This window comes from Zalophus californianus, chromosome 4, assembly GCF_009762305.2.
Source record: "Zalophus californianus isolate mZalCal1 chromosome 4, mZalCal1.pri.v2, whole genome shotgun sequence".
NCBI classification, from domain to species: Eukaryota; Metazoa; Chordata; class Mammalia; order Carnivora; family Otariidae; genus Zalophus; species Zalophus californianus.
Genome location: NC_045598.1, coordinates 166916894 through 166988982, shown reverse-complemented (window position 1 = coordinate 166988982; position 72089 = coordinate 166916894). Strand labels below are relative to the sequence as shown.

Below are 72089 nucleotides of genomic sequence, written 5' to 3'. Positions count from 1 at the left end.
TTATTTTAAGTTAATGATAAATATGTTAGAAATAAAATCATAAGCTTTATACTAAAATTGGATTTTTAAAAAGAATATATTTCTGTAGTTTCTGAGTCTGGAGGATAATGAAGGTAGCCGAAATCTCTACCCTTATATCTTCTGAGAGAAAGAGATAGAGGTAGAGGTAGAGAGAGGAGACTGAGAGAGAGTGAGCACAATCCAGGAGACAAACACACATGGCCTACCTTTTAAAAATAACTAGAGGCAGGGGTGCCTGGGTGGCTCTGTTGGCTAAGCATCTGACTCTTGATTTTGGCTCAGGTCATATCTCAGGGTCATGGGATCGAGCCCCATGTTGGACCCCACACTGGGAGTGGAGCCTGCTTGAGATTCTCTCTCTCCCTCTCCTTCTGCCGCTCCCCAACTGTGCTTGCTCTCTCTCTCTCTCTCTCAAATAAGTAAATAAATCTTAAAAAAAAAAATAGCTAGAAGCAGAGATTTTTACAAACACCTAACTCCAACAGAACTCTTCTCAAATGCCCACCTGTCAGGGGAGAGGGGACTTAGGAGAATATGAGAAAAGAGAAGAAGAAGGTGGAGAACATAGATGAAACATAGGAAAAATCATGACTAGAAAGCCCAACCCAACATTCAGTGTTCAACAGACTGTAAGTCTGGGAATTGGTATTTCACAACACCCACTATAAGGTAGGAGCCTGAAGGTACATGGGACAAAGGTGGGAACTTCTGAGAAGCACTGCCACAGGGAAGGTCAGACACATAGGACAGTGGTAGTACCCCAAGTGTAAGTGACAGTGAAGGTAACAAAGTAAGAAGGGAAAATTAAAATTCTTACAGGAATGAAAGAAACAACATATGCCTCACCACACAACCAATTAACAAAATTATTATACTTTACTGTACTGACAGAAGAATGTGTACTTGAACTAGAACCAGTGTTAACAAACCTCTAGAAAGAGAAAAAACAATCAACTCAAATCATACAAATCTAATTTTAAAAATTCAAATAAAAACATGTTAGCTGATGAAACCACCCCAAGAAGAAAACAACCAAGAAAACAACCAAAAGAAAGCTAAGTATCACACAACACTCAAAAGTTAATTGAACATCCTCAAACAAGCATTCGGAGATATTATGAAAGGATGATCAGCAATTTAGGATCCTAATGGAAATGGACAAAATATAATCAGAAAGAATTACAATTACGTTCAGTCAAAAAGTAAAAAGGCTGCTTCACATTGGGCCTCCGGGGGCTGTTTGTTCATATGCCAGAGCACCTGCTATTAATTACGTCTTTAAAAGAAATTAACATGAGGGCGCCTGGGTGGCTCAGTCGTTAAGCGGCTGCCTTCGCTCAGGTCATGATCCCAGGGTCCTGGGATCGAGTCCCACATCGGGCTCCCTGCTTGGCGGGAAGCCTGCTTCTCCCTCTCCCACTCCCCCTGCTTGTGTTCCTGCTCTCACTGTCTCTCTCTGTCAAATAAATAAATAAAAATCTTAAAAAAAAAAAAAATTAACATGAAATGGATCACAGACCTAAATATAAAATGTAAAGCCATAAAACTCCTAGAAGACATCATAGGAGGAAATCTAGATGACCTAGGGTGTGGTGATTACGTTTTAGGTATTATACCAAAGGCAGGATACATAAAGAAAGGAATTGATAAGGTGAACGGCATTAAAATTGAGAACCTCTGTTCTGTGAAAGACCATGTCAAGAGAAGGAGACGACAAGCCACTGACTGGGAGGTAATATTTGCAAAAAAGCAGCTCTGATAAAGGACTGTAATCCATATTGTACAGAGAACCCTTAAAACTCAACAGAAAGAAAACATTCAACCCAATTTAAAAATGGGCCAAAGACCTTAACAGAAACTTTACCAAAGAAGAAATATAAATGACCAATACTCACATGAAGAGATGCTTTATGTGATATGTCATCAGGGAAAAGCAAATTAAAATAACAATGAGATACCAGTACCCACCTACGGGAATGGCCAAGATCTGGAACCCTAATAATATCAGATGTTGATGAGCATGCAGAGTAAGAGGAACTTGCATTCATTGCTGATGGAGATGCAAATTGTTACAGCCACTTTGGAAGACAGTTTGGTGGGGTTTTTTTTTACAAAATTAAACATATTCTTAACATATCAGTCAAGCTCCTTGGCATTTTCTCAAAGGAGCTGAAAACATGACCGCCCAGAAAGCCGCACACAAATGTTTAGAGCAACTTCGTTTATGCTTGGATGCAACCAAGAATTCGTCCAGTAGGTGAATAGATAAATGAACTGTGCTACATCCAAATAATGGAGTACTATTCTATACTAAAAAGAGATGGAGCTATCAAGCCATGAGAAAACCTAAATACATATTACTGATTGAAAGAAGCCACTCTGAAAAGACTAAAATACTACATATTGTACAATTCCAATTATATGACATTTTGGAAAAGGCAAAACTATGGAGAAAGTAAAAAAAAATTAGTGGTGGGACAAAGTAGGCAATGGAGAGTGGGAGATACAGGCCTCCAGTTTGGAGCAAGTAAGTCAGGGGAAGAAAAGGCACAACATAAGAAATACAGTCGAAGATACTGTAATAACAATGGGTCAGGATAGAAGGTACGCACCTACACTGTGGTGAGCACAGCATAACGTATAAACTTGTTCAATCACTAAGCTGTACACTTGAAACTAAAGTAACATTGTGTGTTAACTGTGCTCAAAATGAAAAAATAAAAAAGCAGTGATTCCCAGAGATTGGGGCAGGGAGAAAGGATTTTTAGGGCAGTAAAATACTCTGTATGCTCCACTAATGATAGATACATGGCATCATACATTTGTCCAAGCCCACTTTAATGTGCAATACCAAAAGTGAACTGTAATGCAAAGTATGGTCTTTGGATGATTATAACGTGTCAGTGTAGGTTCCTCAATTTTAACAAATGTACCATTCTAGTGAGAAATGTTGCTAATGGAGGAGGCTAAGCATGTGTGGGGGCAGGGAATATCTGAGAACTCTTGGTACCTTCCCCTCAATTTTGTTGTGAACCTAAAACTGGTAAAAAAAAAAAAAAAAGTCCTAAAAATTGTATATATTTAAATTGTACAATTTGGTGATGTGATGTAGATATACCTTGTGAAATAGTCGCGACAATCAAGCTAATTAACACATTTCTCACCTCAGATAGTTACTATCTTCCCTTCTCTCTCCTCCCCTCTCCTCTCCTTCCCTTCCCTTTGCTTTTTGTGTATGGGATAAGAATACTTTCCTAGCAAATTTCAGACACAGAATGAAGTAGTATTAACTGAGGTCACATTGTTGCATATTAGATGTCTAAAACTTAGGCATCTTGCATAACAGAAATGTTGTTTCCTTTGATCCCTGTACCCTCATTTCCTCTCCTCCTCCTAGCCAGTGGAAAACATTATTATACACTCTGCTTCTATACAGGTGAGATCATGCAGTATTTGTCTTTCTGCATCTGACTTATTTCATTTAGCACCATGTTCTCTAGGTTCATCCACATTGTCACACATGGCATGATTTCCTTATGTTTAAGGCTGAATATATTCCATTGTATGTATATGTCACATTTTCTTTATCCATTCATGTGTTGATGGATATTTAGGTTGTTCCCATTATCTTGACTATTATGAATACTGAAATAAACATGGGAGTGCAGGTATCTTTTCAAGATTCTGCTTTCGTTTCCTTTGGATATATCCCCGTGAGGGGATTGCTGGATCATAATGCTGTTCTGTTTTTAAATTTTGAGGAACAGACAAACTATTTTCCACAGTGGATCAGCTATATATTTTTTTTCTAGAAATGTTTTTGTCTTCTCCCTCCTTGCCTACTGCTTTCTGGACTCCAGATGCATGTATGTTAGACCACTAGATACTATTTATAAGTCACTGTAACTCAATTTTTGGTTCAGTGCTTTTTGTGTTTCAGTTAGTTTCTACCAAAGTGCTCATTGATTATTATCCTATAGTGATTGGACTCCTATAATTCCATGTAGTTCGTTTTCCCTTTTAGATACTGTATTTTTCATCTCTAGAAGTTCTTTTAGGGTCATTTATATTTCCATTTCTCTGCATATTATGTTCATATTTTTATCTTTAAATAGTGGCACATTGTTCTAAGAGCTATTTTAATCTCTAGCAGTTATTTCTGTTCTCTGTGTGTGTTTGTGTCTGTGTATGTTCAGATTTTTATCTTTAAATAGTGGCACATTGTTTTAAGAGCTATTTTAATCTTTAGCTGTTATTTCTGTTCTCTGTGTGTGTGTGTGTGTCTGTGTGTGTGTGTGTGTTGACTAATTTTTCTCCTGGGTATTCATTACATTTTCTTGCTTCTTTGATCTTGGATATTTTGAATTTTATGTTTTTGTGTGTCTGGATTTTGTTATCTTTCTTGAAAGAGAATTGGAACTTGCATTAGCAGGCAGTTAAGTTATTTAAATTTTCTCCTTTGGAGACAGGTTTTTAAGCTATATGATGTTATGCGAGGAATAGCCTTGACTGTAGGAGGAGTTAGCCTAGACACTAAGGTTAGGCCATTGATCTCTATGGTCTCTAAGTGCCCCAAGTGATGTTTGAAAACTATACTTCCTGGTTGATTGAAATTCAAACAGTTTCCAGAACTGTGGTTGCTCTGGAAATCATTTAGTTCCCAGTTCTCTGATCACTCCTGCTCAGACTGGTGGTTTTGCCCTATGCATATACTTCTGTATATTCAGCAAATATTAAAAGGACTCCTGAGACTTCTCTTATTGCATACTCCCTCTTCTGCATACCCTGCCACACAATTCCCATCTGTCTCAGTTACTTGATTCATTAAAACTATTAATGCCTTATTTGGTTTTTCCCTTCTTGCTTACACAGACCAGAAAATTGAATCGAGAGAGAAAGCTTGAGAAATTGATGGTTCATCTTATTTGCTTCCGTTTTTGTTTTTGTTTTTTGTTTGTTTGTTTGTTTGTTTGTTTTTGCTATGGGGGACCTCTACTCTCTGATACCCTATCATGTCCAGGAGCAAAATTCCATTTATCCATTTAGCTATCTATGCATCTATGCATCCATTATCTGTCTATCTACCTGATATTTATCAATTTTATACACAACTATTTCACTTACATGCTCATCAGAGTTCATTAAATACTCTCTTTCTCTGCCTCTCTTTTTTTCCCTTCTATTAGGTAAACTGAAGAAATATAGGTCCCCAGTATAATCATCTGAACTTTTCCTCATCTGAGCTCTTTTTCTTTATTTGCTACTTAATTTAAGATATTTCTTTGTAAAAATGTTTTTAGTTTTGTTTTTGTGCTTTTTTAAAAACTAGTTTCTCTCTGTTATAGTTTTCCCTCCAATTTCTAGATTTAGCAGTCTGCATGCTGACTTTTTGTTAGTAAAGTGTTTATGATATAACATGCTTATAAGATTTCTACTAGTAAAGCTTTTTCGTAAGAGAGATTTGAGGATATAATTGAGTCTGTGGTTCACATTAACAATCACTATGTTAGTGTAGTCAAGCTTGAAAGACTTTGACATTTAACATTATTTTGATAAGAAAGTCATTTTTATAATGATTATGCAGAAGAAATAAAAATTACCATATTCTTATAGTTTGCCTACCAATGCATGATAGTTAAATTATATTAAGGAAAGATAAAAATAAATTAAGAATTTTTTTTCCTTCAGTAAAACATTTGATTGCATGATTTGATTGATAAAGTAAGAATAAATTGCTTTCTTTTGTACTCTTCAGAAATTGGTGATCATTGGATGATTAGCTGACAACTTTACATATGAAATGTGCTGATTAGCTTGTTTTACCTTAATAACCCTATGATAGTGACCACCTTATCTTGCCCTTTAATTTTAAAATTAATGAAGTAATCTTTTATCATAGTCTTTTCCACTGTTTTGCCCAATTACTTTAGGGCTAAATGGTACTTTGCATTTTTGCTGGTCCATTAGCCCCATATCATGCTCTTTCTCAACTTCCATATTCAAATGTAGGATAATTAAATGCCGTCTTTTAGCATCTCATAACCTTGACACATAAATTCTATTTTCTCAGTGGTTCAAATTAATGGATAAATGACAACCTACTCAAAATTGTAATGAGACATTACTATTTATAAAACGTTAATGTACATTAAATGCTAAATAAGAATCAATAGTATATGGCTATCATCCATATAACAGAAGGTTATGGAATATGAAGTGAATATTAAACTTTTTAAATTAGCATGTATACATGTATACACATATATACTTAAGATAAATGCTTTAGAAACTAAAACTTTGTTAATTTTCCTTTGCTCCCCAAACCCTGTGGTTATATATAATCTATCTCACATAGGGCACATGGCAAGGGGAACCTTACTAATGTTGGAAGAGTGGGTCAGTATAAGTGTTTCTAAAGAAATGGAATATGAATTATATTTTGAATTATGAATAGAATTTAATCAAGACAAAATATTTAAAGAAAGAAAAAAAGAAGAATATTTGTAGAGGTCTTAAAAGGAGAGATACATTTAAGAACACGAAAGAAAGCCAGTGTAGCTTGAATAGAGATTATGCAAGATGATGTTGGAGAAGACTGCTGGGGGGGGGATGGTTATAAATACAGAATGACAAAAATAAAGAGAATATGAAATTTTGTGTATTTATTTAATCATTCATTTAACATCTGCAGGGCAGTTACTATGCTCTGTATTGTGGCAGTAAAAAATAAATAAGGCATGGCCCATTACTTCAAAGAAATCATGAACCTAGTTGAAGAAAAGGCACAAACAGCATGGATATGAACAAAGAAAGTCAATCCAATGGACAAGTATTACATCAGCCACATTGGTAGAGATCTTTATTTACCATTTCCAATGAAAGCACAAATTAAATTGAAGTAAGGATTTCTCAAAATCTGCCCCCTATAAAAATAATAAGACTTGCACATATGGTCAAACTCAACTTTTTCTGGAATCTTAAAATTAATGGAAAGCTTGAAGAAATCCAATGATTATTTATTTAAAAAAGAAAGAAAAAACAGAATCTCTGTAAGAACAAGTCTTGTCTTTTTACCTTGCCCTGATCATATCCTCCCCCACCCCAGCTCCATGGTAATCTTGAAAGCCAACACTCTCACAACCACAGAAATTAGGAAAACTAGGAACCTGGTATCCACTGGAGGAGGCAGGACACATATATTTGGGGTTCACCAAAAGCATCATCCCAGAAAATTGTCACTACTTGACTTGTCTGAAAATTCCCTGGAAAAGCTCAGTTTTCCAGGTTTGTTTCTATTTAACCTGACTGAGTACTTCCTCTGTAGGAACAGCCCTACCTATAGAGCATTTGTAAAAAAATAATCAGCAACAGTTGTTTAATATCACAGCTGCCTGAGATGGGATTATCAACTGGAGTTAACAAAGGCTAAAAAAGAAATCCGAAGAGAAAAACAAAACAAAACAAAACAAAAAAACTAAGGAATCAAATGGTCATAGAGAGCTTTGAAAACTCTTATATATATCTGGAAACCTCAAAGGTCATGCACGTATCCAGGAAAGATCTAAAAATACCCCAGACTCTTATCTCTGGCTGAGGTTCTGTCTGAGCAGAAGATGATGCCTGTTCACACACTCCATACCCTTCAGCAAAGATTGGAGACTTATGAGTTCAAAGTGAAATTATTAGGTGACCATGATAATCAAGCATGGAATTCAGGGCCACATACGACAGGGAATTTAGACTTAAAAGAATTAGTTCAGGAAAGTCACTAACAAGTAGACAAACAACAGCAACAACAAATCCTGGCAGGCAGGAAGGACTCTGATTTCCAGAGCTGCCAATATATATTATTTAAAACTTGAACATAGGTCAGTTGAGATGGTCTTATCTAAAGGATCCAAAAGAAGAAAAAAGGATATATAAATGGAGCCTTATAGGCTTTCAGGACACTATCATCATAAAAACGTATGCATAAATGGACTTCTAGAAGAAGAAGAAAAAGAAAAAGAAGAAGAAGAAAGAGGAGGAGAAGGGGAAGAAGAAGAAGGGGGGCCGGGGGAGGGAAACAGGAGCAATATTTGAAGAAATAATGGCCGAAACTTGCTAGATTTGATTAAGAATATTAGTCTGCATATCCATGAAGCTTAAAAAAACTCCAAGAAGGAAAACTCAAAGAAATTCACACCTAGATACATAGTCAAATTATGTAAAGCCAAAGACAGAAAGAGAATTTTGCAATAAAAAGAAAGAAGCAATTCACAGTCTTTGCAACTTTTTCCATTTGCAATGAGAAATTTTAGATGTTCCTCTAAAAATATGTCATGTGGTATAAAGTTCCTTGAAATTCTTATTAAAGTATTAGACACAAAGGATTTGAAGACTAATAATTTAGGATACAAGCAGGTCATGATTAATTTTGCTTGAGTGGGAAAAGAAAACAACTGTGTGAAGGATATTTTTAAATCAATGTTAATTGAAAAGTAATATATGAATATAGTAAAACATTCAAGTAAAAAAGTATATGAAAATAAATGTGTCCATCTTACCTCAGATCCAAGTACTATTAATGCTTTCTTTAGTATTCTACATATAAAAATGTAGACACGTACATTTATTTTTTTTCATAAAATTTAGCATAACTTACTTTTTTTGTTCGGTTTTTATTTCATCATCATAACTTAACTCTGCAATCCAGCTAGACTTGGAGGGGAATAAGGAAAATATAGAACCCATAGAACTGCAGCCAGAGCACAAAGATTATAGGATATTTCCAGCAGATGGGGATGAAGGGGTGCTCTCCTGGGCTACAGAAGGAATGGTCTGGTAGTTAAGATAAAACACAAGTCAGATTTATTAGATTTGTCCACAGTCAGCAACTGTGATCTTCTTGCTGGTCTTGCCATTCTTGGACCCAAAGCCCTCCAGGCTTCCACAAAATTCATACCTTCTTTCACCTTGCCAAAGACCACATGCTTGCCATCCAACCACTCAGTCTTGGCAGTGCAGATGAAAAATGGAATCATTTGTGTTGGGTCCAGCACTTGCCGTGGACAAGATGCCAGGACCCATATGCTTCGGGATGAAATTCTCATCATCAAATTTCTCCCCATTGATGAACTTGCTGCCAGTGCCGTTATGGCTTGTGAAGTCACCACTTTGGTACATAAATCCCGGAATAATCCTGTGAAAGCAGGAAACTTTATAAACAATCTTTTCTCCCCAGTGTGCAGAGCACAAACATTTTCTGCTGCCTTTGGAAATTTGTCTGCAAATAGCGTGAAGGAGATGCAGCTCAAGGGCTTGTGATCCATCATGACGTGGAAGAACATAGTGGGGTTGACCATAGCTGGGCAGCGGTATCTGCAAGCCGTAATTTGTTTTCACAGTATAATCTGCTTATCTCCCATAACATCACCTACAGATGTTCCTGCCTCTAATTCTTTACAATTTCATAATACTTTATTGTAATATTCCAAACTACTTAGATGATTTTCAGAATTTGACTAAGAAAATTAGATTTAAGATTAACCTGCAAGGTAGTAGTTTTCTAGTTGGCCTTGATATAAAAGGCACTGAAGATAGAAGAAACAATCATGGGTGAGGTAGGAAAATGTGAAACAGTGTAGTGCATTGCAAAGAATGAATGTAGTCTAAGACTGCAGAAGCTGACTGCTCACATGATAGATGTGGTAGCAAAGCATGACATCCCACTGGGAGGCAGCAGCTTCTCGTTAAACTGTATATGTTACTTTCCTATTAAAAATATACACAATAGCCAACAAATGGAGCAACAAGCAAGCCAAAATCACCAAAGTCTGCACATCTTTCTAAAATATAGCTTCTGTAACCAAAACATTTTAATAAACTTATGTGGGGATACTTATAAAGTCTGAAATACTTTGTGCAAATAAAAAAATACTATCCTCTAGAAATTATGCAGATTGAACGCATCTTTGTACCAGTGTTGATGTATTTTTTAAAATATTTTTTATTGTTATGTTAATCACCATACATTACATCATTAGTTTTTGATGTAGTATTCCATGATTCATTGTTTGTGCATAGCACCCAGTGCTCCACGCAGAACGTGCCCTCTTGAATACCCATCACCAGGCTAACCCATCCCCCCACCCCCTCCCCTCTAGAACTCTCCGTTTGTTTTTCAGAGTCCATCGTCTCTCATGGTTCATCTCCCCCTCCGATTTACTCCCCTTCATTCTTCCCCTCCTGCTATTTTCTTCTTTTGTCTTTTTTTTTCCTAACATATATTGCATTATTTGTTTCAGAGGTACAGATCTGTGATTCAACAGTCTTGCACAATTCACAGCGCTTACTATAGCACATACCTTCCCCAATGTCTATCACCCAGCCACCCCATCCCTCTCACACCCCCACCACTCCAGCAACCCTTAGTTTATTTCCTGAGATTAAGAATTCCTCATATCAGTGAGGTCATATGATACATGTCTTTCTCTGATTGACTTATTTCACTCAGCATAACACCCTCCAGTTCCATCCACGTCGTTGCAAATGGCAAGATCTCATTCCTTTTGATGGCTGCATAATATTCCATTGTGTATATATACCACTTCTTCTTTATCCATTCATCTGTCGATGGACATCTTGGCTCTTTCCACAGTTTGGCTATTGTGGACATTGCTGCTATAAACATTGGGGTGCACGTACCTCTTCGGATCACTACATTTGTATCTTTGGGGTAAATACCCAGTAGTGCAAATGCTGGATCGTAGGGTAGCTCTATTTTCAACTGTTTGAGGAACCTCCATACTGTTTTCCAGAGTGGTTGCACCAGCCTGCATTCCCACCAACAGTGTAGGAGCTTTCCCCTTTCTCCGCATCCCTGCCAACCTCTGTCATTTCCTGACTTGTTAATTTTAGCCATTCTGACTGGTGTGAGGTGGTATCTCATTGAGGTTTTGATTTGGATTTCCCTGATGCTGAGTGATGTTGAGCACTTTTTCATGTGTCTGTTGGTCATTTGGATGTCTTCTTTGGAAAAATGTCTGTTCATGTTGTCTGCCCATTTCTTTTTTTTTTTTTAAGATTTTATTTATTTATTTGACAAAGACACAGCGAGAGAGGGAATACAAGTAGAGGGAGTGGGAGAGGGAGAATCAGGCTTCCTGTGGAGCAGGGAGCCCGATGCGGGGCTTGATTCCAGGACCCTGGGACCATGACCTGAGCTGAAGGCAGATGCCTAACGACTGAGCCACCCAGGCACCCCTGCCCATTTCTTGATTGGATTATTTGTTCTTTGGGTGTTGAGTTTGATAAGTTCTTTATAGATTTTGGATACTAGCCCTTTATCTGATATGTCATTTGCAAATATTTTCTCCCATTCTGTCTGTTGTCTTTTGGTTTTGTTCACTGTTTCTTTTGCTGTGCAAAAGCTTTTTATCTTGATGAAATCCCAATAGTTCACTTTTGCCCTTGCTTCCCTTACCTTTGGCGATGTTTCTAGGAAGAAGTTGCTGCAGCTGAGTTTGAAGAGTTTGCTGCCTGTGTTCTCCTTTAGGATTTTGATGGACGTCTGTCTCACGTTTAGGTCTTTCAACCATTTGGACTCTATTTTTGTGTGTGGTGTAAGGAAATGGTCCAGTTTCATTCTTCTGCATGTGGCTGTCCAATTTTCCCAACACCATTTGTGGAAGACACTGTCTTTTTTCCATTGGAAATGCTTTCCAGTTTGTCGAAGATTAGTTGAGCATAGAGTTGAGGGTCCATTTCTGGGCTCTCTATTCTGTTCCATTGATCTATGTGTCTGTTTTTGTGCCAGTACCACACTGTCTTGATGATGACAGCTTTGTAATAGAGCTGGAAGTCCGGAATTGTGATGCTCCCAGCTTTGCCTTTCTTTTTCAACATTCCTCTGGCTATTTGGGGTCTCTTCTGGTTCCATACAAATTTTAGGATTATTTGTTCCATTTCTTTGAAAAAAGTGGTTGGTATTTTGATGGGGATTGTATTGAATGTGTAGATTGCTCTAGGTAGCATTGACGTCTTCACAATGTTTGTTCTTCCAAACCATGAGCATGGAACGTTTTTCCATTTCTTTGTGTCTTCCTCAATTTCTTTTATGAGTATTTTATAGTTTTCTGAGTACAGATCCTTTGCCTCTTTGATTAAATTTATTCCTAGGTATCTTATGGTTTTGGGTGCAATTGTAAATGGGATCAACTCCTTAATTTCTCTCTCTTCTGTCTTGTTGTTGGTGTATAGGAATGCCACTGATTTATGTGCATTGATTTTATATCCTGCCACTTGACTGAATCCCTGTATGAGTTCTAGCAGTTTTGGGGTGGAGTCTTTTGGGTTTTCCACATAAAGTATCATATTATCTGCAAAGAGTGAGAGTTTGACTTCCTCTTTGCCGATTTGGATGCCTTTGATTTCTTTTTGTTGTGTGATTGCTGTGGCTAGGACTTCTAATACTACGTTGAATAGCAATGGTGATAGTGGACATCCCTGCCTTGTTCCTGACCTTAGGGGGAAAGCTCTCAGCTTTTCCCCATTGAGAATGATATTTGCTGTAGGTTTTTCATAGATGGCTTTTATGATATTGAGGTATGTACCCTCTATCCCTACACTCTGAAGAGTTTTGATGAAGAAAGGATGCTGTACTTTGTCAAATGCTTTTTCTGCATCTATTGAGAGGATCATATGATTCTTGTTCTTTCTTTTGTTAATGTATTGTATCACGTTGATTGATTTGTGGTTGTTGAACCAACCTTGAAGCCCAGGGATAAATCCCACTTGGTCATGGTGAATAATCCTTTTAATGTACTGTTGGATCCTATTGGCTAGTATTTTGGTGAGAATTTTTGCATCCATGTTCATCAGGGATATTGATCTGTAATTCTCCTTTTTGATAGGGTCTTTGATTGGTTTTGGGATCAAGGTAATGCTGGCCTCATAAAATGAGTTTGGAAGTTTTCTATCCATTTCTATTTTTTGGAACAGTTTCAGGAGAATAGGTATTAATTCTTTTTTAAATGTTTGGTAGAATTCCCCCTGGGAAGCCATCTGGCCCTGGGCTTTTGTTTGTTGGGAGATTTTTGATGACTGCTTCAATTTCCTTAGTGGTCATAGGTCTGTTCAGGTTTTCTATTTCTTCCTCGTTCAATTTTGGTAGGTGATACATCTCTAGGAATGCATCCATTTCTTCCAAGTTATCTAATTTGCTGGCATAGAGTTGCTCATAATATGTTCTTACAACTGTTTGTATTTCTTTGGTGTTGGTTGTGATCTCTCCTCTTTCATTCATGATTTTGTTGATTTGGGTCCTTTCTCCTTTCTTTTTGATAAGTCTGGCCAGGGGTTTATCAATCTTGTTAATTCTTTCAAAGAACCAGCTCCTAATTTCGTTGATCTGTTCTACTGTTCTTTTGGTTTCTATTTCATTGATTTCTGCTCTGATCTTCATTATTTCTCTTCTCCTGCTGGGTTTAGGCTTTATTTGCTGTTTTTTCTCTAGCTCCTTTAGGTGTAGGGTTAGGTTGTATATTTGAGAACTTTCTTGTTTCTTGAGAAAAGCTTGTATTGCTATATACTTTCCTCTTAGGGCTGCCTTTGCTGCATCCCAAAGATTTTGAACAGTTGTGTTTTCATTCTCATTGGTTTCCATGCATTTTTTAAATTCTCCTTTAATTTCCTGGTTGACCCATTCATTCTTTAGTAGGATGCTCTTTAGCCTCCATGTATTTGAGTTCTTTCCGACTTTCCTCTTGTGATTGAGTTCTAGTTCCAAAGCATTTGTGGTCTGAAAATATGCAGGGAATAATCCCAATCTTTTGGTACTGGTTGAGACCTGATTTGTGACCTAGGATGTGATCTATTCTGGAGAATGTTCCATGAGCACTAGAGAAGAATGTATATTCCATTGCTTTGGGCTGGAATGTTCTGAATATGTCTGTGAAGTCCATTTGTTCCAGTGTGTCGTTTAAAGTCTTTATTTCCTTGTTGATCTTTTTCTTAGATGATCTGTCCATTTTAGTCAGGGGGTGTTATTGTATTGTTGTCAATTAGTTTCTTTGCTTTTGTTATTAATTGCCTTATATAATTGGCTGCTCCCTTGTTAGGGGCATAGATATTTACAATTGTTAGATCTTCTTGTTGTATAGACCCTTTAAGTAGGATATAGTGTCCTTCCTCATCTCTTATTTACAGTCTTTGGTTTAAAATCTAATTTGTCTGATATAAGGATTGCCACCCCAGCTTTCTTTTGGTGTCCATTAGCATGGTAAATGGTTTTCCCCCCTCACTTTCAATGTGCAGGTGTCTTTGGGTCTAAAATGAGTCTCTTCCAGACAGCATATTGATGGGTCTTGTTGTTTAATCTAATCTTATAGCCTGTGTCTTTTGATTGGGGCATTTAGCCCATTTACATTCAGGGTAACTATTGAAAGATATGAATTTAGTGCCATTGTATTGCCTGCAAGGTGACTTTTACAGTATATTGTCTGTGTTCCTTTCTGGTCTATGCTGCTTTTAGGCTCTCTCTTTGCTTAGAGGACCCCTTTCAATATTTCTTGGAGGGCTGGTTTCGTGTTTGCAAATTCCTTTAGTTTTTGTTTGTCCTGGAAGCTTTTAATCTCTCCTTCAATTTTCAATGAGAGCCTAGCTGGATATAGTGTTCTTGGCTGCATATTTTTCTCGTTTAGTGCTCTGAAGATATCATGCCAGTCCTTTCTGGCCTGCCAGGTCTCTGTGGATAGGTCTTTTGCCAATCTAATGTTTCTACCTTTATAGGTTACATTTCTCTTCTCCCGAGCTTCTTTCAAAATTTTCTCTTTGTCTCTGAGACTCGTAAGTTTTACTATTAGATGTTGGAGTGTTGACCTATTTTTATTGATTTTGAGAGGGGTTCTCTGTGCCTCCTGGATTTTGATGCCTATTTCCTTCCCCACATTAAGAAAGTTCTCTGCTATAATTTGCTCCAATATACCTTTTACCCCTCTCTTCCTTTCTTCTTCTTCTGGGACCCCAATTATTCTAATGTTGTTTCGTCTTATCGTATTGCTTATCTCTCGAATTCTGCCCTCGTGATCCTGTAGTTGTTTCTCTCTCTTTTTCTCAGCTTCTTTATTTTCCATCATTTGGTCTTCTATATCACTGATTCTGTCTTCTGCCTCTTTATCCTAGCAGGTAGCACCCCCATTTTTTATTGCACCTCATGAATAGCCTTTTTGATTTCGATTTGGTTAGATTTTAGTTCATTTATTTCTCCAGGAAGGATGTCTCTAATAACTTCCATGCTTTTTTCAAGCCCAGCTAGTATATTTAAAATCATGATTCTGAACTCTAGGTCCGACATCATACTAATGTCCATATCGAGTAGGTCCCTGGCAGACGGTACTACTTCTTGTTCTTTTTGCGGAGGTGATTTCTTTCATCTTGTCATTTTGTCCAGAGGATGAATGAGAGAACAAAATGCTAACAGGTTAACAACGTCCCCAGAAAATATGCTCTAAAGAAATCAGAAAAGACCTGGAACCAGGGGAAAAGAAAGGGAAAGAAAGAAAAAAGAAAGAGAAAAAAAAAGAAAAAGAAAAAATAAAAACAAACAAAAACAGAACAAAACCAAAAAAAAAACAAAATATGATCAAATATGATCAGACTAGTGCATAGATCAGTGCCACACACTAGATTTTGCGTGTATTTTGGTCTGTTAGAAGATAGTGCCTCCTAAAATTGTAAAGAAAGAAAGACTTATATATGTACAAAATAAGGGTTGATACAATGAAGGGATGGAAGATGAGTGTAAAGATGAAAGTTATAAAAGATTTTTTAAAAGGAATTGATAAGAAGTTGTTTGAAAAAAGAAAGAAGAAGATTTAAAAAAAAGGGAGAGAATGTGATCAGGCAGGAGACTAGAACAAAGCCATACACTAGAGATTTAGGGTATATTTTGATCTGTTAGAAGAAACTGTATCTCAAAATTTTAAAGAGAGAACAACTTACATATATATGCCAAAAATAAGGGTAACTACTATGAAGGGATAGAATATGACTCTAAAAATGAAAAATAATTTTTTTTAAAAAAAAGGGATTGATAAGGTGTTGGTTGAAAAGGGAAAAAGAAAAATTCAAAAAAAAAAATAGTTAAAAAAATTAACTTTGAAAAACTAATGAATCATGGTAAAAAAGCCATGAATTCTATGTGCGGTATTCCCCTAGCACTGGAATTCTCCTGTTGTCCTTGATCAGTAAACTTGGTCTTGGCTGGCTGTTCGTGCTGATCTTCTGGGGGAGAGGCCTGTTGCTGTGGTTCCCAAATGTCTTTGCTGGAGGCGGAATTGCCCCACCCTTGTGAGTCCGGGCTGAGCAATCTGCTCGGGTTTGCTCTCGGGAGTTTTGTTCCCTACAAGCTCTCGGTACAGCTTTGGAGGATGAGAGTGAAAATGGTGGCCTCCCAATCTCCGCCTGGAGGAGCTGAGAATTCGGGCCCCGCTCCTCAGTGCACCCCCAGAGAAAAGCAATCAATCACTCCTGTCTCCCCAGTCTCCGGCCGCACTCCGTGCTCACCCGGCCTATGACCGAGCGCTTCTATCTCTGGCATCCGACCCTGTGTGGAGTCTCCAAACCCAGCAGATCCCTGCAGTGCGCTCCCACGCCACTCCTTCCAGGCGAGGAAGGGGAGTCTCCCCAGCTCTCCTCCTTGTTGGGTCCCTGCTGGAGAAGCAGTGGCCAGACTGGGCCACGGATCACAGTTTATGGCCACCCCGAGCTGAGAGTCCGCACCTTGGCTCTGTCTCAGCAGCCGGCTTCCCCGCTCCGATACCTGGGAGCTCTGCTGCACTCAGGCACCTTCGGTCTTTCTGTGACCCTTAGGGTCCTGAGACCACACTGTCCTGTGAGGGTTCCACCCCCCACTTAGCCACTGGAGTGACGTCCCTAAGCGGAGCCGGTTTCTAAAAGTTCTGATATTGTGCTCTGTGACTCTATCACTTGCCCGAAGTGGCGGAGGCCCCCTTCCCCCGTTGTCTAATCTCCCGAATATCGCCTCGGATTCACTTCTCCGCACACCCTACCTTCCAGTACGTGGTCGCTTCTCTATTCAGAGAGTTGTTGCTACTTTCTTCTTCGATCTCCTGTTGAGTTCGTAGGTGTTCAGAATGGTTTGATCCCCATTCAGCTGAATTCCTGAGACCAGACGAAATCCAGGTCTCCTACTCCTCCACCATCTTGCTCCGCCTCAGTGTTGATGTATTTTAAGTAATCACAAATTAATGAACGTGGTCCTCATTATGATATTACAACAAATTATTGTATAAGGTATTTCATAAAGTATTAAAATGAAGTATTGTATGTTGTATATTGAAATAAATTATGAAATAATGTATTGCATAATTGTATAGGTAATGTTAAAACTCTTTATCTTAGAGATAAACTGAGTATCAATTAGAGGAAACCAAAATTTTATTGGAATTCTAGGGGCATGGAATTACTGACAAAAATAGCAACCAAAATTTTATTAGAACAACAAATATATGTAAACCTCTAAGAACCATTAGAACTGTGTAATATACACCATTGAATGCTACAATTTGTGATTTTATATAACATATAATCAAGCTATATTGAGCATAGTGAGAAGTCACTTAAATTGCTCCCTTCCTCAGATGTTAAATAAAAACACAACAGTAGCAACATCTTCAGGCAACATCATGGCAGGAACCTTATTTTAAATCTTCATATTATAACAAACATCATGTTAAAATATGTATTAAAGCAGCTTCTACAACCCCATCTGTATACTAATATGGGATGGGAGAATTTCTTCTTTGCCTACAGGAACTGAGATGATTGGCAGGATACCTCTTCTTGCCTGTGCCCAACACTTTAGTCCTTGTACTTCCCAGGGGACCACAGCGTCATGAAATTTTAAACGACAGGAATATGAAACCTAAAATGCTTATATGATAAAGAAATAATTCTTAAGAAGATTAAGCTACTCACCTAAGCGTCATACAACAAGTTGACAAGTTCACGTCAAAATTGAGATTCCAACCCAAGACTCTCACTAAAATTGAGACCTTTGAAAAACTGTATTTCTGTACTTTTTAAAAATTGTTACATAGATCAACATGGATTTACCAATAAATCTAAAATGTGGATAAATAATATACTTTTATATTTTAACAAAATGATGTTTAACAGATGATTTACTTGTTTTGTCCCGTTAATCTCTCCGTGGCCCTCCTATTACTCATTCACTCAAATGGACTCCAAGACTGAGTCAGTACCTAAAGAGTAAAGTATAACATTGGTATTTAATCTTAGACAATGTATACTTTGAGCTGCATAGATAGTATTTCCTGCAAGCCGTAAACCAAAAAATAAATAAAAGCCTAGAAGGAACCTTCCACCTGCTTTTCAGAAAATGAGTATTTGTGTATTGGAAAGGGAGGGCAGAAGTTAAATCAACTGTATGTGTTATTAGGATTGTTCAAATAACAAAAAATTGGTTTGTAAGTCACAGCTCTCGTTCTTGACTACTCTGCCCCCAGAGTGAAGGGGGCGTGCAGGGGAATGAGGAACATCACAAAATAAACAAGCAGTTCCTTTAGATTAATAAACTCAAAGGAAATGAGTGTAAACAGGGTCCGACTCTCTAAAGCAATTGGGGACGAGGACTTCTGCATGTGTGGTTGGAGGAAAGTAGATAAAGGACACGGTAATAGATAAGAAGCAGTGCACATACTGGTTCTCAAAATACTAACTTATTGAAGGGATGCTGCAGATACAGAAGCTACATCTAAGTAGCATGGAGCAAGAGCTCCGGACCTGGAAGGGACAGAGAAGACCCGTTGTCTACCAGTACCTCTAGTGTAGCTTTTCTCACACAATTAAGAACATCATGGATGGATAACTGCATGTGTCTGGGAAAGAGGAGAGAGTGGGAGGGATTTGGCAGATTTTTCTGGTAATCATTGTGTCACTGTGGAGACTATTGAGACAATCAACTGATTTTGTCTGAGTACAACTCCCAGTACACAAATTTGTAATCTCTCATATTTCATAATATCTTAGATAATAACTTAGCATAACCCATTCTATAATGAAGAGAAAACCATGTACAGAATTTAATAAGAAAATTTGACTTGAAAAAATATCCATTTTCTCAAGGCATGAGACAGACTTGTATTTCTTATTGACATAGAAAATTGTCATTTTATCTAAATCAGATGAGAGAATATTTATTTCTAGGTGATCTATGTTTTATAAAGAATTTATATATTATTTAATGGCAACTCTCATAAAAGATGTAAAAATCTGTCCTTATTTATGGACAGTTATACTGTCATGGGCATTAACTACATATACAATTAATGTTTTATTTATTTTTCCTGCATTTTATAAAGTTTAATATACTTCCATGTATGATCAGGGATGATAGACAAGATTAATTTTTGTGACTATAAGGAGTTGTCCATTTCCTCTAGGCTAACAAAGCCCAGGATCCCTTGATGTTTTGAAATATATATATATATGTATATATATATATATAATCAGACAGATGAATGCATATGATGCTAAAGAAAGTACGAAAATGGGTAAAAAGGATGCAGGCCCTATAAATTCAGATAAGCATTTTAATATATTATCACAGGGAAAATTAATGGGAGGTTAACTGATTTTCCCTGAAGTCATATATCTATGACCAAACCAAGGATTAGAGGATGAATTCTAAATTTTGTATGACTCTCTTATGACTCCAGCATTTGCTTTTTCTCAACCACCACCAGCACCACCTTCTTTTTCTAGGGGAAGGAAATTCCCAGAGCATGTTAGAAAGCCACGTTACAAAATCTGATATTTGGTTCTTTCTCCTCTGCAGCATCTTGTCTTCTGTTTGAATTCTAGGTCAAAACGGAATTGTTAAAGGGCTTAATCCTAAATCAGATGGAATCAATAATAAAGTTGCTATACCTTTTGGGGGCATTAAATACCCACAGCACATATTTCTTTTAGGCCTTTCTAGGAGGCAGATATCATAGTAAAATTGACAATTGCAATTTTTCCAGCTAAGTTAAATTCCAAAAACATGATCTTTCCAAAATAAAAAAAAAATTACATTATTAATTTTCAGAAGCAAATGTGTTACAACTCAAATTTTGAGGGGGCAAAATATGCAACAAAACTTGGTTATGAATATTGTTGTGAAATTACTTTGTGAAAAACAGTAAAGCAAAACAAACTTTTATAAATATTTAAACTTGGCCACTTGTTAGGAAAATGTTTTATAGCAAAATAGTTTATCCATACCAATTTTCTGATAATAAAGAGACTCTTCCTAATATATCTGATTGAAAAAAAAAGTCTTCTATTTCCTTTCAACTTCCGTTAAAGTTGGGTAAATAGACGTAGTAGCAAATGGCATAAGGAATGATAGGAAGGATTAACTCAAGAGTATAATCAATCCCTGGGGGGAAATGCTTTTCAGGCAGCATGAAGATCCTTTCCTTGGCCTATGGTTTCTGGCTTTCACTTCAGAGTGCCATGAGGTTGTTCCTCATATTTTATTCCTTTACAACCATGTGTGTGTCCTGCAAAATGAAAGATCCTCTCATGGGGGGCTTCCTTCAGCCATCTGCTTTCCCAGTATTAATTCTGATGTGTCTCCATATAAGAAACAAATGCACTGTTCAGAAACCTTCCCTCTAACAAGCAGAATTAGAAATGAACATTTTGAGAAAGTATTTCACAGAAGATATGTTTTTGTATGAAGAGAATGCCATCCAGCAATAGATGTTAGAGATGTTGTCGAATGTTTGAGATAAAGGGTCAAACGCATTTTCCAAGGTAACAATTCTTCAAAAGAAGGCTAAAGAAGATAGCATATTTAGCCTATAAAATGAAGGACCAAACAAAATTATGTTTACTGTTATAACCAGCTATTAGCAAATAGCTTAATTAAAGAAGCACGCGTGAAGATTCTTTGCAGATTTTCTATATGGTTATAGAATGTTGGTTACATGAATAAGCTCTGAAATCAGACAGATTGAAATTTGTGTTGCACCCCAACCACCTGCTAGCTGTATGGCTTGATCAAATTAATAACCTTTTATTTTACCGAAGTTACTTTTGAGCCCTTCCAAATGAGGGGTTACTAATGCAGAATTTTTGTTCAAAAACCCGTGTCTTGACTATCTGTCTTGGTTTATTTTTAGTTGCTCCTACTACGACATGATGAAAGAGGTGAAGAAGACAGAGAGAGGAATTGTTCTTCCTGAAATGGGATGTAAGAAATTAATAGCAGGTGCTCTGGCATATGAACAAACAGCCCCCGGAGGCCCAGTGTGAAGCAGCCTTTTTACAAAAAGACTAACTTATGTGTTACTGAATTCCTCCTAGGGAGTTAACAAATTTTCACTCCATAGGTTTTCTCTTGTTCATGTTGCTGTTATTTTCTTATCTATTTTTAATTTATTTTCTTATGATAGAATTGAGAGAATTGAGCATCCCCTCTCTCAGGAGTAGCTCCTGTAGTGAAGTGAAAAGATTTCTGCAGTCCAAAATATCTTATTCTCTCTCACTAAGACATAGTTTATTACTAGATAAAAGTCTGCAGATTATCTCTCCCTAACACAATGCAGAGGACCACTGCTTAACCTTATCTCGTCCCATTCTTATCCTATGGCTATACGAAGCGCGTCCTTCTTAAACGGAAATATTGAAGTGTATGTTAACATCCTCCAGTCTTTTGGCAAGTAGTCAGCTTTATAATTCTTTGTATCTTGAAAGCATATTTATCAGTTGTTATTTATAAAGACAGCTATCATTAAACTTCATGAGGAATTATTGAGTAGGATAAATAACGTGTTGAAATACATCATTAGCATTCCTGGGGAGGTTTCTCAATGGAGAAATTTAATTATAATTCCTCCAGTGCCTTAACTGCTGCAGTGAGTGGTGTTGCCAGAATCCTGGAGAAAAATATACATAATGTTTCAATTATTATCATTAATGTTTTAATATCGGTAAATGTTGCAATGCACTTTTATATGCCACCAACTAAAAGATTGCTAATCACCATGGCTTCTTTATTCTCTCTAGAGATAATAGGAGCACAATGTAGTACAACATTTTCCATTATTCAAGATCAGTAGCCAATATATGAATTTAGGGAGAAGCTTAAATCTTAGCAATTTTACTTGTCTAATCAAGTCCAATTAGCTATTCAGTTCTTTGCTTTTAGGAAGTTAGCCACTTTCATTACAAAAAAAAAAAAGAGAGAGAGTTCGGTTTTCTGATCCTATTTCATAGACTGGAATTTTTTAACCATTTCAATGTTTCCTCATTTTGCTGTATTTATTCAGTCTGAAAAAAATACATATGAATGAGTATGAAACTTTCAGGAGGTGAGAAATTAAATTGAAATATTGTTTTTGAAACATTATTTTGATAAAATGAGGTTGGTGACTCATTCTAAATTAGATAGCCATATGGCAGTAGGGACTTTTCAGTATAGAGAGCTTTATTTTAATAAAAGATGATTAATAATGGTGTCAGGACAACTCTCTTTAGATGGTTGGTTTTACAATTTACCTCTTTATTTGATATTTTAATCTGTGGATTTTCTATGTTGCATAATATGATTCTATTATTCTTTTATTATTCTAATCAAAAGGTTTTAAGGCAGTTCTTGTCTGCAAACTTTTTTAGTCTATAACAATATCAATACAAAAATTAAAACTAAATATTTAGAAACAACTATAGAAATTTCACAGAGCAATTTTATGCCTACTGAATCTGAAAAATCTAGACTTGTATTTTGTATGTCTTTTTTTTTTTCAGATTTTTTATTTACTTGAGAGAGAACACAAAGGAGGTGAGGAGCAGAGGGAGATGCAGGCTCCCTGCTGAGCAAGGAGCCCACTGTGAGGCTCGATCCCAGGACTCCAGGATCATGACCTGAGCCAAAAGGCAGCCTCTTAACTGACTGAGCCACTCAGGTGTCCTGTATGTCTTTTTCATTATCATTTTTCTAACAATTCATTTTGTTAAATTTTACTAAAGTATAGCTCCATGATAGGTAGATGATGGTGGAAATAAACTTGGTCTTTTTTCCACAGTTTAAGAAATTCTGTTCTAGGGACACCTGGGTGGCTCAGTTAGTTAAGCGACTGCCTTCGGCTCAGGTCATGATCCTGGAGTCCCAGGATCGAGTCCCGCATCGGGCTCCCTGCTCAGCAGGGAGTCTGCTTCTCCCTCTGCCCCTCTCCCCTCTCATGTGCTCTCTCTCATTCTCTCTCTCAAAAAAATAAATAAAATCTTAAAAAAAAAGAAATTCTGTTCTAGAAGATCCTTGAAATTTGAGCCAACATAGGCTTAATTTCATTATCTTTTTCTCTGCTTGCTCTTCTTACATTTTAAGAAAATACCTTAACAGGTCCAGTTCCTCAAGAAGGTAACAGACTCCCGTGTTCTCTGCCTTCAAGCAGGTTACAACTAAAAATGAGATTAAAAGGCTGGGTCTTGCAGTAGGACAAAAGGCAATTCCCAGATTCCAAGCCCTCGGATCACCCTCAGGCAGCGACAAAAAGTGAATTCCCTTGGTGGGTAATTCACCTCTCCTTCCATTTCTCACCATTTGTACACATTTGCATTGAACTTTCAGCTCCAAAGTAAACCATGCCTTCTTAATGGCTGGGTCTTAGTAGCCTACCAATGTTAATTCTTCTGTCGTGGGCATGTCCATTGTGGGTAAGCTGTGGTCTTGCTTCATGTACTCTACATTCTGGGATCTAGGCTTAAGGAGTGGCTTTTCTCTAGGACACTGTGTGTCATGTGACAGAAAAAAAATGGTGAGATTGCAGTGGCTTATAAAACTTCTGCTTGTCACTTTCATCTACATTTTATTGCAAAAACAAGTCACATAGCCAAGGCTCAGGAAACTGGCCCTCAGGAAAGGGCCAGTTGAGGAGACAAAGGCCATTTGTAAACAATATTACGGTCTGTCATATCATCCTTCAAGAGTTAATGCTCTACCATCATGCCGTCTGTTGCCACTCTCATACCCTGTGACTCTGTAATCAAAACATCTGTGTCTGTTTCTTTCCTATTAGCTAGGAGATCACTACAAATCTGTACTATGTCCTTTGACAATTGGCATATATTTGGCACTCAAAATATTTGTGCGTGGAAACAGGGTAAAAGGAAGATAGGAAGGAAGGAGGGAAGGAGGGAAGTGGGAAGAGGGAGGGAAGGAAGGAAGGAAGGAAGGAAGGAAGGAAGGAAGGAAGGAAGGAAGGAAGGAAGGAAGGAAAAAAGGGGGAAGGGAGGGAAGGAAAATAGGTAAGGAGTAGAAATAGTTGTAATATACTTGTAGCATTGAATCCATTTAATAGGAAAGAAAAACTTGTACAAGTCAATAGTTTATTGATTATTTGGGCTATCAGAACATATAAATGCCTGAAAATACATATTTGACTTAAATGGTAGAATTATGATGTTTTCATTATGTAATTTATAAGAGGCTCAACTCCATTGCGGACTAATGGATTCTTTTATCTTTTATTTTTCCTTTTCTTTTTTTCTTTCCTCTCTTGCTCCTTTACAAGAAAATTATGCCTGTGAGTGGCTCCATAAGCTATGTGAATCTTTTCCAACTTCCTCAGTTTATCAGCAATCTCCCATCCTATTGACTCTTCCTTTAACTTGGGCAGATGGTTATTAGTTTTATTGTTAATTGATCCCTTATTACTCCAAACAGTCTTTCGAATACTTCACTATATGGAACTTTCAATCTCTAATATTATGACAATTAGCAGAAAATTCTGCATCTTACTTTCTGAAATTCTGTGGCTATTCTGATGAATTTCTTCATTTTTTCCTCCTCTTTTCTGAACCTGAAGTTGCTTACCAAGTCCAAGCTTTCTCTTTCATCTCCGATTTCAAAGACACATCTTTTGGCTTTGAGAGCTTACTTCTCCACCAGGTCAACTGAAAAAACAGTTCTTCCTCTACACCTTCCTGTCACCAATCATTCTATTTTCCATCTTTAATGTTATCCTTTCTGCCCTTTGATCTACACACACACACACACACACACACACACACACACACACACACACATTCTCCACTTAAGTAAGAAACAAACCAAGCTCTCTCAAACTGTGCATCCCTCAAAACTAAACCTTTCTTTTATCTAATATATTGTGAAAGCAAAATGTATGTGAACCTCCTCCAATCTGCAATACTTATTTATTTGGTTCTTCTCTCAACAACTAGATAATTTTTTTTCTATTTCTTTAGCATACTATCCAAATCATCAAATTTATTAATAATTAAGTGGCTTTACTTCAATCTTTAACCCCCTTAAATATTAAAGCATGACACTAAATTTCTTCTTATCCTCCATTTGTAAAATTTCATACAATGCCAGTAACTATATATAATAATTGTAAATCATAAATATTATTTTTTAAGAATTTGGAGAATCCTTAAAAAATATAATTGGAAAACTGACTCAGTGTCTCTTTTAAGTTTCAGTGTGATCCTCTGTTGACAGTTTTTCTTCTCCAAAAAGAGTATCTAATACAAATACTAGTACCTCAGTATATGCCCATATTTCCTGTACTTCTATGATAGTTCATTTAATGGTAAAATCTAATAGATTTTACTTTGGAGAATCAAGTCATACTTTCTGTGTTTTAGACAGCTCTTGAGTTTTGATTCCATTCTAAGCTCCAAGGGATGGCCCTGATTGGCTTAAGCTAATCTTAGTAATTCTATTGTTGCTGTTGTTCTTGATGTTTGTCAAGGTGATCTTTCCAGACTTGGCAGTGGTTTAAAACTAAGATAAACTAACAGATGCTGTTCATCTGGCCCTAGCGATTGGTTTGGGGGACCTGAGTTAGTTCAAATGGAGGGGAAGCCCATATCTTCTCTTAAATAATTGTAAACTTGATGCAATGCTCTTCTCTTAGATGTAAATAAGTAAATAAATAAATAAATAAATTCATACATGTAGCCCGAATGGAATAGCCATCTGACAACCGTGAGGGAAAACAGGGTAAAGGATAAAGCCAACATAGCAAGGAAGACAGAATTGAAAGAATTACAAACCAATGGATATGCAACCTTAAAGATACCAACCTGTGGATCAAGCAGAGTATTCTTCTGCCCTAGACTTTTCAGCATTGGCTCTGATGTGTATTCTTTTTTTTTTTTTTTTAGTGTTCCATGATTCATATTCTAAATAACATAGATAGAGATAGGTAGGTAGATAGGTAAATAGGGAGAAAACAAGAGAAAGCGCACAAGCATTATGATACAGGATAAAGAAATAAGAAGATGCATTTACTCAGAATAAAATGGGATAGGTTACTAGAATGAATATTTATCTGTGTGATCTATGAAAAATCTGATTCACTCGTTGCTAAAACACTTTAGTTTTCTAAATTATGCAACTAAGCATTTTATATATGACCATCTTGATCAGCAAATCAGTTCATATGGGTGACAGTTGGTGATCAATCTTCCAATGCAATATTCAAAAGAATACAATGACCATATGCTAGTTGATCCTGTTGAGTTGCATGTAAATGGTTGCATTTATTCTGATGCTTTAATATTTATGAAGTAAAGAGACATTTTGTTTTTTATTTTGCAATCTCTAAAAGAAAAGCGAAAGGAAATGTTTAGTGTTTGGAGTATGAACTAATAGAAGTCTCTTAGTACAGTGTGAAGCCAGCAAACATTCATTTGAATCAGAGCATTTTATGAAACAAAATTAAATACCTAAAATTTTTCCAAACAAAATCTGAATAAGATTTCTCATAATAATTTTTTCTCCCAATTTTATAATGGCATTATTTATGATGTAGTAAAATAAATTATACAGATTCAGAAGAATAGGGCTTGAATTTTAGCTCTGCCATTTAACCATTGGTAAGCTGTAACAAGCTAATAAATCTCTGTAAATTCCATATAAATTGTATGTACATTCTATATAAATGAGCGCTATTCTTGCTAACTAGTATTGAATACTGATATATATTGAATACTGATATATGTGTTCGTGTGCATGTGTGTATGTGCGTGGGTGTGAAAGACATTGTTAACCAGCAATGAGTCCTGGTATAAAGATATGTGTGTGTACATATATAATAAAAAAATTATATATTACAAGTTAAATTAACAAACTTTCACTGATTACATACATTTGATTTGATTTAATAACTATCTTGCCAAAGTTTTGAGTTCAATACATTTGGGGACCTGTGATTTTATTTCTACGAGCGACATTCCTAAAGTGGGCCAGCAACCTTGAAAACAGAATTCATTGATAAAAAGAAAAACCTTATGAGAGAGAAAAAGAAAATCACTGGACTTGAAATATTTAGTTTAGTCCCAGCTCAATTCACAAATGACCTGTGTTATGCTAGTCAAACTGTGTGACCTTATGGAGTTTCATTTATCTTACCTATAAAAGAAGGATAATAAAACTTAATTCAGAGATGTTTGGAACAAGTTATATTGCATATGGTTTAGAAGCACTTTTGAATTTCAAAGACAGCACATAAAATTTATTACCAGGAGCTAAGGATATCTATGATGGAAGAGCAACTGGCATATTCTATCTAGTAATGGTACATATTAGTTTAAATTTAGATAGTATATTTCTTTTCCCTTTTTTTTTTTTAGAGAGAGAAAGCACAAGTGGGGAGGGGCAGAGGGAGAGGGAGAGAAAGAATCTTAAGCATGCTCCACACCCAGTGCAGAATCCAATGCAGGACTCAATCCCAAGATCCTGAGATCATGACCTGAGCCAAAATCCAGAGTTGGACACTCAACCAACTGAGCCACCCAGGCGCCCGATAGTATATTTCTTGTAAATATTTCCTACTATGTTCATCTGGTATTATCTCATAGTAAAGGGATATACTCTAATCTGAATATAACTTCTGACAACCTCTGAAATAAGAGAAAATAAAGCTCATTTGAATACCTGATAACCGGTCTTTAAGAAACCATGTGTACACAAATGTTTTCATCTAAAAAATAAACAACAGACAGTATTATGGGACTTCATTTGGAAAGATATAATTAACATTTTTTAAAGAACCTCCAGTAATTGGTTGCATTTTTAGTGTATCCCATCATCAATATTCCCTCTAAGTATATGAGTGAGGAACATTTTTGTAAAATTAAGTAAGAGATACAAGGTAGGAGATGGAAAATATGAGTGTCACACTGAATAAAAAATATAGGAACATATAACAATAATATTGTCTCCCCCAACAAGTTTGTTTGCCAAAAAAAAAAGATGAGGTGGGCAGGATGAAAATCACTGTTATGAATTCTGCAATTTCTAAGTTTTTTTTTTAAACTCCAAACCCAGAACAATTCACCCAGTTCTCCAGTAGACATCCTCACATTGATGTTTCAAAGCTACTGAGAATGAAAGTTCCAAATGTTAATTCACCACTGTTTCTGATCCAATCTTGCTCCCCAGAATTGCCATTCCCTTGATTGCTCTCTTAGTAAACATATCACTCAATTATTTAAGACAGAATTTCTTTCTTCCCTCTCACTCCAAGCTAATCAATCACCAAATTTATTAATTTTATCATGTAAATATTTCTCAAGTTTGCTGTCCTCCTCTCTCACCTCCCCTGCTATGCCCCTAAATCAGAAGCTCTTTCATTCCTTACCTGTTTTCCTTCAATAGTCTTCTCTATATCTCCCATCCTAATCTCATTAAAGTAGTCTTCCTAAAATGTAAATCTTAGCCCATCCTTCACCTGCTCCTCATTAGCTCCTATTGTTGTCAAAAAAAGTGCAAACTTTTTTTTAAAGATTTTATTTATTTATTTGACAGAGAGAGACACAGCGAGAGAGGGAACACAAGCAGGGGGAGTGGGAGAGGGAGAAGCAGGCTTCCCGATGAGCAGGGAGTCCGATGCAGGGCTTGATCCCAGGACCCTGGGATCAGGGCCTGAGCTGAAGGCAGATGCTTAACGACTGAGCCACCCAGGCACCCCCAAACTCTTTCTTCACATGGTTTATGAAGACCTTCATGATCATGTCTCCGGTCTTTGTCTTCTATCCCTCTCCAGCCATCCTTGGACAAAATTACAGTTTACTTCCTCTCTTATCTTGGGATATTGCCATGCTGCTTTGTATCACTCACCGGACCATAATTCAGCCGACCTGCTCCATTCATCATAAAGGTCACACAGCCTGTGTACTTCAAACTTTCAGCCTTTCTGTAACAGATTTTTGGTCAAGTTGTTTCTACTAAAAAGTATTGATTTTTAAAAACTAAGTAACTTAAAACTGCCACACACACTCACAAAAACAAACGGTCCACAAAACCTCCTCCTTTTCTTCTGAGGTTTTACGATCCATGGTTATCATTAACCCATCTTTTAACTCTTAAGTTTAAATGGCCAATTGGCACAAACAGTCCTGAGACCACTCTTCCACCACTGATTAAGACTGGGGTGGCAGAAATTGGAGATAATATTTATTTAAACTTCGGAGCTTTCTGGGCAGCTCTGGCGACCTTGACATCTCCAACTGCCTTTTTGTCTATTGCTCTGACGACACTCACAACAACCGTCTGTCTCATGTCATGAAGAGCAAAACGGCCCAGAGGAGAGACGTTCTCAACACACAGGCTTGCCAAGAACCGTATCAACTATGGCAGCATCACGAGATTTTAAGGATGTAGGGCCATCTTCCAGCTTTTTCCCAGGATGACGATCAATCTTCTTCAACTCGGCAAACTTGCAAGCAATGTGAGCTTTGTGACAATCCAGCATAGGTGCATATCCAGCACTGATTTGGATGGTTCAGGATAATCACCTGAGCCACCAAGCCAGCTGCTTCCATTGTTGGGTCATTTTTGCTGTCACCAGCCACACTGTCACGACAAACATCTTTGACAGATATGTTCTTGACTTTGAAGCCCACACTGTCTCCAGGAAGAAACTCACTCAAAGTTTCATGGTGCATCTCAACAGATTTTACTTCAGTTGTAACACAGACTGAAACAAAGGTAACCACCATGCTGCGTTTGAGAACACCAGTCTTCACTGGCCGCACAGGGACAGTACCAGTGCCACCAATTTTGTAGACATCCCAGAGGGGCAGACACAAGGGCTTGTCAGTTGGATAAATTGGTGGCAGAATGCAATCCAGAGCTTTAAGCAGTGTGGTTTCACTGGCATCATCATCTTTGTAAGTAGTCACCTTGAACCAAGGCATGTTTGCCCTTGGCTCCAGCATGTTGTCACCATTCCAATCAGAAACTGGCACAAATGTTATGGTGTTGGAGTATAGCCAATTTTCTAAATGCAGGTGCCGACTTCCTTAACAATTTCCTTGTGTCTCTTCTGGCTGTAGGGTGGCCCAGTGGAATCCATTTTGTTAACACCCACAATTAGTTGTTTCACACCCAGTGTGTAAGCCAGAAGGGCATGCTCATGGGTCTGCCCATTCTTGGAGACACCTGCTTAGAATGCATCAACACCAGCAGCCACAATCAGGACAGCATAGTCAGCCTGAGATGTGCCTGTAATCATGTTTTAATGAAGTCTCTCTGTCCTGGGGCATCCATGATGGTCACATAATACTTACTGGTCTTTCACATAATACTCACTTTCATTCTCAGTAGCTTTGAAACATCAATGTGAATTTCCACAGGGAGATATCAACAGTGATACCATGTTCACGTTCGTCTTTCAGTTTACCCAAGACCCCGGCATCCTTGAAGGAGCTCTTTCCCATCTCAGCAGCCTCCTTCTCAAATTTTTTGACAGTTCCTTTGTTGATCCCACCTCATTTGTAGATCAGGTGACCAGTAGCGGTAGACTTGCCTGAATCTATGTGTCAACGATCAAAATGTTGGTATGAGTCTTTTCCTTTCCCATTTTGGTTTAGGTTTAGTGGTGGTTTTCATGTCACCTGTATTTTGGCAGCAAATCTGTTGTGAAAAAGCTATTTTATTATTTTAGAAAATTTAAATAAAGAGATTCCTATGAAAGATGCATAAATAGTATAATTATATTCTGTTCACATTTAAGAAATTTGAAACAATTTTTTCTTTCCCTAAAAAAGGAAAGCTTATTTATTACTTATGTCACTTTATGTTTAATATGTTTCATAAAGATTGACTGACGACTAGAAGAAATTATAAGAAGAGATTTTAGGGGTGCCTGAGTGGCTCAGTCGGTTAAGTGCCCAACTCTTGATTTCAGCTCAGGTCACGATCTCACGGGTCGGGGGCATGCAACATGATTATAGGCACATCTCAGGCTGACTGTGCTGTCCTGCTGGTGTTGTGCTGCTGGTGTTGATGCATTTGAAGCAGGTGTCTCCAAGAATGGGCAGACCCATGAGCATGCCCTTCTGTGTCAGGCTTCAAGCTCAGGGGTGAGAGGAGTCCGCTTGAAGATTCTCTCCCTCTGCCCTGCCCCCCACTCATGCAATTCCTCTCTCATTCTCTCTCTCTTTCAAATAAATAAATAAATATTTATAAGAAGAACTTTTAGGACATAGGTATAAAAGAAAAGATTAGTAATCTAGTATGGACATATCCTCTGTTAAAATTAAATTTTGCATTCAAAAATTTTTTAAAAACCTTCAGGATTGGTAGACTGCACCAAAGAGATTTTGAGATCAGAAGAAAATAAAAATCAGAAATATTAATCAGAGCTAATCTGAATCTATGAAAGAAATTTAGTTTGGCCCAGATAAATGAGAAGAAAAATGTCTCAAATTGATTTTTATTTTACCTGCTTAGTTCCCTGAGCTTTGATACTTAACTCTGAAAGGATGGCGGGCGATTGTTCTGCATACTGGATATAATACTATTGACAGAGTATCTTTTTCTCTCACCACCCCCCCCTTAAGAAATTACATTTCCACAATACATACAAGGAAAATAATTTACCCTCTCCCTATTTCTTCTTGTATTTTCCAGGTGGTATAGTCTACATAATATAGTGACTGATAGTAACACATGTCACAAAATGGAAGGCTAGTGTTTTTGTCATTTTTTTCTATCTTCTTTACTATAAGCTATAGAAGACTAACTCTGCTAAAAATAATACCTACCTCAATGAAGGGATCATTACATACTGGTAACAGAAGGTAACTCTGTGGCCAACCTGTGCAAAGTGGGTCTTAAAATACATACATCCTCTGAATGGAATGTATTTTGAGTAACTGCAATTGTATTGCTTCAGGCAAAGTACTTGCAGACCCAAGACCAGACTCACTGGCAGAATGTGCTGAACAATTAACTTTTGTATTAAATTAAAACTACTTCTTTTTAATTTCAGTTGATCATAAGGCATAAAAGATAAAGAAGTTAAAAAATAGCTGAAGGGCATATGACAAAAAAAAAACCTTCACTGTTTCAAATTTACTAGTAATTAAGACAGCTGTGTGAATAATGAAACAAGCACAAGTCAATTTTCCCTATCACCAACTATTCAGTGAATTTTGACCTGAGTTCATAAAAAATCATAAATTCACACAAGGAAGTTTGAATATTTTTTAATTTAAGGAAAATATCGTTATAAATTCTGATTTCTACCATATTTCTTAATTGCAAAGAAGTTAAGGGATATAGTATTTTTAAAGAAGAAAATTAAAGTTGCTCAAACCCAGCAATTACTATTTTAAAGTTTGAGTTTTATTATATACAAATTTGTTCAAAATTATATTCCATATAAATGCATTCTAATTAAAAATGGGGTAATGATATATGTACTATAGACTTTTCAAAAAAATTTTTTAAAGATTTATTTATTTGACAGAGAGAGCAAGCACAAGCAGGGGGAGTGGCAGGCAGAGGGAGAGGAAGAAGCAGGCTCCCTGCAGGTTGGAGAGCCTTATGAGGGGCAGGGAGCCCTACTCGGGGCTTGATCGCAGGACTGACCATGACCTGAGCCCAAGGCAGCCGCCTAAATGACTGAACCACCCAGGCTCACCTGTACTATAGTCTTTAAACTGCAAATACAACATGAGCATTTGCATGTTAAAAACAGTCTCAAATCATGAATTTAAGGTTTCTATAGTATTCCATATTATGATTCCTTATTATTGAAACTTTTAATTGCTGTAATTGTTTTATTATTCTAAATAATATTATTTTTCAGGAACCTGTGTGACTCAGTTGGTTAAGCGTCTGCCTTTGGCTCAAGTCATGATCCCGGGGTCCTGGGATGGAGTCCGGCATCAGAACCCGGCTCAGTGGGGAGTCTGCTTCTCCCTCTCCCTCTGCTACTCTCTCTTTCTGTCAAATAAATAAAAAAATCTTCTTTAAAAATAAACAATATTGTTTTTAATATTCTTATTCATAAATCTGTGATTAGTGCTTTTTTTTTAAAGATTTTATTTATTTATTTGAGAGAGAGAATGAGATAGAGAGCATGAGAGGGGGGAGGGTCAGAGGGAGAAGCAGACTCCCCGCTGAGCAGGGAGCCCGATGTGGGACTGGATCCTGGGACTCCAGGATCATGACCTGAGCCGAAGGCAGTCGCTTAACCAACTGAGCCACCCAGGCGCCCCTGTGATTATTGCTTTTGAATGCATTCCTAAAATACATATATCTAAAACTATGTCATACCTAAAATTATATATATACCTAAAACTATGTACATATCTAAAATTATATATACCTAAAATTGTAAGCAAACCAATGTGAGTGCACTCCTTGGTGAGTCACACATACACAAGGTGGAGTTGTCACACAAAATAAACTTTATTTGCAGCAAATAAGGAGATCACGGGGAATAACTTTCAAAGCCAGGACTCCCCCAGCAGGGGTAAATGGGTTCCTTTCATTTAGGGTTAGGATGGATATTTAGATAGGGAAGCCTTGTCCTCTATGTAAAGGCGGGCATAAGGCTGCGCACGTGCCTTAAGGAAACATGCCTATACATACATTGCATGTTATGTAGATGAGGCTCGTGTTTCTCCTTGGGCAGAAATTTTAGTATTATAATGAGGAAAAGGTAGTTGTCGGTTATTCTAGAGGTCATGTCATGGTCCATCTGCGCAGGCATGAGTTAGGGATTACAATCAAACTGGTTTGGGTGGTCTGGGCTGGTGGGAGGTCTTGTTAGAGCACTTGCTGTCACTTGAGGGTGGTTTTGGTTTCCATTTGTCTGAATTAAGAGATAAGCTGGAAAGAAGAGCTTAAGGAAAAATGTGGGACAAGGTCAGTTAGTATAAGCAGGTAGGCAGTAGAGGTCAGGTTTTGGGGTCTAACTGGTGACAAAACCATGTATTTTTAAAACTGTATATATAATATTATATAAAAACATTATATATACATGATTACTCACATCTCAAAGAGGCAAAGAAAGAATTTATAATTGCAAGTTTTCTAAAGTAAATGTTCTAAGAAAAGAGAGGTTGAGGCCTATAATCAGGAAGAAATCTGCCTAAAATTTAGGCAAGCTGAGAACACTAAGCCCATCTTGGAATATAAATAAATCAATAAACCAAGACTGTGCCGAGACAACTTACATTTTCAGGTACTGTATCACCATCATCACCAGCTCAGTTTACTTTCTTCCATCCCTCACACTTCAAACTTAGGATTTTAGTATTTTTTAGGAGTTTAGTATTATAACTTAGTAACTAATATTTACATGATCTTCTCATGCAATATTTATTTATAATATACATCATCTGCTCTATCATCAAATTTGCATGATCAAACTTCCATCTTTCTGGCTTCAAATATGCAAAGGAAAAGATCTGTATGTAACTGGTAGCTAATGTGTAGATTTTCATGAACTCTTTGATGTAACTTCTTATAAGAATTTGAAGATAAATATTTTCATATAAAGTAGAAATGCTAAGTCCTTTTGGGGAACTCAGCAACAAACACCTGTTTTCATGAGATTGCATAACAAATAACGGCCCTTAGATAGCTCAAGATAAAGATACAGATCAGTTTTCATGGGAGAAAGATTGACAGCAAATATGAAATTAATACAAAAGCATTTACATGACACTCATGACTGAGTTTAAATTCATTTAGAGTGGCTGGCATCCAGAAGTTACTGTTCTTTACACTGTAGTTATGGTTCTCATCAAGGAAAATTAAGTTGCCAAGTACTTTGTGTAAATTCCTACAAATTCATGTTGCTGGGTACATATCTCTGCTATTGTCTCTGCCACTGTCTTATTAAGGGACCTCAGACAAACTAATTAATCTTTCCTCTTTGCCTTAGTCTTTTCATCCATTAAATGTGCCTACAGGGAGATCTATCAGGCTAGTATATACAGTCGGTTACATCAAAGCATCATATTTCAAGCCAGAAGAAGGATACAAAATAACAGTGGTACCCAAGCAGCTCTGTTTTCAGACCCAGGTTTATTTCTAACACCTGCACTTCACATCAAATTGCAAAGTACATTTGCCTCTGGGAGTATCTGGAGAAGGTAAATGTTAATGCCAACTCTTCAGCATTTTAGGATAATGATGTGAACAAAATAAATCGTAATTATTGTTGTAATGCAACATTAAGTAGGCATGCTCAAACAAGTTGTCATTAGCGGGCAGGGCATGGGGTAATATGGAAAATACCAGAGGGAGGGGTGCAAACATATAAATAAGGAAGACCAGTTCCCAAGTGAGATGGATATGATTTTCTGCTTAAAACGAGAAAGGAAAGAGCAAGAGAAGGAAATAGAGAGAGAAAAGAAATACTCGCATGCATAGAAACACATTGTTATTTGTTTCTCTATACCCTCATTTAATTCTATGAGATGTGACTGCCAGATTTCCAATTATCTTATTGAGACAAACACAAAGACAAGGACATTTTACAGAGCTGTGATCATCAATAAGATAGCTGTTAACCCCATATATCCACTTTGCACTTGAAATGTGGCTCATCTGAATTGAGCTGCGGTGTAAGTATGAAATACACACCAAATTCAAAGCCTTGAAAAAAAAGTAAAAGTTCTGTCTTAGTCTGTTGGGCTATTTTAACAGAATACCATAGACTTAGGTGACTTGTAAACAACAGAAATTTATTTCTCACAATTCTAGAGGCTGGGAAGTAAAAGATAAGGCACTGACAGAGTGTCTGGTGAGAGCCTGCATTCTGTTCATAGACTGGCTGTCTTCTTGCTCTGTCCTCACATGGCAGCAGGGGTGAGGGAGATTTTTAGGGTCTCTCTTATAAAGGCTCGCATCCTATTCATGAATGCTTCATCCTCATGACGTAATCACCTCCCAAAGGTTCTACCTCCAAATATCATTATAGAAGTTTCAGTATATAAATTTTGGGAAGACACAAACATTCAATCTGTAGCAAGATCTTATTCATAATTTTTTATGTTGATTACATGTTGAAATGCTATTTTAGCTATATTGATTTAAAATACTATTAAAATTATTTTGTTCCATTTTACTTTTTATGTGGCTACTGAAAAATTGAAAAGGATATATGTAGCTATTGTTGCATTTATACTGTGTAGTGGTGTTAAAGAAAGCAGAGGTACCTGTGGGTGCTGCCCAAAGGGTTTAGAAAGGTATTGAAGAAAAGGACCTGTGAAGGGGAAAGTGTTCATGCCACAGAAGGCAAGAGGTCCCTTCTTCCTCTCAACTCTCATTGGTGAAAGTCATCCATAGGCTGAAATATCATGGCCAGGAAAAGGTCAGCTCCACTATTCTTCCTACCAGCTTAACTTTCTGTTTTTTTTTTTTTTAATTGAGATATAATTGACATATAACATTGTGTAAGATTAAAGTGTAGAGCATGTTGATTTGATACATTTATATATTGCTATATGATTATCACCTAGCATTAGCTAATTCCTCTATCAGGTCATATAATTATCATTTCCTTTTGTGGTAAGAATATTTAAGATTTAGTTTCTTAACACCTTTGAAATATGTAATACAGTATTGTTGACTATAATCATTATGCTGTGCATTAGATCTCTAGAACTCATTCACCTTGTAACTGCAAGTTTGAATCCTTCAATCAACATCTCTCCAATTGCCCCGCTGCCCAGCCCCTGATATCCACAACTCCACTCTGTTTCCACGAGTTTGGCTTTCTTAGATTCCACATATAAGAGAGAGCATGCACTATTTGTCCATCAGACTTGTCTCACTCAGCATAAGACCTTCAGGTTCCTCCCATGTTCTTGCAAATGGCAGGATTTCCTTCTTTCTTATGGCTGACTGGCTAGAACATTCAGTCTTCATTCTTTCCTCTCATTAACATTTCCTCATACATAATAGTTTTAAAAATGAAACTCTAAGCATGTGCTCTCTCTCCTAAATGTAACTCAATGCTTCTTCATTGCCTACAAGATAACTTCCAACATTCCTGGTCTTATATTCAGTCTTTTTTGGTCTCAGTTGATTTTCCACATATTTATACATTATATTATTTTTCTACATTGGTCAGTTTTCCCTTTAAAGCATGCTACTTTCTTTCTTTTTTTTTTCTATAAATCTGTTCACATTATCCCCCCAAGAATCCCTCACACCAATTTCTGACTAGCCAGTTAAATAATGGCCAAAAAAACAAAAATTCATGTCCCATCCCATGAAATCAATGAATATGACTTTGCCCGGTCTTTGCTCATGTCTTTAAGTTAAGAATCTTAATATGAGATTATCCTGAATGGACACTATATCCAATGGCAATGTCCTTGGAGACAGAAGAGGAGGAGGTAGCTATAGAGAAGCCACATGAGGACAAAGGCAGAGATTAGCTCTATGCAACCACAAGCCAAGAACGCCTGAAACCACCAAAGGTTGGAAGAGGCAAGAAAGGATTCTTCCTTAAGGGCCTTGAGAAAGAGTGTGGCCCAGCCATAGTCTTGACATTGGACTTCTGGCCTCCACAGTCATAAGGGAGCAAATTTCTGTTGTTTTTAAAGCAACCAAATTTGTAGAAGTTTGTTATAGCAGCCATAGAAATCTAATACACTGACCAAATTACCAATTTCTATTCATCTTGCAATGGTTTATTCTCACCTTTAAAATGTAATGTTGCCCCCCTTCCATAGTATTTTTTACACATTTCTTATCTATTACTTTCTATTGTATACAGTAAGTATTCAGTAATCTATTTTACTTACTAGTCTGTACATTGAGGAAAAGTGATAATACTTTATAGACATCTCTATTCCCATAGTACCTACCTACCAGAGTGTCTCATATATATATATGGTACAAAAATGCTAATAAATATTGTGCAAATCAATACTTTGCTTTGAAGTTCCACTTTGAAAAATTATTTGATTCTTCTAAGTCTTTAGTGGTTCAACAGGAAGTTCTGTTGGGTTTTTATTTTCATATTAAGGATACCTTTGAAATGCAGCTTTGAAATACATATATATATATAATTATCCTCAAGATGCAGTACTTTGAAAAATTCATTTGATTCTTTTTTATTTTTTATATATTTTTTGTTTTTTCCACTTTATTTTTTCCATCATGATAAGTGTGCTTATTATTATTATTCTTTTAAATCTTGGTTCTTTATAATACAATAATGACTTCAAACCCAGTAAAGGCTTGGAATTAAAACACTGTATCTTGAAATGTAATCATGAGTTATATACATATTCTATTTGAAATATGATTTGTTGAAACAATCTTTGTCTTAAGAAAGTATTTTGTATAATTTAAGTGAAGTATCTTTTGTAAGACTAAAGGAAAGGTGTAGGTTGTGTATTTTCTCTTAATATGCTGTTACCCTTTTACAAAGCTGCATAAATAAGACTTCTCTTATGTTTGTGGGGAGAATAATTGCTAAAGGGAGATTGGTGACAGTATAATTATATAATGTACCAGACAATATCTTAACAAACAGTTGTTTATACAATGGTTGACTTCTGCAATAAAAAAATAACACAAAATGAAAAATAGGACTGAGTCTCACCCCATTTCAAAAAATAAATGTCAACATATTCGAATGTAATTTCTACAATTTCAGATTATATAACTTAGTATCATTATAGAAAGTGGGAACTGCCATTCTCCATTAATATAGTTTGATATTTTTCCAAAATAAAGTATCTTGATCTTATCCTCAAACTAAATATATTTTCTCATGAAGTCTCTGCACAATTTCCCCACCTCACTGAATTAAATATTATTCAAGAAAAACTAGCACTAGAGTATGAAAAAACATAGAAATAGAATTATCAACCATTTTATCGTTATTCAATTAACATTTAATTGAGTATCTGGCATACAGTAGGGTCCTTCGTAAATACTTATTAAATAAATTGATCTTGCATATGGTAGTTTCTTTTTTTTACAGTTGACTTTAATTTTAGAAGAAAAAGTTCAATCTCCTTTCTTAAGATAATTTTAAGAAGTTTTTATAAAATAAATTTGCAAGCACATTAGTCTTATACTAATTACCTTCAATAACTGTCTGAGTGACTAAACGTTTTTAAATATACTTCATTATCACATATATGTTATTGCTCATTATCTTCATTGATAATCTGCCTTTTTGTCACAAAGGAAGGATTGCTTTCTTGTTTTTTGTTTCCCTCTCCTCCTACTCAGAGAACTATCACCTCATTATTGAGTCCCAACTCATCTGTATATTTAGCTGTTCCCTATTTATAACACAATTTCTCTGTCTTTATATAGGTTGAAGTCTATTCTATATTCATAAACCTCCCTTGACTTAACATTCTATTCTAGTTACCACCTTTTGTCACAGTCTATTCCATTTTCTATTCCTTTCATAGTTTCTACAGATAAAAGCCTTAAGGCTACAGAACAGTTTGATAGTACTTCCTCATCTTGAGGATTCACATACAAACAGTTTTTAAGAATTAGCACCCCACTACTACATGTATCTGAGATCCATGGTTTCAGTTTCTCATCAGTTAATTATTTTTGAGTGATTGTCTTGAAATGTTATCAAGCTCTCTCGATCAGTCTTATGGATAGAATTTTACTAGCTCTTTTTTTTTGTGATGGCATAACCTCTCAAGACTCCTCATTTTCTTCAGGAAGACCAGCTCCAGCTCCTTAAAAATATGTAGCTTATTGCCTCAACTCTTCTTGAATGACAAAACCCCAGGCCTCCATTCTCCAACCTGTTCTGGGTGCCCTCCCACTCTGTTTCAAATTTGCTATCTTTGGATTTTCATCCTCTATTTCTTTTGAGATATCTATTCACTTATCACTCATGGACCCTCTTCTTTCTTGGTTTACTTTTTTAGTGAAGCACATTCTGCACTAGCTCCCAAAGAAAGGAAGAAAAGATGAATAAAAGGTGAATTTTTGAGACTGTAGATACCTCACAATATCCTTATTCAATATGAATCCTTGATGGGAGAACTGCCTTGGGATAGAATAGTAGATTGGACAGTTACCTAAAAACACTTAAAGCTTTTCTCCATTTTCTTCTACTTCAGATGTGGCTACAAAAGATTCTTATATCATTCTTATTTATGAACTTTGATCCAAATTTGTCTCTTTCCTTCTGTGTAAGCTTTAAGACTGTTTCTTTATCCACAATATTTTGAATATTTTCTGCTTGGTATGAGGATTTTTTTTATGTACTGGGATGATTATTGATGGGTTGATCCTTTCAATCTAGAAAATAATGTCTTTTGGTTAAGTAACTTATTTGTATTATTTATTTCATTACATAGTTTAAGAAACTACTTTGTTGCAGGGTGTTTAGATACTTAGAACACAAGAGAGAATAAAACAGAAAATCTGTGCCTTTAAGCAGTTTATATTCTAATGGAGGTGGACAGATTTTTAAAAATATATATATTTCAAAGAATGTTAAAAGGTGATCAGTGACCAAGGAAAAAATAAAACAACATAAAGGAAATTGGAAGTCTTAGGTTACAGAGGCGGATTGCAATTTTCAATAGGGTGGTTAGGATGGGCTGTCCTCGGAAAGAGAAATTTGGAAAAAAAAAAAAGACATGAAATTAAATGAAGGAAATAGTTCTTTGATTATCTGGTTAACTTTTCCAGGAAAAAGGAACAGTCAACACAAAGATCCCATGCAGCAACATGCTACATTGTTCAAGGGGGTAAGCATGGACGGGTAATGATCAAGAGAGAAATCAAAGGTAAGTTATCAAATAAGTGCATAGTAGGAGATGTAGTCAGAGGTGAAATAATGGAAGTAAGGTAGATTTTATAAGGCCTTAAAGGTAGGCAATAATAATACAGTTAATTGCATAAACTAAGACCCTTTTAAGAATGAAAATATGGAGGCCGCGTCCCGTGGCCTTAGAGTCGCCGCAGCCATGGCCAGCCAGTCGCAGGGCATTCAGCAGCTGCTGCAGGCCGAGAAGCGGGCCGCCGAGAAAGTGTCGGAGGCCCGCAAGCGAAAGAACCGGAGGCTGAAGCAGGCCAAAGAAGAAGCTCAGGCTGAAATTGAACAATACCGTCTGCAAAGAGAGAAGGAGTTCAAGGCCAAGGAAGCTGCGGCTCTGGGATCCCATGGCAGCTGCAGCACCGAAGTGGAGAAGGAGACCCAGGAGAAGATGACCATCCTCCAGGCCTACTTCCAGCAGAACAGGGATGAAGTCCTGGATAACCTGCTGGCCTTTGTCTGTGACATCCGGCCAGAAATCCATGAAAACTACCGCATAAATGGATAGGGGAGGAAGGATCAGCTCTGCGTGCAGATTGGCATGTTAGATGCCTTCATGGAATACGAAGCTTTAGCAAAGCTTGAGTAGTTACATCCTTGTGAAAAGGCATTAAATTATTTCTGTGTATCACGTAGTAGGTCCCTTCACTTCTTGGAGAATAGCAAATCTAGCTTCTTTGTACAAACGTAGAGGTTATCCAAAGATTTTCTCCTTTTACCTCATGTTTCTTAGAAATTTAATGTGTATACCTTGTCTGTTTTCCTATGCCTTTTAGTTCAAGCAACATATGTATCAATACTTTTTCTTTCTTAGATGTAGAAAAAAAAACTGTTCAAAGAAAGAAAGGGATTAAATATTTTTTTTCCCTAAAGCTTTCTTGAAGGTCAGGGGCTTTCTCTATGGAAAAGTAGTAAATAGTTACTGTAACTTGTGTGAAGCAGCAGCTGGCCTTAAGTCATCTCGGCTAAGGGTGGAACAGCGAATACTAGTATATATTGTTCGGGCTGCTCTTAGTTTCTCTTACCCAAAATTATTAGATGATAGAATTCAAGAACTTCTTGTATACATGTTCTTACTTGGTGTACTGATAATCATTTGAAAGTAAAGACTTTGTCATGCAAAAAAAAAAAGAATGAAAATATGAACTAAGAATAATTATGCAAAGAAAATAGGCATAATCTGAAATTTTCTTGGGCAAACTAAGACATAGGTTCACCTTAATTGTACATAATTTTAATACATTTCCTGGGGTTTTTTTGAGTGAAGTGGGGAGATATTCCTTGTGTGTTTATGTGTGTGTGTGCGTGCACATGCACAGGTGAGTGACAGGATCTTAATTAATTTTTAAAGGGATGACCATCATTGCTGTGTTGAGCCCAGATGGTAGAAAAACCAGGGTGGGAGCAAGGAGACAAGTTAGAAGACTTCTGCAAGCCTTCTACAAAATCTCTGAGAAAAGATGGTGGCTCTGAACAGGGTGATGGCAGTGGAGGTGTTGAAAGTAATTGGACTCTAAATATATTTTAAAGGTGTAAGTGCAGGTTATCATGCTAGATAGGTGAAGGCAATTATAAGCAGTTAACTGGGATTCTGTTTCTTCCATATGAGTTTGAGGAAGCACAGAAAGAACAGAGAGTGAAGAATGCATTCAAGGAAATTATGATTGACCATTGGGTTGGATAAGCAGGGAAGAAAGACATTGAGGCAGAAAGGTGCATTGAAAAGTGAAAGTATACTGGAGTAAGATCCTAAAGGGTCCTAGGAATTGTCAGAGATGGACAAATTGAGGAAGTGAGCCAGAAAAATAAGGTGTTTTTTTGTTTTTGGTTTTTTTTTGCTGTTTTTTAGAAAATGGGAAAAGAAAAAAATGAGGAGTTGACGTTCCTGGTACTGACAAGTTCCGAGAGGGCATTACACTTGAAAATGAATGGTTGAGATTGAATGATAAGAGAGAAGTTGAGGAACTGAGAGCTAGGATTTCAGCAGAATCACCTTGTTACTACTGAAGTAACCAGTCCTTAAATTATGAATGATGTTGGAGATAATTATAAAGAGCCAGGGGATAAATGAGTTTAGAAGTAAAAGGGAATGGCCTGAAAGCCAGTGAATGAACACAAACATGAGATATTAGTAAGTAACATAATTTGATCACGTGATATTCAGTGCTGGGTTTATGGAAAGAGGAATACACATGGACTAGAATCTTCATTGAGACCAGTTGTCTTGAGGGCATTTATCAAACTTGGTGAATTTAAGTATCACTGTTTGTGGTCTTGTGGAGCTTGGGGAACCAAAGGTAGAGGAAGGATCAATTCATAGATGGGAGGCTAATGGATGAACCTGTTTAAGGATGGGCTTTATAGCATCATCACAAAAGCAAATATGAGCTCATAATAAACCCATACACCTATCACCACACCTACGCACACCTCTACCTCGTTCCTCCTTTACTATTGCTGAGCACAAGGGAGAAAAAAACTCCTCTGAGGATTTGGAAATTATCAAGCATATTTGCAGATAAAATTCACAAGACTTGTATGGTTTGAAGAAAAAAAAAAGAACAAAAATTTTTGTCTAAGGTGGCTCCTGTCTGGTAGTAAAGCCAGGAACTTCATTGGAACAAAAGTAAAATGCTCTCTGAGGAATCATTTATATCCAGGTCTCAATTTTCTACCAAAAAAAAATCCATGGAAAATTTGCAACTGAAAAAAAATTCATTGAACCCACAAAAAAACCCCTATCAAATTGCTTGAGAGCCAAATGATTAAAATGGTTAAAAGTCAACACATGACAACAAAATCATATCCTCAAAAGGATCATATACTGGAATCACCAGAGAAAGAAAATGAATGGAACAATCAAGATGTTTGATTATTTGTGTGGAGACAAAGCAAATTGACATTAAAAAAAATAAAAAAACCAAAAAACTTCAATGATAAGATTTAAAGTCACAATTTGTAAATGAAGAATATGACTTCTATAAGAAAGAAGCACAGAAGAGGGAGTATGTGGTGAGGAGACGAGAGGAGAATAGCCAGAAAATCAAACTCATATCTTTTTTAATTCTTTTTATTTTTTTCAGTATATAACTTTACTCTAGAACATCTCCAGTAATTTTGTTTCCTGAAATTTAATCTTCTATTACATTTAAATTATTTTATTTCATAACCTATAACATGCCTTTTTCAAAAAAGGGATGGATTTCTTGCTAAAATATGAAATGTAAGCTATTTAAGATATTACATTCAAACTTCAGAAACTTTGGTTTGGAAAGTGTTCTCTCACCTTTGAATAGAATCTATTTTATAAAGTAAATATTTTTTTTCTTGTTGTTGTAACACAAGCTTATCTGTTTTATTTACTTAGATATTTCAGTATAGTTGACACCAAATGTTACATTAGTTTCAGGTGTACAACTGAGTGATTCCAAAGAGTCCACCAAAAAATTGCTAGAACTCATACACAAATTCAGCAAAGTCTTAGGATATAAAACCAATGTACAGAAATCTGTTGCATTTCTATACACCAATAACAAGGCAGCAGAAAAAGAAAGCAAGGAATTGATCCCATTTGCAATTGCACCAAAAACAATAAGATACCTAGGAATAAATCTAAAGAAGTAAAAGATCTACACTCTGAAAACTGTGAACACTTATGAAAGAAACTGAAGATGACACAAAGAAATGGAAAAGCATTCATGCTCATGGATTGAAAGAACAAACATTGTTAAAATGTCCATACTACCCAAAACAATCTACACATTTAATACAATCCCATAAAATACCACAAGCATTATTCACAGATCTATAACAAACAATCCTAAAATTTTCACAGAACCACAAAAGACCCCAAATAGCCAAAGCAATTTTGAAAAAGAAAATCAAAACTGGCGGCATCATGATTCCAGATTTCAAGCTCTATTACAGAGCTGTAATCATCAAGACAGTATGGTACTGGCACAAAAACAGACATAGGTCAATGGAACAGAATAGAAAATCCAGAAATGGACCCATAACTCTATAGTCAACTAAGCTTCGACAAAGCAAGCAAGAAAGAATATCCAATGGAAAAAAGACAGTCTCTTCAACAAATACTGTTGGGAAACTGGACAGCAACATGCAGAAGAATGAAACTGGACCACTTTCTTACACCATACACAAAAATCAATTCAAAATGGATGAAAGATCTTAATGTGAGACAGGAAACCATCAAAATCCTAGAGCAGAACAGGCAGAAACATCTTTGACCTTGGCCATATCAACTCCTTATAGACACATCACCACAGGCAAGGGAAACAAAAGAAAAATGATATTGGGACTTCATCAAGATTAAAACCTTCTGCACAGCAAAGGAAACCAAGGAACAAAACCAAAAGGCAGCCTGTGACTTCTCTATGCATTATACTATGCTCACTGCTGGTGTAGCTATCGTATGTCGCACGCAATGCCGTTACATTATCATTACCTATACTCCTTATGCCTTTTATTCCATGAATTATTCATTCCATAACTGAAAGCCTGTTTCTCCCACTCTCCTTCACCCATTTTGTGCATCCTCCCACCCCCTCCCTCTGGCAGCCACCAGTTTGTTCTCTGTATTCTGCTTTTTGTTTATTCTTTTTTGTTTTCTGTTTTTTAGATTCCACATATGAGTGAAATCATATGATATCTGTCTTTCTCATTCTGACTTATTTCACTTAGCATAATACCCTCTAGGTTCATCTGTATTGTTACAAATGGCACACTCTCATCCTTTTTTATGGCTGTGTAATATTTCATTGTATACATACCACATTTTCCTTATCCATTCATCTATCAATGGACACAGGTTTCTCTCATATCCTTTCTATTATAAATAATGCTGCAATAAATACAAGGGTGCATATATCTTTTTGATTTTGTTTTCTTTAGGTAAATAGCCAGCAGTAGAATTTGCGTTTTGGCGGGGTTTTTTTGGATAAATACCCAGCAGTGGAATTATTGGATCATATGCTAATTCTATTTTTAATTTTTTGAGGAACCTCCATTTGTTTTCCACTTTGGCTATCCAATTTACATTTCCACCAATAGTGCATGTAGATTCTGTTTTTTCCACATCCTTTTCAACACTTGTTATTTCTTCTTTATTCTATAGATAAGAATACCAATAAGAATATGAAGAAAAGGAAAACATAGTTATGTAATTTTGAACTGATAGTAACTTCATTGTGGATATTAGTTGTTTAGGCTAAATATTCTTAATTGCAATAAAAAACAGAATTTTGAATTCAAAGTATGCCAACTCAATTTCTAACACACTTGTTTACCATCTTTGTGACTGTATGTAAGTTAATTAACATCTCCAAGCATTAGTTTCTTCATATGAAAAATGAGAATACTACTAGCTAGTACGGGAGTTGTAATTAAGAGAAAATAAAATATGTGAAAGCCAACAAATGTTATTCAGTGCTCATAAATATTACTTTTATCATTAGTATTATTACTAACCAAAATTAAAGCAAAATATTTCAATTTGTAAGCAACTCAAAAATGACTTTCCTTAAAACATTGAATCATTATGTGAATTGAGAAATGAATTTCAGCATTTCCTTTTTTATTTCATTTCTGAGGAGGCTATCTTTGAAGCATATAGCTATAAACTCCCGGAATTAATTTTCGAAAGTCAGCATAGACACAAATAAGAACACATGATATAATTAAAAAGGAAAGCATCATGCTGCTACATCAGAAGCAGAGTATGAAAAAAGAAGTAGGAATGTCATTTCATGGTGGGAAGCAGGAGGATGCAAGTTAAACTTTTTTTTTTAAGAAAAAAAATAAAGATATGTTGAAATAGCACTCAGCCTGCAAAGTCAGAGAAGGTTAAAAATATTTATGTTATTGATGAAACAGCAGAGAGGAGGAGTCACCACAAGGTATCTATAGGCTTTCATGACAATATTTTCCATAGTTCACATTTGAAAAGCATACATTTCTTAATATCTAGAATTTAAATTTATCTCTGCAATAATTAACAGGAGCAGAAATAACCAGAGTAATTTTATGATGCTTAACTCAAGATTTGTACCACTACGTTTGTAAGTGGGAGTATCAATAGTAAATACTCCAATAAACAGTATTTATATCATTTTATGTGCATTTGTAGATAAATACATAGATGCATTAGTTAGCTTTTGCTGCATAACAAACCATCCCAAAATTCAGTGGCTTAAAACAACAATCTGGTATCTCACAGTTTCTGTTGTTCCGGAATTCAGCCACATCTTGGCTAGGTTCTCTGGTTCAACATCTTTTACAAGACTGCAGTCAAGCTAATGGCCAAGAATGTGATCTTAATTGAAGGCTCAACAGGCCGGATGGCTTGGAGGCAGGGAAGGATCTGCTTCCCAGCTCAGTCATTAACATTCACAGGATTCATCTCCTTAGGGGTAGTTGAAGTGAGGGACTCAGTTTCACATTGGCTGTTGGCCAGAGGCCTTGCCCAGTTACTTGTCACATGAGTCTTTCTACAGGGCAGTTCACAATATGAAAACTGGCTTCCATCAAAACAAGTGAGAGAGTAAGAGAAAGTGAGCAAGAAAGAAGCCAAGGTCTTCTTGTTGCCTAATCTTTGAGCTTTTCACCATATGCTATTCATTAGAAGTAAGTTACTAGGTCCAGCCCACACTAAGGAGTATGGATTATGTATAATACTAAAATACTAGAAGGTGAGGATCATTGGGAGCCATCTTCGAAGCTGACTGCCAAGGGGCTCCTGGGTGGCTCAATGTGTTGAATCTCAGACTTCGGCTCAGGTCCTGATCTCATGGTTGTAGGATCGCGTGTAGGGCTCCACGCTCAGTGTGAATGGGCTTCAGATTCTTTTTCCCTCTCCCTCTCCTTCTGTCCCTTCCTGATTGTGCTCTCTCTCTCCCCAAAATAAATAAAATCTTGGGTGCCTGGGTGGCTCAGTTAGTTAAGTGACTGCCTTTGGCTCGGGTCATGATCCTGGAGTCCTGGGATCAAGTCCCACATCGGGCTCCCTGCGTCTGCTTCTCCCTCTGACCCTCTTCCTTCTCGTGCTCTCATTCTCTCTCTCTCAAATAAATAAATAAAATCTTTAAAAATAAATAAATAAAATCTTATTAAAAAAGAAGCTGATTGGCACAACAGACTATATATAGATACATAAATATGTATATTATAATATTGATTATGTATATCTATATATATAATCATACTACATACATATTTGTACATAAACACATATTTACATAAAATATAAAATGCAATATATAAGTAGGATGCATAAATATAATAAACATATAATATATACATTTATATATAAATACACATATGCAAGAATATAAAAATAGAAATATTTGTTTATACTACATATTTAGTAAACAGTACATTTTAAAATTTAGGTTTATTAATTCTAAATTAATCATTTTGTTTGCACTTAAAATGTTCAGATATAGATAACTTCAAATATTGCTAGAGTGTTCTTGAAAATGTATAGTTTCAAATTTCCACTTTTAATCAAGAATATCAAGCATAGAATTTGTACAGCAAATGAAGAATAGTGCTTTTTTCAATAATGGTGGCTAGTGTAACCCAATTTTGGTTGGCTACAAATTATCATATCTTTGACATGTTTATTTGTAGTTATTTATGTTTTGCTGAAGAGATTATTTTCATTTTTTTGAAATATTTTTGACAAAGTACAATCTTTTAAGATATTAATTTCTTCACATTTTCTCCAAACATTATTTTCACATTATGAAGCTAGTGACATACTATGTGGCAACTAATTAATGATAACTAGTTAATTTCTAAATAAGTATGTGTAGGATTCTTTGTTTCATATAAGTATAAAAATAGGAAAGAATCAGTAAAAGTTAAAGTTAAATTATTATCAAAGGCAATAGAGAAAGAAAAATATTAATAAAATGGGTATATTGACTATCTTACAGAAAAAACCCTAAGATAAACATTAATGTGATTAATATATTTCAAAAAATCTTATATTTTAATATTAAAAATACCTTGCTGCCAGAAAAATGTTGAATTATCTCATACTCCTCTGGGGGAGTTCTAGTAGCAACGGTATTGTATGTTCTTCTAATAAGGGAATTCACATTTTTTGCCTCATGGCTAATGCTACCTATAATAATAGCAACTTTCAAATGAATGTCAAGCTTGCTCTATTTACAGAGGCACTTTGCAAGAGCAAGCTAGGGAGGCTCAGATCAGTTCATTTTCAGAAATTCTTTTTGGGTTCTGATTAGTTAACTATTAAATAAAGTAATTATTCCAAACCTGAGGTGAAATTCAAAATGCTGTATTTAGCAAGCACTGTTGCACTGTCAGTCAGCAGGGAGAATAGAGCTGGCTCTTAAGTATAACCAGAAGATACTGTTTGAATGACAGCTTAGGAAAATAGCGCAGACGATAGGAGTTATAGGTGTTCTACCAATTACCTGTCAATCAATGGCTGCATGGGCATACTAATTTTTATACTGTAATTCATATGGAAATGTACTGTGGTAGAGAAAGAAGCTTGTAAAAAATAAATGCAACTTAAAGATAGGGATAAAACTTGATGAATGTGAAAAAATGTTTGCTAGCCCTATTTTCTATATTCTATGATCGATATAACACACACTAGAAAGTAACTTCAAGTTACTATCACTTAGGAAATGGAACGTCAGAAACACAAAATAGCGTTCTTTCACAATGAAGGTCTCTCTCTTTGCTTCTGAATAAGACCACTAAAGTCTTTTTCATTTATTATTGTTTATTCACTAAAAGTTTTAGAGCTGTTAAGTCATCATCACAACTAAATCCAGAGTAACAGCACTATTTTTTAGCCTTAATTTACCATCTTTGATCAGATTCCCACATGTGATCTTGCTACCGTAAGGATTACAAAGACATGGGATAAACAGCACTTGATACAAAAAGTGTACAAAATATTACAAAAATATGCAATAGTAATTCTGTAACAAAAAACTTGTTTATTTTCTGTCATTTGTAATCCTGGGCGCCCTCTTTGTAATACAGGGCAAAAGACTTTTAGCTTATGTCTAGGACTAATAGTTCCACTTTTGTAAATCCCATTCTACCTAGAACTTCTATCATGTATTCTCTCCTTTTTAAAATATGTTTTCCATTTCTCTCATTATATTATACCCTTGCCTTCAACGGAATTCTCTTCTCCTTAAAACTAACTAACCAAATTAGAAACCTTAACCTTCCATGACAACTTCCTCAATATTAACTATTTTTTCCTAGGCAAGATTTCTGACATGGTATCCTACACAGGTTATATTCTCCATTCCCTTACCTCCCATTTATCTGTTTTACCTGCTGAAATTCAGTGTCAATCCTCCCTGCTCTGGGAAATCCTATGGAAATTCCCCAGTCTCTCACACGGAATTGCTTCTCAAAGGGACTACGTGTTTATTCTGAGCAAGGTTCTACTGTCTCTTCCCCTTTCTCTCTGGGTATGCCCTGGTCCCTTAATGATTATAGTGAGAGAGTTGGTGACAGGTGTTGGAAGAGTGGGGAAAAAAAGCAAATTTCCTCAGGAAATAGCACTTGCGCAATTGGAGAGTAATGATGGTGGTAGCTGCTCAGGATTCTAATTAGAATGGCTTTAAATATCAAATGTGGAAACAGAGAGTAGTGGGCTATTTCTTTTTTGTTTTGTTTTGTTTGTTTGTTTGTTTGTTTAAAGATTTTATTTATTTATTTATTTGACAGAGAAAGACAGCAAGAGAGAGGGAACACAAGCAGGGGGAGTGGGAGAGGGAGAAGCAGACTCCCCGCTGAGCAGGGAGCCCGATGTGGGATTCGATCCCAGGACCCTGGGATCATGACCTGAGCCGAAGGCAGATGTTTAAGGACTAAGCCACCCAGGCGCCCCATTGGGCTATTTCTTCTGATTTACTTCCTGTTATGGGTTGAATTTTGTCTCTCAAAAAGATGCTGAATTCTAGCCATCAGTGCCTATAAATGTGACTTTATTTGGAATTAGAGTATTTGCAGTTGACAAAGTTCAGCTGAGGTCATTAGGGCAGCCCTAATCCAATACGAATATGTCCTTATAAAAGGGGGAAATTTGGACACAGAGACCATCATGTGAAGTTGAAGGCAGACTAGGGTGATGCACCCTTTGCCAAGAAATGCGAAAGATTGTCCACAAACAACCAAAAAATAGGAGAGAGTCATGGAACAGATTCTCCCTCAAGGCTTCTGATACCAGCCCACTGATACCTTGATCTTGGACTTCCAGCCTGCAGAGCTGTGGGATAATACATTCCTGTTGGTTAAGCCACCCAATTTAGTGGTACTTTGTAACAGCAGCTCTTACAAACTAATTGTGAAAATAAAGGAAACCTCATTAAAAATGGAGTTGGAAAAAAACTGGAGTTGGGCATCCCTGAAGGGGGAGCTCTCATGCACTACCACCCACCCTAAGAAGCATATCTCAAATTCCCCACCTGGAAGAAGTACACACCTCAGTCGTAGGAAGAAAAAACTTCTTGCCCAGCTGGAGCCCAGCCCATGAGACGCTGTCACACCCAGCCAGTAAGGAGCTGCAGCAGCCCCTCCAGCTTCCTTCTTGCCTGTGTAAAAGTGAGTCCCTCTCCCATGTTCTCCAGGCTTGGCTATGGTTCACCGTAGCTCACTCTTCCCGAATTGTGATTCTCTGCTGTTCCTGAATAAACTCATTTTTCTAGTAAAATAGCTAGTTCTTTTGAGGTCAACAAATTGGTCATGTATTCCGTTTCAGGAAACGAAGTGTTAAGAGATCATTGTGTTCTGCTTCGGTCAGTTTTATTAGACATGCACTTGTAGGAAAGTTCTTCTTTTTTCGTTTAAAGGGTATATTTTGTTTCCTATGATGAAAAATTTCCTGGAATTATGAACATTCATGAATTTTTAAAATGAGAAATTCAAAGGGGCTTTATGAGGTGAGCAAGAATGTTATCATTTTAGACCGCAAATCTAAAAATATCAGATGTTTAAATAGCATTGATTTTAAGTTATTACTATAAAAACAGCACACGTTCTCTGTAAAAACTTGAAATAAAATGAGGATGTGTATGTCACCGCGAAAAGCACTGTGTTCCAGCTCTTGTTATGGATGCAATAAAGAATTAGAGATCCGTGCCCCAACGGAGAGCAGAAAATACTATGATTAAAGCCATCAGTAAACTCTCTAGAGCAGAGCCGGCAGGTTTCCTGAGCTGGAACCTGCCCCTTGGTTGTTTCGGAATTGGATTTTTATTTGGTCTTTCTGGGCTGGGAGGAGCTGTGATGTCTAGTAGGGTGGTCTCTAATGGAGGCTGCTTCCAATCTTTGGGAGACTCCTCCTACAGGTTGGGAGGAGGAGTTTTTGACCCTACAAGATTTGTACCAGACTGGTCATGGCAGGCTTTCCCCCATGCGGGGGGGGAGGGGGGGAGGGTGGCTGTAACTGCACTGTGGATGCATTATAATGAATCTAGGGGTTACCCTGGGTCACAGGTGCAAGAGGAGAGCGCATGCTCTGCACCTGTGGCTCTTGGTCTCGGAAGCCACGAGGTCAGGATGTCCCGTTCCTGGGCTTCTAAGGTGTAACCAATTTATCACCATCCTTGCCTTCAGCTCATGTCTAACTGCCTACTCTATCTTCCCCCCTCCCTCAAGAACTGCGGACTCTAAAATCTTTCAGGTCAAGGAATGAATGCTCCTCAGGGGTTCCTTCCACTGCTTACATCTATCTTCTACCTAACATATATATGCAGGCACAATAAAAAATATCTCATGGTATCAGTTCCCAGAGATAAATATTCCCATCCAGCCATTTTTTCCCTATTATTAGGTATACTTCTATAATCTTATTTGAAATGCATTATCAATATTTCATTAAATAATAATAGCAAAAAATGTTAACCATTATAAGCAATATTAATTGGGCACCCATACTCTGCCAGAATATTATGGATTCAGCCTAGACTTTGATTGACATAAGCATTATATTTGTTTTCATTTTTAGCTGTTAAAACTGAAAACTTAGAGATTTTTATTATATAAACATTTTTATGCTTCTCTGAATATTGCTTTTGTGTAAAATCCTGGGTCTCTTTATACAACCATTTAAAATGCTTTTGGCAAATATTACAAAATTGCACTTCAACAATATTATATTAAATTATAGTGCATTTAGAAAATTATGAGGGTTCATTTGGCCCAACCCTACCAATACTGGATCCTCTATTAAAAAAACAAAACATAAAACAAAACTAGCAATTTGGCAGTTATATTGTTAGTTAAATCTAGCAGTTAATTTACATTTCTTTAAACATTAAATAAATTTATGGGTCATTAATATTTACTCTTTTTTAATTAGCTTTTGCAATATGCATTGAGCTGTTTCTTTCTGAGATTGTTCCCAATGAAGGATCATATCCTGGTTATATTTATATTATATAATTTATCTGTTCCTTTGCTTCAATTGATTAGATAAAATTCAGCTACTAAGACCCAACTGGAGCCATCAAATTACCTTCCTCAGCAATTTAGAATTGGAAAACCATAGAATTCAGTCTCCATTAGTACCTATAACTAGGAACTGCTATAAAGTTTGGTTTGAGGGGCACCTGGGTGGCTCAGTCGTTAAGCATCTCTGCTTTCGGCTCAGGTCATGATCCCAGGGTCCTGGGATGGAGCCCCACATCGGGCTCCTTGCTCAGCGGGAAACCTGCTTCTCTCTCTCCCACTCCCCCTGCTTGTGTTCCCTCTCTCGCTGTGTCTCTCTCTGTCAAATAAATAAATAAAATCTTTAAAAAAATAAAGTTTGGCTTGAGCAGCCACTTTTGGATGCATTCATGATGAAGTAGATGATGGAGTGTTACATATGTAACATATTCAAAATGTGCTACATCTTCATTGTCTAGTATGATAGCTGCTATCCACATGTGGCTCTTGATTATTTGAAATGTGACTAGTGTAACGGAGAAATTGAATATCTAATTACATTTCATTTTAATTAATTCAAATTTAAATAAATAATCACATACTAAAGACTATTGTACTGAACAGTGTGGCTGTAGACAGAAAAGCGTGAAGCTTGTGTGCGGAGAAAAGAGAAATGAAAGAGTCTGTGGCACTGGAGAAATGGAGAGAATAGTGGACAATCTCTGAGAGCTTTTGAGCTTCATGGTTTTTTTGTTGCAATTTCTGATGAGGCTAAGCTGTACGTTTCCTGCTCTGAATTTAGTGATACCAAATGCTGGCATTATAAATAATATCCCAGGTCTTTTCTAAGGTTATTTTTCTATTCCTGTTTTCTACTTGACTCAAATTGTGAAACATACATTTTCCTAGAAGATTATTTATCTAATTGGAAATTTGACAATTGTTAGAAGTCACTATTAAAAACCTTTTACTTCATATGTGATGGTGTATCTTTATTTTCTTGGTAAGAATTAGTGTGAATTCCTTAAATATTTTTTCTGTTCGCTAGCTAAATGATTTCTGTTATTTTTTTGTCTTTTGCTGCTTGCTTTTTATTTATTGTAATTTGAACAATATCTTAATACCATATAAAGAAATAATTCTTATAAACACCAGGCCAGGTATTTTCTATCAGAAAAATTCTACCTAAATTAAAAAAAAAATTCAAACTTACTTTAACTCTTTCAGGAAACATAGAAACCTAATCAAATCACAATTCCTATTTACATCATAATACTCATCCTTGATATCAAAACTAGAAAAAAAAATCGTAGGCCAGTCTCATTCCTAAAAACGTAAAATCTTAAGCAAAATATTCGCAGATCTCAGTAAAGTATAAAGAATATATCATGATATAATTGGATTAATCTCAGATGAACAATTCAAGATTTATTGAAAACATTTTTTTAGATGTTAAATAATTAGAAATATATATCAAAACCACAGAGAAGAGTGTTTTACAGGACAACACTGTCAACAGTCCTAAAGTTGATGAAAAGATACAATGTAATGATAATGAGAAACCTCCAAAAATCCTCATGGCTGTGGATAAAATTTGATTACTTTATCTAAAATTTCTGGGTCAGCAGAAGGCCAATTAAAGCAAAAATACTCTTGAAAAAGACTAATAAGCTTATAGGACATATTCTATCAACTGTCAAGAATTATTATAAAGCAATGTTATTTAAACCCCCATAATACTGGGGTTAGAATAGTTGAATTAGCTGTAGGAACAGATTAAGAGCCCAGATGTAGTCCCATGCACATATAAAAACTGTAATTCTGAGATATGTGGATAAGTATGATAAATTTTATACATATACATATATATACACACATTTTGTCTATCAAAGACTGTTAAGTAGATCCTTTAAATATAAGTAATAAGGCAAACACAATAAAATTTACGAAAAGGCAAATGACTTAATGTGATTATCTCATATTAACTGAGATTTAGATTTAACATTTTACTAAAGCATGATATATCAGTTTCCTGTGGCTTTTGTAACACATTACCACAACCTTAGTGGCTTAAGCCAACAGAAGTTTATTCTCGCAATTCTCCAGGCTAGATGTCCTAAATCTGTCAGGGCCTCACACTCTCTGCAGAGATAGAGGAGAATCCAATCTTGGCCTCTTCCAGCTTCTGGTTGGTGCAGTGTTCTTGGGTCTTCCTTGGCATTTGGCTGCATCGCTCCAATCTCTGCCTTGGTCTTCATAATGCCTACTGCCCCTCTTCTCTCTATCTCCAGTCTCCCTCTGCCCTATTATAAGGACATTTGTCACTGTATTTAGAGCCCACCCTGATAATCCATGATTATGTCTTCATTTCAAAATCCTTAATCACATCCTCAAAGACCCTTTTTCTAACTAAGATGAACAATCACAGATTCCAAGGATTTGTTTGCGTACCTTTTGTGGGGACATTCTTCATCTGATCACAAATAATTATGATATTCAATGATTATTATTTGATTATTAAATCAAGTTAACAAATTGAGACTAAGGCTTTTACAATTCATTAGAATACATTCCTTTTTTTTAATATATTTTTTTAAGATTTTATTTATGAGAGAGAGAGAGACAGAAGCAGGCAGAGGGAGAAGCACAGGCTCCTTGCTGGAGCCCGATGTGGGACTCGATCCCAGGACCCTGGGATCATGACCTGATCCAAAGGGAGACGCTTAACCGACTGAGCCACCCAGGCGTCCCATTAGAATACATTCCTTAAGTGTACTATATAAGTTAGGCAATTTTCATAAATTTCTAACTGTGTGAAGGTCCACACTACTCTGAAATCCTGCACACCCATTTCATGAATCATAGAGCTTCGAAGTATCTCCAGAGGTCAGTTACTGTCTTCCCTTGCCTCTAGGCATAGCTACATTTAAACTAACCCAGGAGGAGAGGTGTCTGCTCTGTTCTTAAAGATCTCCAGCAAAAGAGATTATATACCCTCTTCCAGCAACACATTTTGGCATTTCAAGCATTGAATATTTAAAATCTAACTTTTACATTGCAGAGGCATGGGAAATAGTAAAACCTTTACAACTTGCACATTTACTGAGAAGTTCCAACAGTTGTTGCAGGAGACAGTAAATATGATGCAAATAAGAAAAACTAGAACAATGAACAGATTTCATTTTTATATTACTGCTGATATTATGAGACTCAAATGCAGTTTGACATAGGGATAAATTTTGCTTTTGCTTTTTCTAGTCTTTTGAGAGAAAAAAAATGAGTTTTCCCTTAACCCCCCCAAAAAAAAATTTAGCCTGCGTTGAAAATATGTGAAGAAAGACTTTCAAGTTCATTTCACTCCCCCAAATTTTTCTAATACCAAGTCACACTGAGACAAGGGAAAAAGCCTAACACTAGGGTAAGGGGGAGGCAGGAATCAAAAGTAAATATGCAAATGAAGACTAAATACAAAATAATCTGGCTGTTCTAACTCTTAAACAGAAAGTTTGACTATTTCTCTTGATAAGATATAAAATGGCCATACATACGTTCCAAATCTCTGTTATTTTACAAAAGAGATTTAATACAGATGGAAGTAGCAAAGTAAGCTTTGCTCATGAACTATTTTGATTATCTCCTTTACATTCTCAGATACATTTTTCTAGACAGCATTTCCACTGATACATAGTTCAAACAGCATTCCACATTTTACAAATGCAAGGAGAGCATCTGATTCATTGTCCTTGGAAAGCAGTAATTTGGCAAGTAACTGCATTGCTATGTCATTCTAGAGATTATGCAGGATGTGGTGTGGGTATTCTATGCTCAGATAAAAAAGTGAAAAAGTGATGGTTTAGGTGGATCTGGGCCACAACGTAAGTATGGTATAAGTAAAAAACAGCTCTCGTGCATTTCCATACTATTGAGATTCCAAAACCTACTGTGTAAGTAAGAGTAATACAATCTACTTCTCTGTAAAGCAGGGACCTAAGGGTTGATTCTTAAAAGTTTCCCTGAGGGGCACCTGGGTGGTTCAGTTGGGTCCTGAGAGCAAGCCCCACATCAGGCTCTGTGCTCAGCATGGAATCTGCTGGAGATTCTCTCTCTCCCTCTCCCTCTGCCCCTCCCCCCACTCACTCTCCCCGTCTCTAAAAATAAAAACACAATCTTAAAAAAAAGTTCTCTGAGACTTTCTTTTGGGAAAGAATTGTTTTAATCCCAAGTGGTTCTTGATTATTACTATAAATTGTCTAGTATTTTATATATACATCTTGCTTATAATCACTGTATTTAATGCAACAACTCTAGATTTTTTTTCTTTTAATGATAGTAGTTTGGCAATGTGCCTAATCTTTGGTGATACTGCACAATCACTGTACTTTAAAGAATGGTTTATAGGTGACATGCATAATATCCCCCAGGAATTGTTTAGCATCTGATTTAGGTTTTAGTCAAATGTAAGTATAAAGTCTGAGATAATAAATTACCATGTAGAAAAATGATGTCAAACAAAGGGACTGCTGCAATCTAGCAGCTGCTAAAAAAGACTGATCTGCAGGAAAAGGAATCGGGAATAGATAGAGCATTTTAAAAATGTGGGCATTCTGGTAAAGGTCACATTGTATTTTGATCTCCTTTAAAGTATTTCAAGATGAAGAAAAATATCTCAAGAGGGTTGAGTGGTATGTGATTCTTAGGAAACAGTTTCTTCCCTGATACACAATTGTTAGATGATTACAAGTGTTTCTTTCTTCAACTTTGAATTTATAAGAGCAACTGACAATTCATTCTTTGTGAGAGGTTTTGTCTTTTCTACTTATCTCTAGGGATTTCATGAAGTTGTGTTTGCCAGAACTGGGAAATTGTCTCCAATCAGGTAGTGGTGAATAATGTCTTATTGATTAGTATGGATATAGAGGGATAGGAAAGGAGTGAGGAGGGTAACAAACTGAACAATGGAATAGCTTTTTTCATGATAATAATCTTAGGAAAATTGTACCTTTCTACCTTAATGTTAGATAGAGATTAAAATGTTTTGGATTGCCAACATGAAAGAAATGCAGTCAACTCTTCAGTTGCAAAGTCATTGCTTTAAAAGTTCTTCTGTAAATTGTTAGTTTAGGATGATAAAAGAGTACTTTAAATTATGGCAAAATTTCTAGCAACATAGAAAAACTTATTTTAAGTGGAGGAAAATTGTTATTACTTAATAAAGTCTCTGAATACAGAATGTAGTCCAGGACAAATCTTTAGCCATAGTTCACTGTTTAACATCTTTCTTTTTTAATTCTTAATCTTGAGAATCCAAAGGATTAGTCAACCTGTACCTCTTTTATTTTCCTTGTTATGTTTGACTAGGGATATTTTCTTGAGTCAGGTGTGTAGATAGAAGTAAAATAATAAACATAGTCAAGGAGACTTAGACATTTACATTGAGGGGAGCCTGGGTGGCTTAGTCACTTAAGCATCCAACTCTTGATTTTGGCTCAGATCATGATCTCAGGGTCCTGAGGTCAAGCCCCCAGTTGGCCTCTGTGCTGGGTATGGAGCTTGCTTAAGATTCTCTCTCTCCCTCTCCCTCTGCCCCTCCCCCCACTCATGTGCACTCTCTTGAAAAAAAGAAAGAGGAAGGAAAGAAAGAAAGAAAGAAAGAAAGAAAGAAAGAAAGAAAGAAGGAAAAGTAAGAAAGAAAGAAAGAAAGAAAGAAAGAAAGAAAGAAAGAAAGAAAGAAAGAAAGAAAGAAAGAAAGAAAGAAAAAGAAAGAAAGAAAGAAAAGAAAGAAAAGAAAGAAAGAAAGAAAAGAAAGAAAGAAAGAAAGAAAGAAATAAAAAGAAAGAAAGAAAGAAAGAAATAAAGAAAGAAAGAAAGAAATAAAGAAAGAAAAAGAAAGAAAGAAAGAAAGAAAGAAAAAGAAAGAAAGAAAGAAAGAAAGAAAGAAAAAGAAAGAAAGAAAGAAAGAAAGAAAGAAAGAAAGAAAGAAAGAAAGAAAGAAAGAAAAGAAAGAAAGAAAGAAAGAAAGAAAGAAAGAAAGAAAGAAAGAAAGAAAGAAAGAAAGAAAGAAAGAAAGAAAGGAAAGAAAGAAAGAAAGAAAGAAAGAAAGAAAGAAAAGAAAGAAAGAAAGAAAAGAAAGAAGAAAGAGAGAAACTTACATTGAGGAGTTGTATTTGGGGAGGAATGACCATGAGTGACTGGGAAGGTTTTCCTGTCTGTCTTCCCTTTATTTCCTTTCCAACACCACTGCTCCAACACCACTGCTGTGCACTGGACAACACAACTTTAGGCCATTTTTTAAATGTTGTTTTGCAAATAGGGGTACCTGTATTAGCAGAAAAAAAGGAAAATTAAAAGAAAATCCCAAATGGTGTTTATGGGGAATAAGCAAAATGCTTGAAGATGTAGATCCTAGCTTAACTAGTCACACCACATAGGAAGTCATGCCTCAGAGCCATTTACATGCAAGGACTATTTGCTTGGAGCAAAATTCCACAAACATAGCATAAGCAGTTCAGGGTCTTGAATGCTAAGTTTTTGGTCCAAAATAAATTACTCTGTGTACAAGATGTTACTATGTAGAGTGATAATAAATTACATGAATATGTGAAGTTTTTATTATTATATGGATTGTGATTTCTTTTTAAAATGAATAGAGCCCTTGTTTGGAGTCACCGTTACAGACCATTAGAGAAAATTATACTATAATGGCATTTAAATGCAGGTAATACTGGATAAAATATCTGTCATTACTGGGAGAATAGAAGTGCTTCACATGTTTGGATCATGTAATTAGGAGCCAGGAATGATTTATATAAAGAATGAGTTCCTTAACTCAGAGGAAAAACTGATTGTACAGGAAGAATGTTTTTCACCTAGGGCAATTTCACAAACTGATGAAAATGGCAAACGGTAGAAGTATTAGAAGGAAATATTTAAGGAACCAAACTACCTCTATTATATTCAGTCTTGGTTCCAGGACTCAAATATACACATTATTGAACACATACCAATTTCATCTGGACAGCTGAAATGTCTCTGTACAGGGTCCAGATTATTGTTATGTTTTGCAGTCATGGTGATTCACATGTTGAAATTATTTTCACTTTGGTGTATTTATTTTATTAAGGTTTATCTTAGGAAATAGGATTCACCCCAAAATGGAGGCAACATGACAGATACGGCAATCACTTTGGTCCCTTCATTCCTAGGTTAGAGGTTAGGATTCAACTAATTGCCTTTTCCTACAACCGATGGAATAGCAAGTATAAAATTCATATAACATACATTAATTTAAGGTTTAAGATTTTATTTTAATGCCTCTTCTACTTGATCACTTTCTGGAGAACTGAGGATGTAGGGATGAATCCAGGACTATAAGGTTGAGTTAGTAGATAGTATTCTAGGGGGCAAAGAAATTAGATTTACTCATGGAGAAAATATTTAAATACATATGCAATGCTTACAAAAAGGCATAGTAAATGAAATGTTAGTCTGTTCTCCCAGACCCCAGGAAGAAACTATTTGTTTGAATGGCTCTTTGCTTACCTCTTTTGATCAGCAAGAATGAGGTGTGGGCATGAAGAGAAGGCCTATGTTGAACATAGGCCTATGTCAGATGAATAAAAAGGTATTTTCAAGCAGATATGGGAGTAAATGAATTAGCTCAACATGTCTAGAGTTTTTGCATTGGAGATGGGCTGAAGACTTATGAATATATTGAGGAATCATATGTAGCATTATCTCTCTGCATTTTTCTTATTAAGCAACGGGGGCAGTAAATGCCTGAAAAAGATCTAATATTCTCACAACTGAAGGAAACAAACAAAAAAGAAAGAACTTTGTACATGACATATGATGAGAATACCTCCAATCACAAGGTTGAAATAATACTAAGTCATGAAGCTCCTGACAGTTTTCCTACTTAGATACTGCATTGTGCTAAGTGCTGAGGAAGAGTTCACCTTGCAGAGGGAAAAGAAATAGCACACAAGTTATCAGATTCATCATGGCCAGTTGCACTAATTAAATTCAGATCAAAATGTGAAAGTGAATCCCAAGCAAATTTGTCGTATTCTGAAATATTTTATCTTATTCAGGGAAATCAATCAATTTGAAGGTAAGTAGACAGAGCCATTGAAGTAAGAAGGTTTCAACTCTTTTTTAAAATACCTAACTATAATTTACATGAACAGTTCTCCAAAAATATTTAAAATTTTGTTTTCTAGATATAACATTTAACGGTTTATCCTGAAGAAAATGCCTAGATGCTCCACCAGGAAAAATAAGGGACAGATATCAATAAAGAAAATATATTTTCATTTTTGAGATACTTTGGAATATTTTAGTCATGTCTAAAAAATCTTTTGCCAGTATTTTTTTTTTTTTGCTCTAAAAAGTAAAGTAAGGACGCAGAATAGTAATTCAGTAAGATCTAACTTGGTTATAAAATTATATAGTATGGGATGCTAAGACCAGATCATTCAAATGGAAAAAAAAATCACACAGAAGTTTCTTAGCAGGATCCAGAGTGGCCATGCAAGTTGCAATGAAGAAATCATAGCCCTTTGGAACGCAGAAGAAATATGTCAACAACAGAAGAGCAAACTGGTGGTGGACGCCTGGGTGGCTCAGTCGTTAAGTGTCTGCCTTCAGCTCAGGTCATGATCCCAGGGTCCTGGGATCAAGTCCCACATCGGGCTCCCTGCTCAGCAAGAAGCTGCTTCTCCCTCTCCCACTCCCCCTGCTTGTGTTCCCTCTCTCGCTGTGTCTCTCTCTGTCAAATAAATAAATAAAATCTTAAAAAAAAAAAAAGAAGAGCAAACTGGTGGAAAAACCTGGCAAAAATAGTATTTGACATTACCATCACAAAGCCTAATAAGGACTTCCATGATTAAAGCAATAACAATTTATTCCCTAGTGGCATGTTAGAGGTGATATTGTATTATAGGAAAATTGATAAATTTTAGAGATGCAACTCTCTGTAAGTGAAATAAATTCATAAATGTATTTTTTTTTGTTTTAGTTAAAAATGTTCTTAGAAAGTAATACTGCCCCAAATTCATTGCACTTCAGATCTATCATTTTTAAAAATACCTACTCTGGAGTTCTACCACTGGCCTAAAGACTCAGAGTTTTCCTGGGGGAAGGCCGGTTTTAAAAGTCTGTGATTTAAAACCAAACAACCAGCAAACAAATAAATAAACAATAAAAGAACTCTCTAAGGACCACTGTTTTTAAGCTTCATTTCTTCTGTAGTTCTTTCTCTGTGTTCTCTTAAGTTTTATGTCTGTATATAGTTAGATTACCATAGTTTCTTGAAATGTCTTGTTCTGCATCTGATAAATTTGCTTTCACAATACTAGAAACTTAATATCATCTCAAAGCCTCCCAGAAAACAAAACAAACAAACAAAAAAACTAAAGGATAATTTGGTGTTAGAGACACTTTGTTTCAATGTATCTTGTATTTGTGACAAAGGATCAAGAGTGTAGTTGCCATAGAAAGTGGTTTGGAAATATTTCAAACCCTTCAGGAATGTATTGTTTCAATTAATGTATTCATTTATTTATTTACAAGATATATTAATATTCTGAATGATGATATGATCTGATGATCATATCAGATCATATGATCTGAATGATACCAGGTGCTGTGGTATGTGTCGGGAATAGGGTAATGGACACTCCCTTCTCTTGCAGAGTTTTCAATGTAGCTCAGTGGTGGGGGTATCTTTTGTGTGGAGATATGTTAAGATTTCTTTGCAAATCTTAAGAATGCCAGGGTGTTGGGGTTTTTGTTTTGTTTTGTTTTTCGCTTTTTGTTTTCCTAAACTGGAGGTTCTTGAAGGAGCAATATGTAGCCAGCAGTATCTATAAGCTATATTAGTTATAAGGTCTGGCTGACAGCAAAAGCAGATCACACCAATGTTTGCTGCTCTGTGTCACAGTTAGCAAAATTCAGATTCCAGAAGAAGAAGACAACTCTTCCAACTCTGGGCCAGTGTTACCTATTTAGGCAGTATTTTCTAGCAGTTACGGTATTATGCAGCTCCCAGTGTAAGCATATACATACTATAGCGTGTACAGTAGGTATATGATCTCTTCTGTATATAGTTTGTTTTTTCTTTTTCTTCACCTGGCTGTTCTTTTGTTTGTTTGTTTTATTTTCTTCATGATCAGTTCAGTGGACTGCATGTGATAAATTAGCTTTGGAAATTTGCTCTGATGGAAGACTGCAACATCAAGACCACAGGATATGGTATTTCTGCAATGGAATATTACTCAGCATTGAAAAATGATGAAATCCTGTCATTTGCAATAACAGGGATGGACCTACAGGGTTTAATACTAAGTGAACTAAGTCAGCCAAGAGAGACAAAAACTATATGATTTCACTCATATGTGGAATTTAAAAAACAAAACAATGAACAAAAGAAAAAAAAAAAGAGACAAACAACAACAACAAAAAACCCAGACTCAAATAAATACAAAGAACAAAGTTGTGGTTGCCAGAGGGGAGGTCAGTGAGGGGGAATGGATGAAGTAGAGAAAGGGAAATAAGAGCACATTAATCTTGAGGAACACTGAGAAATTTATGGAATTGTTGAATCATTATATCATACACCTGAAACTAACACAACACTTGAATACACTATATACTCTATACTGTCCTGGGGTCTGGAGCTGACTTACACAGAAATTCTATTGCAGAAGATACTTGGGCTTCCTTTGGTTAGAACAACGTGGCTTGGTGTTGGTTTAGGTTGCTGTTTCAAACTTGGACTGTTTGGCCATAACCTGACCTTGCCTCTGGGAAGGGTGAGATGTGGTGATGTGCACGTAAGCTACACTGTGGGCTACCTCATACCATGGTTTTGGCCCCTGTGTTATTTTCATTTTTTTTTAAAGATTTTGAATTATACTTGAATAATAGATTATACTTGAATAATGAAGAACGCTATTATACTTGAATAATAATACTTGAATAATTATAAAAAGCTATTTAAGACACTACAACATTAGATTGAAATATCTGTCTGTAGTGGTGATGCTAGGCCACTGGAGAAATATAATCAAGGAAGTGACAAGATCAGATTTGGTTGGAGAATCAGTTTGGCAGCAATATAAAAAACTGGAGTAGGGAATTAGGAAACTAAACTCAGGGGGATCACCTAGTCTCCCTTTGATTGTCCAGGTGAGAAATAATGAAAATTTGTGGAGTTGGAGAGAAGGTTATCCAGAATATATTTATGAGACAGATTTAACAGTTGTTAGGAAATAAAAGTATGGGGTAGGTGAAGTTTTACAGAAAGAAATTGTTAATATCAAGGAGGGTTTCAATTGTTTTCCTCTTCAGTAAATAGGCAGGTGGAGAAGCCACTCAATGGGTAGAAGGGAAAGAGTTGGTTTTGGGGAGAAACTGTCAAATTCAATGTTGAGTTTGCAAAGTCTCTGACTTTATATGGCAACAATAGGATATGTTCAGTAAGCAGTTAATTAAAATGAATCTCTGTCTCAGAAGATAAGTCCGAGTAAGACATGCACATTTGGGAATTACCAGTGCACAATAGAAATTAAAATCATAGGTGCAGCGGAAAGCAATGGGGAAAATTATATATGCTAAAAATAAACACAGGCAAGGACAGTACCTTAGAGAATGAGAACATGACAAAGAGGAACCTGTGAGAAGTAATTGTCAGGGATGGGAGCAGAAAACAAGAAAACCAGAAGAAAGAGAAACTTGAGGTCCTAACAAAAATGATTTTTACCTCACACATTTATATGTAATCTCTATGCAAGGATCCCTAAGCAGAGAACTTTGAAGTAACAATCAGATCAGAGGGTACAATTGATAATTTTACAGTTAATCTGTTATGACAGTGTGATTTCTACTGGAGATCTTAAAAAGACATAGGCAATCTCTTAAGAAAAAAGACCAGGGAAAAAAAGTAGGAGAAAAATTTTTCCCCATTTCTCATTCCTTCTTTTCTTGCTCCACGAACATCTGCTTCACTCTTCTGACTGATTTGACTTCCAATTCCCTTAGTGATAAATTGCAACTGGCAGCTCTAGAGTTAATAGCTTTTTTTGCTTAAGGGCATCAAACGGATTGAGAAAATTTTGTCCAAATATAACAATGGATGGGCTCACTAATTCACCTGATAGCAGGTGCCTGCCACAACCTCATCAAAAATGCCAAAGGGAGGTCATCCTTGTGGATGAACACAGATACTCATTCCAAACAGGCCTCCCAATAGAACTGAATTGCAAAGCAATATTCTTGGAGAACTTGAGTGCCTGGGCAGACAAGACTATAGATGACCATGATCTTAAAGTAGTGAAAGGATAATAGGCAATGCAATGTTTTAAAACACAATTACTTTTTTTTTTTAAGATTTTATTTATTTATTTGACAGAGAGAGACACAGCAAGAGAGGGAACACACGCAGGGGGAGTGGGAGAGGGAGAAGCAGGCTCTCCATGGAGCAGGGAGCCCCATGTGGGGCTCGTCCCCAGGACCCTGGGATCATGACCTGAGCCGAAGGCAGATGCTTAACGACTGAGCCACCCAGGCGCCCCGTGACACAGCTACTTTTAATCACCAAATCTGTTTTGTTCTTTATTTCAGATAGCAAGGATTTGAAGACTGAGTATGGAGAGTTAAGATGACTTTGTCATCCAAATATATCTGAATTTTGAGTTTTAGGTAAGAAATAGGAACAATGTAGATAGCAAGGGATTTGGGAATTTATGCAAATTTAACCAGGTAGCATTTGGAGAGCAAGGGATTCCTATATATAAATATTGACACTAACACGGAAACCAGCACAAATCTATGTCCTTTGAAAAAATAATCTGTCATGGGATATTTTCAAACTTATTGGTCTCAGAATCCAATTAGAACCTCAAAATTGCTGCTTAGCATATAACAGAAGTGTTTTATAGGTGCTATTAGAAGTGTTTTATAGGTGCTATTTCATCACATAGCATTTTGAAAAGACATATACAGAGTGGTGGAGCTTTAATACAATTAATTTTTACTGCTTTGAAGAGCTCTTTTTGTTTTGTTTTTGGTACTCTCTACTTATATTAACCATATTAAATATCAAAACAATAATTTTAAATATATTTCTCATATATGTCTCAAATTAACCTATGATATGGTAACATAAATAATATTTTTATAATACAACTATTTTGGAAAATAGAAACAAATAGTAAAGACACTGGAATTGTTTTGTATTTTTTTCAAATTTCTTTAGTGTTTAGGTTTTATAGGATATCTGGCTTGTCATAGGTGTGTCTACATTCAATATGTGACTCTATGTTGTGTTGGTTGAAGTTAATGAAGAAATATGTAGTTGAAAAAGACATATTGTTGGAAAAAGATTGACAGGGTACTTGAATGTCATTGAAAAAGTGAGAAATATATCAATAGCCTTTTCAGATTAAGTGTGAATATTTCTTATTTGATATCATACCAACAAGTTAGAGTCTCGTGTATCATATCAAGGGAGTATTATAATAAATCCTGTGGTCTTTCCTGCACTCTCACGGCATAATTTACTCTGAACTGATTTTGTTACATCATCACTGATCATTTGGAAAGCAAAGGTTCATTGTTATGCATATCTTCCAAATGTTGTCACATTTTACTATGGAATGTGGGAAATTACTTTTGTTGATATCACTACACATTTTACCAGAAAATAATTTAAGTATTAGCAAGTCTCAGAGTGGCAAACTCTAACTTTCACTTAAAAGATCAAATTCTATCCTTCGCCATAAATTCTGTCAGTTGCTTTCCTTAAAATGACAGGCTTACTTTGTTCTTTTGGGAGAAAAGTCTGCCAAATACCCCAGTCTGAATAACCATTGATTGCTGGTCATTCTTTCAAGTAAGAATGATTTACCATTACAAAAGAAGCAGCCAGTTCAGCTAGCAACTCAATTGCCCAGGTGCTTTTCCTCAGGATAACTCTTACATTTTAGTACATGACAGAAACACTTTATGTGTACTTTCCATTTCATTACAAAAAATTTTAAAAAGCACATAGGCAGGGATAGAGATTTAGTATAATTAATGTTTTACTGCTTCATCAGGACATTCCTAAGTAAAACGTGTTTTCATGTGAATGTGTAGAAGTAAAAAATAAAAGGACTACTGTAGTTTAGGAGCATAATTTCAATTCGTTCTTTTTCCTCACCAATTCATTTTCCACCATCAGTACAACCAGTGAAAAAAGGCAATAACGTCTTAGTATTGTGATGAAAACGGTTTGACCTTATGGATCCCTGAATATATCTCAGACACACAGGAATCCACTGACTACACTATGAAAACCACTGAAATATAATCTCGACAAGATGAGAATATTAAACACAGACAGAAGGAACCAAAGAAACATGTGAATGTCTTTTGCTCTTTATAGACAGAATAAAATAAAGAGATTCTATTTAGGTGAAAACTTATCTGAAGGCACAATAATAGAAAACATGACTTCACTAGGTGCCTTTCAAGACTAAGATTGTTGTTTCAATGTAAAGATAAAAGCTAATAGCTTTTTGAAAATGAAAATAAAACAGTTCAATGATGATATACTCTGTCTGTTCTTTATTCTGTCATCTTGCTTTTATGACACTTAGTAATTCCAAATGTTTCCATGCTTCTCTGACTTCTTCATTCTTTTGAATGTACTGAGCATTCCTTACCTGGAACTGATATCATGTACCATTCATTACTGTCAAAGATACATGGAAAACCTATCTGTGTGCCTTAGCTATGGCTCCCTTATCATCTCTTCAATACCATCATTCTCTCCAGTCCTGTCAAAATGCGTCAGCTGTTGATTCTTCTCAACTCTATTCCTTATATTGACCAAAATACTCAGTGACATTAACATGTGTTCAGAGAGCTCACAATGCTTTTTTTCTGGTTACCATATATAATTATTTGACATTTTAAGTAGCTACTTATATGAGTCCTGGTTGAAACACAACCAATATGCGGTTGCACACATACGTATACTCATACATTTACATGTATGTATATGGAGAGAGAAGAAAAGAGATTTAAAAAATTGGTTCACATGATTGTGGCGGTCGGCAGGTCTGAAATTTATAGGGCATATCAGGAGATCGGAAATGCTGCCAGTATTTGATACTGCATTGTGGCAGAATTTCTTCTCTGGAAAAAAAAAATCAGCTTTTTGCTTTAAAGGCCTTCAACTGATTGTTTGAGGCCAACCTGTGTTATTGAGGGTAATCTTAACTTAAAATTAACTGACTGCAGATGTTAATTAACCACATCCACAAAATTCTTTCACAGCCACACTTAGATTAGTGTTTAATTAAATAACCAATACTATTGCCTTTTCAAATTGACACATAAGACTAATCATTACATCCTGAGTGGGATACACACTACCCAGGAGCTTCTCCTTCACTTCTATTTCCTGATTGTTAGATATACAACACAATTTCACTTTTTTTCCCCTTCAATTTCACTCTTTAATCAAGGACTAAAACTGGACTTTGTGATAATTGCACCTCAAGGGGAATAATACGGAAAACTTTGGTTCATGGATTGTTCGGATTATTTTGAGAAAGAGGGTTTGAGCTGTCAAAATTCTATCTCACATGAGGCTATGGAGACTACTCTAAAGATTAAATCATAAATTGTAGTCCTCACAGTACCTTGCACAGACGATACAGTTATAATGATCCCACCTCCTCCCCCCAGGGTTTTGGCATAATTTCGCTGAACAACTGTTTTATTTTGGTAAATAGAGTCCAGCTGGAGACATTCCTGGATAGGAAGCGTGAGGAGCCAAGCAAAATAGAACAACAAAGAGCTTTATGTTGTGTTACTAATAATCATTTACTCTCTATCCTTTTTCACTCTTGTAGGAGTTCTCTGCCTAGTTTCTTTTTATTCTTAATCCCTGAAAGCGTCCCATTTCCGGCTGACACACTTTTCTTCCTCTGGGAAAAAAAATACCTCTTAAAAATCTGTCTGGAAAACTCCCGCTTGCTTTCCTGGCTAGCCTTGGCTTTGTTTTGTGTTCAGCTCTCTCCACTGACACTCAAACCTCATGAAGATCACAACTGCTGTATTTGGAACCACAAAGAGTTTAGGGTTTTTTTGTTATTATTATTAGAAAGTGAATGACTTATGATATGCAATTATTAAAACTTTTTTTTGGTTACCAAGTAACAGAGAAAAACCTTAACGACTCAGTGCAAATTTCACATTAATTTGGACAAATCACTCAGAAGTCATAAATCAGTACTTTGAACACACTATATTATAACGAAGTGTCTGAATAGCACTCCTAACAACACAAATGAAATTATTCCAATTGTATAAATTATTAAATCATGCATACTAAATTGATTGTACCTGTAAAGATATTGAATTTTAATATAATAATATTGCTAAATTATGTTCTAAAAGTAGTAATTGTGGTTCAAGGCCATAAGATACTATAATGTAAACCAATTGCAGTACAACCAGATAGTTTTTATAAAATAGAAAGTGGAACATGTTAGTAACACAAAATTTGCAATAACTTGGGGTTCTGTATTTTTAGGTTGAAAATAATGTCATGATTTTATCTCTTCCAAATGTACTAAGGGACAAGGTTTTCTTTTTTTTTCCTTCTATTTTCACCTTTTTTTGGGAATACAAGGCAAAGTTACAGCTTCAGATCATTAAGTAAACAAATGTGGGGATACCTTACTGACAACAATCATGACCTGAATTCTGTGAGTAAGTAGTTTTCCGGTTCATGGGGTAGGGGAGAACCACATTACTCAGCTACCAGAGGGTTCTGGCTTCAACTCTGGCTAGAAGGAATGCCAGTCCTGGTCAACCCATGATCTTCACCACAGCAAACTGGAATCTCCAATTTTTCAAACTAATTGTAGGAAGAAAGAGTAACTCCAGACTGACGTATAAATTCATCTGGATGACTACTAAAGTGTCCTCCACTCCTAAGGTGTCAAAATCCTCAGAGTGACTGTTGGAGTCAGGAGCCTTTCATGTGCTCCCTGTAATTATATGGTGCGTAGAGGCTGGTAAGCATTAGTCCTGCTATACCACCTCGTGCTACCCCTCGAAGACCGCCTGGACATTGATACAACATGCCTGTCATGGTTCTAGCTGCTATCCTGTTAAGATCATCTTCTGCACCTCGTGTTTTCTCGGTGATGACACCAAATGCACTACAGAGCAAAGCCAGAGAACCTACAGTATTAGCCCAAAGTGCCCCTTGCCTAGTTACCATGTTCAAAATCTGTACGTTTCTTGGTTTGGACCAGGACATGTACTGGGTTTCCTTCAATCCTAGCCGTAGACCGTTCATTGCCCCAAATGCCGCCCCTGTCATACAACATCCTCCAATGGTAAAGAAGTCCAGGTCAAATCTGCCCCGAGTTTTATTAGCTCCATCAATAAGATAAACTCATCTGTATCCTGAACGAGAAATCATGTATCCACATTTAAATACGGAGACAGAGGGTTCGTACCAGTCCCCGGGGCGCTGGCCAAATCCGCGGGCGAGAAACCTGCCCGGCCCGCTCCAGAAAAGCTGGCCAACCCCCGGGTGGTTTTGTTCCCGCTTCCCGCCCCTCACCCCATCCCACCCCCCCGCCCCCGCCGCGGCCCCTGCCGCTCTCCATGGTGTGGCAGCAAACTGCCGGTCCGCTCCTCACCGCCGCCTCAGGCTGGATTCGTCTGCTCCGCCGCTGCTCCCCAGAAACAGCAGGGAGACCCGCGTTACCACTGCCTCTTTAACACGGCGACCTTCTGGGAAGGAACAAGGTTTTCTCAACTCATGTAGATAACCATAAGGATTCTTTTACTTGGTATGACAGTGGTCTTAACTGAAGAAGAATTAAATTGTCAACACAGATGTATTTGGATTTTCACCGGTAGAATGCACAAAAATCAGCCACAGTACTTGATATGAATGCGGACATCACAGCTCCACAAAAGACAGGCAGAATCAGAATCTCTGTTCAAACACCAGATTCATATTTTTTCCCAGGATGACACGTTGAGAAACAATGTGCCTAGATTTCACACCAATAATTATTTGCTGAGGTTTGTTAATATCGCTTAATCTATGCCATCAAACAGTAGTTATTGCTAGCTTGCTTATAAACTAAATGTCATAGTTTTCATCACTTTGTCTAAAATATTTTAGGGGTGCCTGGGTATCTCTGTCCGTTTAGCGTCTGCCTTCAGCTCAGGTCATGATACCAGGGTCCTGGGATCCAGCCCTATGTGGGGCTTCCTGCTCAGCGGGGACTCTGCTTCTCTCTTTGCCTCTGCCCCTTCCCCTTGCTTGTGTGAGCTCTCTCTCTCTCAAGTAAATAAATAAAATCTTTAAAAATAAAATATTTTATGTCTCATTCAATTCCATTCCATATTAAAACTACCTGAATATTTATCAAACCAATTTACATATACAAATTATTTTGTATTTTAAATAAATATAAACCA

The 72089-nt window shown here is 36.3% G+C and overlaps 1 protein-coding gene and 3 pseudogenes across 1 annotated transcript; 1 reads left to right on the top strand and 3 right to left on the bottom strand.

Annotated features, from left to right (window-relative positions):
* Positions 1 to 8874: 8874 nt before the first annotated feature.
* Positions 8875 to 9365, bottom strand: LOC113939038 (annotated as a pseudogene).
* Positions 9366 to 29663: 20298 nt separating this feature from the next.
* On the bottom strand, positions 29664 to 30885 carry LOC113916966 (annotated as a pseudogene).
* A 10386-nt stretch (positions 30886 to 41271) lies between these two features.
* Positions 41272 to 41958, top strand: LOC113936464 (V-type proton ATPase subunit G 1). The gene has a single exon (XM_027619719.2). The coding sequence runs from the start codon at positions 41290 to 41292 to the stop codon at positions 41644 to 41646; it is 357 nt and encodes a 118-aa protein (XP_027475520.1). The 5' UTR covers positions 41272 to 41289; the 3' UTR covers positions 41647 to 41958.
* A 28291-nt stretch (positions 41959 to 70249) lies between these two features.
* LOC113914005 lies at positions 70250 to 71222 on the bottom strand (annotated as a pseudogene).
* Positions 71223 to 72089: the final 867 nt, after the last annotated feature.

Bases quoted from the DNA above. Each gene is read 5' to 3' on its own strand.
- LOC113936464 (XM_027619719.2), top strand. From the start codon at position 41,290: ATGGCCAGCCAGTCGCAGGGCATTCAGCAGCTGCTGCAGGCCGAGAAG.